This window comes from Hypomesus nipponensis, chromosome 16 (genome assembly GCF_054491055.1).
Source record: "Hypomesus nipponensis isolate SF chromosome 16, ASM5449105v1, whole genome shotgun sequence".
Taxonomy (NCBI): Eukaryota; Metazoa; Chordata; class Actinopteri; order Osmeriformes; family Osmeridae; genus Hypomesus; species Hypomesus nipponensis.
The window spans coordinates 3399137-3469128 of NC_140376.1; the positions used below are offsets into that span (position 1 = coordinate 3399137).

The 69992-nt window shown below is 43.7% G+C and overlaps 6 protein-coding genes across 11 annotated transcripts; 3 read left to right on the forward strand and 3 right to left on the reverse strand.

The window, feature by feature from the left end:
- The first annotated feature begins 13092 nt into the window (after nucleotides 1-13092).
- Nucleotides 13093-14780, forward strand: nr2c2ap (nuclear receptor 2C2-associated protein). The gene is made up of 5 exons (XM_084675955.1): nucleotides 13093-13163; nucleotides 13377-13467; nucleotides 13563-13668; nucleotides 13780-13847; nucleotides 14077-14780. Exons 1-5 carry the CDS (start codon nucleotides 13126-13128, stop codon nucleotides 14197-14199), a joined length of 426 nt encoding a protein of 141 aa, XP_084532081.1. The 5' UTR covers nucleotides 13093-13125; the 3' UTR covers nucleotides 14200-14780.
- Nucleotides 14318-17602, reverse strand: rfxank (regulatory factor X-associated ankyrin-containing protein). Of its 3 annotated transcripts, none has more exons than XM_084675952.1 (9): nucleotides 17327-17602; nucleotides 17068-17140; nucleotides 16692-16799; nucleotides 16514-16579; nucleotides 16168-16268; nucleotides 15755-15880; nucleotides 15525-15591; nucleotides 14977-15057; nucleotides 14318-14887 (listed from the first exon to the last, which is right to left on the reverse strand). In XM_084675952.1, the coding sequence occupies exons 2-9, from the start codon at nucleotides 17126-17128 to the stop codon at nucleotides 14874-14876; spliced, it is 624 nt and encodes a 207-aa protein (XP_084532078.1). In that variant the 5' UTR covers nucleotides 17129-17140; nucleotides 17327-17602; the 3' UTR covers nucleotides 14318-14873. The 3 variants fall into 3 exon arrangements, with proteins under 3 accessions (XP_084532078.1, XP_084532077.1, XP_084532079.1); XM_084675951.1 differs by having other exon boundaries at nucleotides 14318-14892; XM_084675953.1 differs by lacking the exon at nucleotides 17068-17140 and having other exon boundaries at nucleotides 14318-14892.
- A 152-nt stretch (nucleotides 17603-17754) lies between these two features.
- Nucleotides 17755-23198, forward strand: borcs8 (BLOC-1 related complex subunit 8). 4 transcript variants are annotated; one of them, XR_014731537.1, is made up of 7 exons: nucleotides 17760-18137; nucleotides 18340-18452; nucleotides 18659-18723; nucleotides 19405-19512; nucleotides 20750-20841; nucleotides 21724-21911; nucleotides 22738-23198. XR_014731537.1 is itself a non-coding variant. In XM_084676440.1 (6 exons), the coding sequence occupies exons 1-5, from the start codon at nucleotides 18101-18103 to the stop codon at nucleotides 20817-20819; spliced, it is 393 nt and encodes a 130-aa protein (XP_084532566.1). In that variant the 5' UTR covers nucleotides 17761-18100; the 3' UTR covers nucleotides 20820-20841; nucleotides 21277-21373. The 4 variants fall into 4 exon arrangements, 3 of the variants coding, with proteins under 3 accessions (XP_084532567.1, XP_084532566.1, XP_084532565.1); XM_084676440.1 differs by lacking the exons at nucleotides 21724-21911; nucleotides 22738-23198 and adding an exon at nucleotides 21277-21373 and having other exon boundaries at nucleotides 17761-18137; XM_084676439.1 differs by lacking the exon at nucleotides 21724-21911 and having other exon boundaries at nucleotides 17767-18137.
- Nucleotides 21617-24448, reverse strand: tmem221 (transmembrane protein 221). The gene is made up of 3 exons (XM_084676442.1): nucleotides 24063-24448; nucleotides 23266-23351; nucleotides 21617-22171 (listed from the first exon to the last, which is right to left on the reverse strand). Exons 1-3 carry the CDS (start codon nucleotides 24356-24358, stop codon nucleotides 21642-21644), a joined length of 912 nt encoding a protein of 303 aa, XP_084532568.1. The 5' UTR covers nucleotides 24359-24448; the 3' UTR covers nucleotides 21617-21641.
- Nucleotides 24449-27578: 3130 nt separating this feature from the next.
- mef2b (myocyte enhancer factor 2b) lies at nucleotides 27579-38424 on the forward strand. The gene is made up of 9 exons (XM_084676034.1): nucleotides 27579-27814; nucleotides 32322-32410; nucleotides 32505-32708; nucleotides 33155-33283; nucleotides 33724-33913; nucleotides 35268-35413; nucleotides 35679-35790; nucleotides 36237-36333; nucleotides 36784-38424. The coding sequence occupies exons 2-9, from the start codon at nucleotides 32357-32359 to the stop codon at nucleotides 37106-37108; spliced, it is 1257 nt and encodes a 418-aa protein (XP_084532160.1). The 5' UTR covers nucleotides 27579-27814; nucleotides 32322-32356; the 3' UTR covers nucleotides 37109-38424.
- A 2094-nt stretch (nucleotides 38425-40518) lies between these two features.
- On the reverse strand, nucleotides 40519-46503 carry tmem161a (transmembrane protein 161A). The gene is made up of 11 exons (XM_084676384.1): nucleotides 46364-46503; nucleotides 45748-45851; nucleotides 45478-45561; nucleotides 45101-45192; nucleotides 44476-44632; nucleotides 43949-44164; nucleotides 43647-43790; nucleotides 43379-43492; nucleotides 43103-43277; nucleotides 42832-42928; nucleotides 40519-42573 (listed from the first exon to the last, which is right to left on the reverse strand). The coding sequence occupies exons 1-11, from the start codon at nucleotides 46364-46366 to the stop codon at nucleotides 42275-42277; spliced, it is 1485 nt and encodes a 494-aa protein (XP_084532510.1). The 5' UTR covers nucleotides 46367-46503; the 3' UTR covers nucleotides 40519-42274.
- Nucleotides 46504-69992: the final 23489 nt, after the last annotated feature.

Consider the following 69992-nt stretch of genomic DNA (forward strand, 5'->3'; position numbering starts at 1 on the left):
AGCTCGGACTTGTCAGGCTTGAGCGAGCGTCACAGATCCTCGACTCAAACTCGGGGGATGACCGGGCCATTCAGCTCGTTCACATCGCACAGATAATCTCCCAGGTGACAAATCTCTTCAGGGAAACTGTATGACATGCTGGGAGAGAGGTGGTCTTCCCTCTCCTGTTCCTTCCCCACCACCCCCACCCAATCACCCCCACCCGATCACCCCCACCCAATCCTCCCTCCCATTATGTCATACATGCATCCTACAGGGTAGAAAGCTCAATTATGCGTATGTGTGTGTGTGTATGGATGAGGGTGTCTCACACTGTCTTGACTAATGTAGAGAGTGACATATTTGACGGTCAAAAGGGGAGGCATGGGGGGGCAGGATGTATCAATCTAGTAAGTTACACATGAGTCAAGCTCAATTGTTCTGGCAGTGTATATTAGCCCCTCTGTGCTCCATCCTGGAAGATCTGGAGTTGACAGAAAAGGCCAAGGGGGGAGGAGCCTGTGTGTAGGGGGAGGAGTCAGAGAGAAATATGAGGTCTAAGGGAGAAAGCAGCTGGGGGAAGGGGTGGTTGAGATTGGGGGGAGACAAGGGAGACAGAGGCATGTTGAAAACGAGACGAGGGAGAAAGCGGCGGAAGGCGTGCGAGGATGGAGGCTTGGACAGGGAGAGAAAGGCTTACGGGGGGGGGGGGGGGGGGGGAGCGGAGGATGGGACAGGGAGGAAAAGGTGTCTGTGGAGGGCTGCAGTGTGGAGATTGGGCTGAGAAGCCCTGGTGCAGCTTCCTTAACCGTTTTTTATGACATAAAAGAAAATCCTAATTGTATCTTAGCACTCTAAATAAAACGTTATATCTTGCTCCAGGGCCATTAATTTAATTGACTCCAACCGTCAAATGACCAATTAAAGTTTTTGTGAGTCTGTGTGGGCGTTCAGTAAAGTACTGTACAGGGTGTTCAAAAGTAGTGGCCTCAACCACATGTGGACCTCACCCTCACTGTTAATGGAACTGTTATCTGTTCCTTCACATTCTCTCATCCTACTTTCTTTTCTCTCTTTGTCCACCTACCCATCCCTCCCTCCCTCTCTCCCTCCCTCCACCTACCCCTCCCCCCTCCATCCACCCATATATACACCTATCCCTCCCTCCATCTATACTCCTACCCATCCCTCCCTCCATCCATCCATGCCTCCATCCCGTGAGGATAATTATACAAAGAACCATTCATGCTAACAGCAGACATGCTAACAGCAGACAGGCGTACAGCAGACACACTAACAGCAGACACGCGTACAGCAGACATGCTAACAGCAGACATGCTAACAGCCGAAACGCTAACAGCAGACATGCTAACAGCCGACACGCTAACAGCAGACATGCTAATAGCAGACATGCGTACAGCAGACAGGCGTACAGCAGACAGGCGTACAGCAGACAGGCGTACAGCAGACAAGCTAACAGCAGACACGTTAACAGCAGACACGCGTACAGCAGACATGCTTTACTCCCTGCAGGGGGTCTTTTGTCAGTCCCGCAGCATCACAAGACTTTAACTTGACAAAAAACCTCCCTACCAACAACTTCATTGAGTTTAAACTCTTAATTGGTTTCACCGCCGGGGGTAATTAAACCAATGATTCCTTTGAACAAAACGCTGTCTGGCGAGCCAAAGAGGACAACAATTTATTTTTCAAAAGGTGCCGAGTATCATTTGGAGTTTCCTTGTTTGCAATGCTTTCTGGGAAGAATAAGTGAGCATGGAAAATCCGGGGGCCTGAGTTGATTGTCTTCCCCCATAGTTTGTTTACCTCCTTGGCAGCTACTTGCTGACTTGACTGCACTAATTGCAACCGTCGACGGCCCTCTTAAGCAGACGAGCTTCTCCTTCTCCCCTGCTCATCAGATTGCCTCTCTGGTTTCTTTATTTCTTGACTTGTACACAGCTTATTGTCGAACGCGATTCGAAACTATGGATGAATTCTCTTTCAAGTCGCCGTCTCACATCTCACACGACGCCGCTGCGCCATTTGAAGCTGCGAAGGAAGATGATTAAGGATGTACACGACGTGACTCTCTCCCCCTCTTTCTCGACCTCTCTCTCTCCCTCTATACTCGTCTCTCTCCATCTCTTTGTCTCTCTCCCTTTCTCTCAACCTCTGTCTCTCTCTCTTCCTCTCACTCACCTCACGTGTCATCCCCTTTCCTCTTCCGATCTTTCTCGATCTCTCTCCCCCCCCCCCCCCCCCCACGGCCCTTCTCTCCCTCCCATCCTGGTCTACAAGCTTGGATTTGTGCTAATCAAAAAGACACCAGAGGAGGAGGGCGGTGCAGGGGGTGAAGGGGGGGGGGGTGTTAGGGGGTGAGGCGGGGGCAGAAGCAGGGGGGTGGTGCTGTCCTTAACAGCGTGCAGAGGCAGACTGAAGCTGTCTGGCTCAGCGCTTCGCAGGCTCCAAATCCTGTTCCTGAAGGCGAGGACCCCGCCAAAGTTCAGAGTCGAACCGACGGGCTAATAAGTGCCTCGCTCTCACCACACACATGCTCCGTCAGGATACCCCGTCTGTAACCCTTCCACACCTAGCCCATTTGTTCCTGTCAGGAGATATGCATTTATGTATGAAGGGCTACGCGGATGCAACATGACAGGCAAGCACACACCCACAATGATGTTTACACACATACCTCCACATAGCAACACACACACACACACACTGTACGGTGAAACAGACGTGCCCGCACCCTCAAGAGATCGCTTTCATCGTGTTCATGATGACATTATCAGTTTGTGAGTGTGTGGATATGCATGTTCATGCATGTGGATGTAATCCTCCTCAGAAAAACTACAGGGAACAGCATTGAAAGGCTGTCAACGCCAGCACTGTGTGCCTGCTCAACCCAGCCTAGCCTAGCCCCAGCCCAGCTGATTATCCTCCAAGCCCTGATTTAAACCCTCTTTATAATCTATATTCTTGAACCAGACTGGGCAGTGAGCAAGCATGAAAGCCAGCTTGATATAGTAGTTCCAATAAAAGCTCCATCTGCTGATTGGGTGGTGGTCTACATGGCAGTGGGAACAAGGTCTGCACCAATAGGATCCGCTCGAGCACGGGAGGGTCAGAGATGAGGAAAGGCGGGGGAGAAGAAGTGGAGAGGAAAGGCAGGAGAGAGGAGAGAGAGGAGAGGCAGGAGAGGCAGGGGAGAGGGAAGGCAGGGGAGAGGAGAGGCAGGAGAGGCAGGGGAGAAGAGAGGCAGGGGAGAGGAGAGGCAGGGGAGGCAGGGGAGAGGAGAGGAGAGGCAGGGGAGAGGAGAGGCAGGGGAGGCAGGGGAGAGGAGAGGCAGGGGAGAGGAGAGGCAGGAGAGGGAGGGGAGAGGCAGGGGAGAGGCAGGGTGCGGCAGGAGAGAGGAGAGGCAGGAGAGAGGAGAGCCAGGAGAGAGGAGAGGCAGGGGAGAGGCAGGGAGTGGCAGGAGAGAGGAGAGGCAGGAGAGAGGAGAGGCAGGAGAGGGAGGGGAGAGGCAGGGAGCGGCAGGAGAGAGGAGAGGCAGGAGAGAGGAGAGCCAGGAGAGAGGAGAGGCAGGAGGGAGGAGAGGCAGTGGAGGCAGGTAAGAGGAGAGGTAGGGGAGAGGCAGGAGAGAGGAAAGCAGGGGAGAAGAGAGGCAGGAGAGTGGAGAGTTAATGGGAGGTTCTGTTTCATTTACCCAGCCTAAACCCACTCAAGATGAGAGGCGTGAAAGGTTGGACCTTGAAAGCTCATTCTCGCAGCGGGGCTACCCAGAGGTGCAAACAAGCATTTGCAGTGATGGTGCTAATATGCTGCTCACTGATGAATGAGCCACTGTGCATGTCTTACAGAGACACTCTGTAATTCTGTTTTTCCCCCCCCTCTCCTTTTTTGGGGTTAATCTTCGACGAGGACAATGTGTGAACTCATTAAAGTTTAGAAGAATGTTCCTTCCTAAGGGAAGGGTAAGTATGGTGGTCTGAATCTCAGATAATCCAGATGAATCCTGTCGCAGCAGGGACTTGCGGGTGCAAATTAAATCCATTTTGGTAATCTTATTCACAACCATCACCTAGCCTAGATAGACTTGAAAGTTAATCCACCTCAATCTAATTACCCTGCTGTGTATGAAGGACCTGGTTGAGAATTTAACATAAAGTTCTCTCTTTTTGACAAATTGTGTGTCAAAACACATTTTGGGGGACATTTCTGTTAAGCCTCGAGTTTGCTAACTCACATGAAATGGAATAAAGGGATTCTAGACCACTTTATGTTATGCTCGGTAACATGTTTCTGCAGAGGAACCAAATCATATTTCCACTATACTTGAGTCCAGGCTGACAGTGATGTATTACTGTGCTGGGTTTCCCACCTATTACAAGTTCAGGTAATCCCACAGGGGCACTTTATCTGCAGGGGGGGGGGGAATAAAGGCACTAAACAAGCAAACAAAGCAGACGTACATTACAGCCCTCTGACTGAGGAGAAACAGCACAGGTACTGACAACGTTTGTGAAGATTGAGACACAGCAGTAATATAGCTGGGACTAGTAGGCTACTGAACCTACTGTACTATGCGCACACATTTTCAGAATAGTTTTGCAAACGTAATTTACCCCTCTTCAACACGCGGAGCTTATTAGAATTTGAATGTGAACAAGATGTGATACCAGAGAGACAAGCTCTAACAACATAGACATTCCATGCCAAAATGCATCGCTTGTGTCTACTGTCGCCAGATAACAAGTCAATTCATTATCCTTTCCAACACAGGGCCGTTCCAACACAGGAATCATCCAATCTCCTCACATCATGGACATCCCACTGAATATGGGTCCAGAGGAGCATAATCGCGGTCCCAATCAGGGGATACGTGTCGCTAAGCTACAGAGAGATGAGGAGTCTGGTATCAGAGAAACAAGCGGAGAAGCAAAAGAATAGGTCATGCTTTCATGGCTAGACACACACGCCTAGACACACACGCCTGGACACACACGCCTGGACATACATGCACAACCGCACACACACACACACACACACACACACACACACACACACACACACACACACACACACCAAGCACTCAGGCGCTGGACAAGTAGACAGACACACACACTCACAGAAATACACACACACACAGACACACATCCCACTGGCCTGCACACTCACCCGTGCTTTAACGCAGCACAGATTAAGGCCTGGGTTTCCGAAACATTTCCCTCATTCCACATCACAGTATTCCGCAACACAACCTTTTCCAACCCACTGATCCGACTACTGTTGAGGAATCCTTGTCCAACCCCAAAATGTGCATGCCAGACTAAGTGGCCTAGTTCAAAACACACACTCCCTAAACACACACTTGTGCAGCAAAACCATCCACACAGAGTTGTTTGTGTAAATCACAGGATGCTGTGTGTAAGAGAACGATAAAACACTAACCTCAGTTATTTACATTGAATCAAATATTTTACAGGCTATACAAATTCCAGACGCTATTTCAATGTTGACAAACAAAAAGTCGTTAGGGAGAAGTATGTCAATTGTGTAATGGTTTGGCTCAATCCATCTCGAGATATTAACCTTAACGTACTTCACCGTGTAATCAAATCAGGATCTGATCTACATTCCAGTACTATTCTACATCAGGTCTGCCCCTCTCTCTAGCCTGGAACGAGGTGAGCAGAGTGGGCCGCAGACTGCCCTGAGGGTGGAGGACCAGAGATGGATGGTCGCAGAGAACCACTTGGTCCTCGGACAGATCGTTCATTTGCCTGCTGACAGAGGAAGATAATTCGGGCTTGCCGAAAGGTAGGGCCCTGACGAAGCCTTGGTGCTCTGTAAACCCTTTTCCCCTGCCTGAATAATGTCCCCTGTTCATCCCTGCTGAGAGTGAGAATGTGAGCAAGATGATTTACACACTGAGGGTTAACATGTTATTATAGGTGTTTGAGCGATTCTCCTTTTTCTTTCCTTCTTTTTTTAAAAGCTGCAGCAGGGAGACGAGTGATGGTTCTCTTCCCCTGGGGCAGGAGCTGCAGGAACATGGCTTTTTTCCGGAGTCGACTCCACAAAGGAATGAAAAACATGCAGCTCCTTCATTTACACAAGAGAAGCGACACAACACAGATCTCAAACGCGCTGGCAGCTTTCCCCGCTGCTCCACCGAATGTCGTCTGTGAGAATAAACTGGAAATCCTTTCCAACTTGATTTGTAAACTCAACATAATACTCTGCAACTATTTGTTATATCGCCTAAAGCTTCACATACCTTGGCTCTGCAGCTGTGTTTTGGCATCATAGAGAGAGACATTATATCATTGCAGAGAGAGAGAGACATTATAGCATCATAGAGAGAGGCATTATAGCATGATGAAGAGGCATTATAGCATCATAGAGAGAGAGACATAATAGCATCATAGAGAGAGAGGCATTATAGCATCATAGAGAGAGAGGCATTATTGCATCATAGAGAGAGAGGCATTATAGCATCATAGAGAGAGATACATTATAGCATCATAGAGAGAGAGGCATTATAGCATCATAGAAAGAGATACATTATAGCATCATAGAGAGAGAGGCATTATAGCATCATAGAGAGAGAGGCATTATAGCATCATAGAGAGAGAGAGGCATTATAGCATCATAGAGAGAGAGAGGCATTATAGCATCATAGAGAGAGATACATTATAGCATCATAGAGAGAGAGGCATTATAGCATCATAGAGAGAGATACATTATAGCATCATAGAGAGAGAGGCATTATAGCATCATAGAGAGAGAGGCATTATAGCATCATAGAGAGAGGCAGCAGCCAACAGAAATGGTTCTCTGACAAGCCAACTCCATCTTAAATTTCCGAGGGACATTTTGACATTGAGAGCAGTAGAGGCACCTGGCTGGAGGGCTGATCTCCCAGAGCTAACAGGAAGCAGGCGGGGGGGGGGGGGGGGGGGGGCGCTGGGGGATTGAGGGGGGACCACATTATGAGTCTGAGGCTCTGGAATGGGATTTAAAGTAAAAGTGTTTGAACTTCATTTGAATGGAAATTGGGAGCACTTACGGCGGTGATTGGAACCCATTCAGACCCCAGCACAATTGGATTTGACCAGATTGAGTGCATGAATAGGTGGGGGACCCGGTGAATCGACCCAGACAATGACGTTGCCATTCTGGCTGACTGGGGAGCCCCCCAAGCTCCCCCTCTAACCCCCCTGCCCTGCCCCCCCACCCCCACCCCCACCAGACTGTGTCCTCACATTCCCTTCACCATGCACACGTACACACGCACCATCAGTGGGCCTTATATACCTTCACCTTCCCCCAACCCACACTCCCAATACACACACACAAAATCAGCACCCATTTTCTGCATTCACCTTCCCCCTTCACACACTCCTGCACACGCACACAGACAGTACACACACACCACAGGCACCCCCTTTGTCCATTCACTTTCTCCCTGAGACACAAACACACACTCTCTCTCTCTCTGTCTCTCTCTCTCTCTGTCTCTCTCTCTCTCTCTCTCTCACACACACTCTCTCTCTCTCTCTCTGTCTCTCTCTCTCTCTCTCTCTCACACACACTCTCTCTCTCTCTCTCTCTCTGTCTCTCTCTCTCTCTCTCTCTCTCTCTCTCTCTCTCTCTCTCTCTGTCTCTGTCTCTGTCTCTCTCTCTCTCTCTCTCTCTCTCTCTGTCTCTGTCTCTGTCTGTCTCTCTCTCTCTCTCTCTCTCTCTCTCTCTCTCTCTCGCTCTCTCTCTCTCTCTCTCTGTCTCTCTCTCTCTCTCATGCCCGTGTTATCGGGCGTTCTCTCCACACCAGCCCCCAATTACAGAGCTGCCTGGACAGATTAAAGAGCCGGGCTGCATGCCCCCCCAAACACTGCAGCTCCAGCATAATACACTCGACCCTGTCAACACCAGACCCTCAACACACCAATCATACACACAAAACACATACACCACACCCTACACACAAACATACACCACACACACCACATCCATACACAAACCACACACACACATCGATACACGCCACACACACATCCATATATTCACACACACACAATGCGCACAATGCAAAAGTAGGAGGGGCAGGGGCCTGATTAAGTGGCCATCACACACTTTTCTTTGCCACCCTGGAGGTCTAAAGGAGAGTTTGTGTTACTGTGGCCTGCCTGAGCCAATTAGGACCAATTAGGTGGAGTGGAGCACTTGAACACCTGGCAGCAATCAAGGTCAATTGGCAGCCCCCACAGATAGGGCTGCTTACACTGGAGCAACAAGCTGTGGAGGGGTCAGCTGGCCAGAAACACCATACAACTACAAAATAGGGAGGGATCAAAATTTTAACCGATTGAAATGATTGGCCTGACATTTAAAAATGGGTCATATGTAATGGTTGTCAAATAAGTTGTGGTTGGTCCATTTGCCAAATAGTCAGTTATTTTACTTGCATTGTGCGGTGAATTATAAATGATGTTCCGTTTTCTGGTTTGACGGTCACACACATACACACAAGGACACACACACGAACACACACACACCTATTTGCAGACACACATCGCACAGTGAGCCAGGCAGGTGCCTGCAGTCTGCAGAGTTAATGAGACCGAGGTCTCCTAATTGGAGGTGTTATTTGTATAACTACAATTTGCCGGGGTTAAGCTAAGTTGCCCTGTTCAGCCTGTTTCCAGACAAAGAGATGCGTGCTGTTTTGTCTCCAACGAGCATCTTTGACCTCCTTGGAGACAAGCGCTGCAGCGCTGAAACACTAAGAGGAGAAACCAGTGGTCTAAAGAATATGACGAGCAGCTGTCTCTCTCTCTCTCTCGTTTTGCAGTCGTTGACTAATGGTGGAAGTTCAGTATAATTGGACGGTGCCCTATTTGAGGTCAGTCCACTTGTGCGTGTGACAGAACGCAGCCAGGGTATGGTGAAGCAGGGTGCTTTGTCTGAATAGCTTCTGAAAATCGGTCTAGTCAGAGCTATTGGAGTTTGCAGCAGACCCGTCTCCTGCTCAGGGTTGAGCAGTTGCAATGTTGCTCAAGCATCACAGTAATGTTCTTCCATGCTGACAAAGAACCAACAACAGATCGTCACACTAACCTCTCTCCAGAGGCGATGCATTCCTTCAAACTCTGTACGAGTATTACAGTCAATGGTAAAAGGCTTTTGAGGGAATTGATCATGCATTAGCAGATAAAACATGCTGTATGGAGAGAGAGAGAGAGAGAGAGAGAGAGAGAGAGAGAGAGAGAGAGAGAGAGAGAGAGAGAGAGAGTGAGAGAGAGAGAGAGAGAGAGAGAGAGAGAGAGAGAGAGAGAGAGAGAGAGAGAGAGAGAGAGAGAGAGAGAGAGAGAGAGAGAGAGAGAGAGAGAGAGAGAGAGAGAGAGAGAGAGAGAGAGAGACTCTTAAGTCTCTCTCAGTGAAAGGCCCCCTGGTGTTGGTCTGTTTGGCTGAGAAGAGGGCATCAAGTACACATGGGAGGGGGGAATCTTTCTGATGAGATACAGTCTGTCTGGAGTACAGAGGACATGCGTACATGAATCTTATGTCATTCTCAAACGGCTGAATATTTGGTGAGAAGGGGGGGGGGGGGATTAACTGGGATGAAGGACCTTCTAGGACAAAACAGGATAGGAGGTTTAAACACAGACTGGCTAGGCTTGACGCAACTGGGCAACACACACACCTTCTGTGACTCTCAAATCCGACCCCCCTCCAGCTGGCTGAGCTAAAGGAACACAGCCAATAGATTTACGGTCAATTCAATAAGCCTTGTGGATCGTGTTCCCTTGTGAAGGCCCAAAGTGACCCAGCATTGATATGACACGCTGTAGGTGTACTGGACATGCTTGTCTCTCTCATGAGCCCAAACCCTCGGGAGAACCCAGCAGAGGTTTGTCTTTACCTCAGACCCTGCTACTCCCTCATACTCCAGCCCCTGGTCTGGCCCTGCTTGGGGAGGGCGAGGAGCAAGGGGAGGAAGAGGTGGAAGAGGAGTGGGAGAAGGAGATTGTGAGGGGAGAAGGAGATCGAGGGGGAAGAACGAGAGAAAGGAAGGTTAGAAGGAGGAGGATGAGGAAAGGGGGGAGGAAGTGGAAGAGCAGGAGGAAGGAGGTGCAGGGGGGGAGGAGAAAGCGGGGGGAGGAGCTTGTCTGATTGGTCTCACTCCCGTCGTAGGACCAACGGGGATTCCGTTCGCTGGAGCGCACGATTGGCTGGACTTCCTTAATTCCTCCAGCTGCAGCCCCTCAGCACATCCACACATGCAGTAGAGGGCTGCCCCCTGTACCAGACAATGCACAAGGGCAAACATGCAGATTCAGCTCCGTGCCTACATCATGTTTTCGCTTCTCCTTCAAACCTGGCATAGCCACAGCATACAAAACCAAATAATGTGTTGATATTTCTCCCTGATTGATTCCAGTGCGGTCAGCAGCATATAAAACATCTTTACAGCTCAGATCCTTATCTGACACAGGCTATACGTAGCAGGCAGGTGTTATTCAGAGGAAAGAAGAGGTAGAAATTACAGCCGACGCTGGATCTAAAAATCAATCTCTGCACCAGCTATACACCTATTTTCATTCAGTTCAGTGGCCATATTGTGTTGCTCGGGTCTCTGTTGTATCTGGTCCAGACTGCATCCACAGGGGACTGTATTCAACTCTGCTGCCTTGTAGTCTTCAATAGGCAATTAGAGAACACTGTGAATCCTTACCTGTCCATCAATCTCACCCTGTAATTTAGAGCTGCCAATGCAGGCATTTGCCTGCCTGGAGGAAGAATGGATGGCTGTTTCTATGAAAGGAGGGCACATCATCTTCAAATGTGTACATATACCAGCACAAACACACATCCCGTGGGGGGGAAATCCCAGTCAAAAACTGACATCCGTGACTCGTGGTTGTAATCGAATGAATGACAAGTGATTGCGCTTTGTAAAGAAAGGCAGCAGAGCATATTGTGAAAATGCTTTGCTTCTTAATGGCTTTATTAAGGAACCTCAGTCAAATTGCAGCGTAGGAAATTCAACCACCGAAATGAGAGAGAGCGCCTTGCCAGGAAACGGAACGGATTCTCCAAGCACACCGCTAATTGCTCCAGCAGCGGGCAGATGTGCCTTGCTCGCCTGCCCAGTTTCAACGTTATTAAAATGAAGGGAGCCTCATAGCGCATGAAATGTTGTCACTAAACCGAATTGATTTACGACCACATTTACAACATGATCTCACTCACGTTTCCGTCATTTCTCCCCGGTGTAATAAAGATGCATCTATGGCTCTGAGAAATTAGGCTGTCGTTGTAGCATTAACGACAGCTTTCCCCAACAACTAGCTTCAGCTAGAAGGAATCGCTTAAAGAAAGCTGAGCCTAATCAAATAAACAATGGCAGACTGTCTTACAACCCATTTCAACGGCCTCACGGTGTTACCAAAACCAGCCCAGCAGACCATAAGATGCTTCTGCCATCCTCTTCAGGATTCAAGTCTCCAGGCAGAGTTTTATGTAGCACGTCCGCAAACAAGGTTAGTTCATTCAAACTGTCAGTGTGGTGAGTTACTCTGGCGTTTATGGAGGCTGGGTGAAGATCTGTTTCCTGCTGTCCTGGCTCCCGTGTTCCTCATCCAGCATCCAGGATTAATGACCTCCCTCATCAGGGCAATCTACACAAGTGCCCACTGTTCATAACCCCTGGAATAGATCAGACTCGGCCCACAGGCCAGGCCTTGCTTGTTCACCTCTCGAATGACAGTCAGCTGACCAGAGCTTCCATCTCAGCCTCAATGTTTTTCTGTGCTGTCAGTATATATCTACTTCCCCTCATTTTCCTCTTTCCCTGCACATCTTTTGTCCATCTGTTTTTGAAAAGCGACATAAAAAAGAAGGTAGCCTATTACACACCTTTCCCTTCTCCGTCTCTCATTCTGTTGCCTGCATTCTGCTTTTCCCAACCACTAATGTCGCCTACTTCTGGGGGAAAAAAGAACAACAACGCATTGCAGAATCTATTTTCTTTTTCTGTCCATTCTTGCTCTCTACAGTATCTTCTGTTCTATATCAACTAATCTCTCACCACCCTCTCTCTCTCTCGCCCACACACACCTCTCTTTCACACACAAGTCAATTGCGCACCATCAATCACACGTTATCCTTTAACTGACCAAATGCTTTGACCACACACCTGGTGTTTCAGTCACCGCAGTGATGCTGTGAAACAGAAGCTGCTTGTGTAGGACCCTTTGAGAACAGCTGTTTGAACCCCAAACCACCCACTTACAAACTGCAATTTTCACAGAGGGCCGTTCCATCAGGTTCTGTAATTCAGACGTATTGATTATCCGCAGAGGCGAGTGCACCGTGTCCGCATCTCAGCATGAGGTTCATCTGAAATGAGCGAGATCTCCTACAAAAACAACCCTCTCCCCCCTCTCTTTCCCCGGCAGAAAGCCAGACAAAAGAAAACAACTGCTGTTGACTGACCCTATGTCTGTGGCCTGTGGCATATTAATGTTACTCGCGTTTTGTCCTTTATACTTACGACCATGGACATTCAGACAAACATTATGACTACAATGTGTGTTAACGGATCATTGCCTATCTAGTACATTGCTACCGCCTATTTTCCTTCTCGTTTAGACGTCCAAACAGTTGCATGAATTCAGCTCAAATTTGACATGACTTTACTTTATTTGGCCCGAGGATACCTCCTTTCAGACGCAGAAGGTCCCTCCTTCATATAGCATGTGAACACAATACCACCGTTATGTAGGCTAATATAACTAACAACAAATATAGGCATCAGCTAACATTGCCAAATAGGGTGAAATAGAATATGTTTGGGTATTCAGGTCAGAACATTTAGTTGGCTGTAGGCTTTAAAAAAGCACTTGTTGGATGTCTGGTCTTACCTCTTATCTTCATGAAACAATGTTTGTTTTGCCAAGAGCTGATAAAACTGCTAAAAAAATCTTTCAAGGATAAGGGAAAGTACATAATAAATGAACAACATTGCCATCTAGTGGACGCAGGCTAGAATAAACACTTGCCATTTCTGTCGTAAAATGTTTTACTTCTTCCGTAGTTAAATACGTCTACTTGCCCTCACTGCGAACATCAGACATGGCTTCCTCGTTGATCTGCGGGGAAACACAGAGCAGGTTTGGAAATGTAGTCGTCTAAATGTAAACACACGTGGTCGTAAGAATTCAACTTCGAGTTCGTTTGTGCATGACATATTTTTGTATCTATAAACAAAATACATGACAAGCTTTAAGCTACATTTGTGTTGGTAGCATCTCAAATGAAAAGCCCACATTTTTACAGTGTTTATAAACTGGACAATTGTCATTCACTGTCCCTGTTGTCTACAGAGTGAGTTCGGTTTTGAACAGAGACGTTAAGCAATTTGGGAAGAAATACATGTTCGATAATAACGAGGAAACATGTTGGAATTCTGATCAGGTAATATGCCCGCTAAAGTTGACGTTAGTGTGCTTGTAACGTTGGTGTGCTTGTCTAGTAACAGTGACAGCATTTGGATGGCATGCTTTTTGCAGGGGGACGCCCAGTGGGTTGCGTTAGAATTTCCACAGCCGGTCCAGGTGTCCGAACTGAGGTTGCAGTTTCAAGGGGGCTTTTCCGGAAAAACATGTAGAATGGAAGGTAATCCTACATTACTGGGTCTTAAGGGTTATACCGTTAACCCTGGGCTGTAATGACCCCATTCTCGCTGGGGTGCATCCATAACCACTACACAACATAATGTTTTCACAGGATCGCCGAAAGATGGAACCTTTTCAAAAATCTGTGATTTTTATCCAGAAGACGACAATTCAGCACAGATATCCTTTACAGTACTGCGGCACACAGGAGATTAAATAATCAGTTAAACGATTTTAACAATTCTGCCAATTCAGGTTGTCATCGTGTGTACTTACTCTGAGTTATAACAGATATGTCGGTATGAGGAGGGGCTGTGGTGCGCCCACCCACTACACTCTTCAAACAATATTTTCTTGAGCGCTTCTGTCATTACTGCCATGCTTATCCAGTTCTTAACTCCACACCCACAGTTTTCCCATTCCTGAGGCTCCCGTGGTGCACAAGCTAAAAATAGTGTTTGAGAACAGTGCCGACTTTTTTGGGAGAATTATTGTTTATTCCTTAGATGTCCTTGGGGAGAAAGCTTTGTGACGTTCCTGGATGAGAGAGGAGAGATGGAACCAGAGGACCCTGTAAAGTGGGAAATGATGGAGAGGAACAGGGGAACCATAAACTGAGACACAGGAGAGGGATGTGGAACCAATATGACTTGGTTAAAGATCATAACTTTTTTATTTCTTACACAAGAAGACTTCTACAAACTCAATGTCAATGGATCTTGTATTGGTGTTGAGTACATTTTTTTTTTTTTTTTTAAGATTATGAAGCAGAAATTGTGCCTTGCAAATGGCATGCCATTCCAGACATTGATATAAAAATGCATGGTTTGATTGATGCTTGATTACTATTCATTTGTGCTTTTGTTTACAAAATAAAACACTGCAGCTGCAGATTCACTTGAATTAACAAATGCTTGGCCCTCAAACCAGTCAAATGCTGTATAATGAATTGAGTAGGACACAAGAAGTAACAGTATAAACTTATCTGTAATCTTCTCTGAATGTTCAGCGCTGACTGTGCACACACCACATACTATACATTATTATGGAATGCAACGCAACCATGGAACCACTGTTCAGAACTGTAATAAATACGTGTTTGATCCTTGTCAACTCCTGGTCCACTTACAGTCAGACAGGGCTCCAAGTCCCCGAGAACATCTTGCTTGGTGTACCGATACTTTTTACAGAATCTTCAGAATATGATCACCCAACACCTTCTGGACTACCAAAACACATAAACAGGATTAAGAACAGTGTTTTTTTAATGCAACTATCCTAAACTGTTCTGATCTGTAGTGATACCAACCTTTTTTGTGTCCCAGCGCAACAGCTAGAGCCATGGGACTGTACCCAGATTCTGCTTCCATGGTCAGGTCTGCACCTTTATCTGACAAACAAGGATTATGTCTAATATTAGCCCATGTCATAAAAGCCATTTAGCCTATTAGTGTAGGCTAGTAGTAAGTAGTTACATTTACATTACATTTGGTCGCCGGATCGATTCCCCGCCATGCCAAAAAATGATGTTGTGTCCTTGGGCAAGGCACTTTACCCTACTTGCCTCGGGGGGAATGTCCCTGTACTTACTGTAAGTCGCTCTGGATAAGAGCGTCTGCTAAATGACTAAATGTAAATGTAAATGTAGTCATTAAGCATGACTCACTTATCGATAGCGACTTACAGTAAGTACAGGGACATTCTCCCCGAGGCAAAAAAGGGTGGAGTGCCTTGCCCAAGGACACAACATCAATTTGGCACGGCCGGGAATCAAACCAACAACCTTCTGATTAATAGTCCAACTCCCTAACCGTTCAGCCATCTGACCCCCTCTGAAGTAGTGAAAGTGTTACCTACCCAAGAGTGTCTCCACACACCGTGCGTGGTTACCTCTCACAGCATAGAGCAGAGGAGTACCACCGTTCTGGAAAAATGCAACGAGTATTACACAGCATATTTCCATAAAATACATTAATCCATTTTACTTTAGGAATGTTAACGCTATATCCTTCAATCATACACAAGTACATTGTCGGGCATGTGTTTAGTGACCATACATGTGCTATAAATGACCGTTATAACACTACCCAGTCATAAGCATTGACGTCTACACCGTATTCCAGAAGACATTTGACGATGTCAGCGTAACCTCCAGAGCTGGCCAGTGTCAGGGCACTCTCTCTCTCCAAAGCTATGGTTCTGGGATCTGCCCCCTGTGGCACAACAGCAAAAACACAAACACGACACTGAAGCCACTGGTCAAAGTCCTACGGACTGTAGAATTCATCGGTTTAATCTCTTGGGGTGCTGGTGAGCTCTCTACTGGTCAGGGAGCTCACCAGCACCCCAAGAGATTAAACCGATAAATTGTGCAGTTCAAGATGCTCTTCGAAAATAGCCACCGCAGTGATGCTGTGAAACAGAGGCTGTGGGCGGAGGGCCCTTTGAGAACAGCTGTTTGAACCCCAAACCACCCACTACCAAACTTCTGTTCTCTGACCTTCTCCAGGAGGAAGTCCACCATGGTTTTCTCTCCAAACGCTGCCGCCCACATGAGAGGAGTGTAGCCCCGTTCGTCCTGGCTATTCAGGAGAGAGAGATCTGCAACGTACCGCAAACAGTGTATTCAGGAACCTCCAAGCCTGTTCCTGAGGAGCTAGTTCTGCCGGTTTCTGCTTGATCCTTTACCTAACGTTCTGTGATCGATAAGAATAGTCATGTTGATGGATGACTTGATCAATTCTGGTTGGATGAACACTTTTAGGATGGTAGCTACAAGGATCAGGGACAGAGTAGGCTTGAGGCTACACCTGTCTACATGGACGGTAATGGTCTGACTGATTCACCTCTGTTTAGATGTGTGACCACCTGTGACACTTCTCCTTGGGCGGCCAGTTGGTGAACAGACAAAGCTGGCGACGAGAGAAGTCTCTTGTAAATATGAATAAACTGATAAATATTGCATTTACACAAATCAAATCCTAACAGTGTCAGAGAAAGGTGTTTGGGCTTGAGCCAGTTTACCATCCAAAGTAGCTGGTCGGACTGTGACCTCGTTCCCACGCTGCCTGTTGGTTAGAGTCGTGGCATATTTCAGCAAACTCTCCTCATCCATGTCAATGTTTTCTGCCCCTAGACAAGAATTGGGAGAAAATATATTTTTGCACAGCTTTCCTGTGTGAAGTTTTGGAGGGTATATATGCATTGCTATGCTATTTGCAAAATGTGATTCAGATCACAAGTTAATATTAAGAAAGATTACTGTCTGGCCATGTTTTGGAAATATTATTTAGTACTGCTAAATTACAGCAGTAATAAAAATGTAATCGTAAACGTAATCAAAAGTCATCATTTTAACTAACTGTTTGGTCGAGGCCGAAATGTAAATATGATGTCACACCATAAGGCACATATGGTTCAACAGGTACTGCAAGATTGTCGTCAGCATCTTTGTCCTCCATTGTCTCTGTGACCTAAATAAATTATACATTATCAGCCTACATTACCAGTTTGTAAAATATAAAAGCCTATAAACAGTAATTCCACGCATGCATTATGATCTAATGCATCAAAGATGTGGCACATTTGGCACAGTAGGCTACTTAAGATATATATTTACTGAAGCTAAGCAATTAAGAAACGAAATAATTGTTTGTTACCTTTAATTTCCTCACTTAATTCGCCATGAATTCAAGTGTATTCAGTTACAAATGTAAGCAAATAACGCAAGCATAATTTCCTCTAACTTCCTGAGATCAAACTGAAAGTACTTTTATATAAATTCCCATGATGCAATTCACTTTTTATATTATTATTTTTCAGTTCAATCACATTCTAAAATTCTCTCCATAGACTTAAAGTGAAGTTTGATACGTCTATCCAATTAAACTAGGCCCACAACATTAACATGACAAAATAATATGAGTACGTATCGTTCAAGTGCAATCGTGTAGGAACTATTAATCCCAAGCACCGTTTAACCCGGTTTGTGGTAGGTGTACTAGATTGATAACAGGGAAGTCATTCTTAATAGCATTTCCGCTTTTGCTAGTTTGGCCGTAAAATAAGAGTTTGTCCTAAAACGTACCATAACTTGTGAATTCAGTTTAAATTATTTCCTGATGTATTTATTAATATAGTAATCTCAAACAATTGTGTTATTCTGTTAAACCCACAGATATAAAGTTTACTTCTGAAGTTCAAATAATACAAATAATGTTATGACTTTTATGTTGAAGTTTGGAATAAGACAATCGGAAATTAGATTTTTTGTTGCAGACAGTTTTACCCGACCCTTCGAGATGTCTACAGTGGCAGGCTGTATCTAGAATCAAAACAAAATAAAAAGAAGGCTGTATTTAGCCATCGCGTACATTATCAACAACGCTTTGAGTAACAACATATTAATATATTATTAAGTGCCGTTTGTGTATATGGAGGATCAGGAGATGCAAGTGAAAGTCAAACGAGGTAAACGAATAAGAACGAATCTTAAACATTTAATCGGGTACTGCAGTACGTTGCTGTCAGACCGATTTGTAGCTAGCACCAGTTAACAAAGCTATCTGTGAGAACGTAGGTTCAGTCTTAGCTTACTTAAGTAATTATAAGACAATTGTCATCAGGATCAAGATACAACTAACCCACATCTGCTGTGTGTTTTTGTCTGCAGTGACTGACAAGTTTACTGAGAGTATGTACGTTTTAGCCAACGAACCATCAGTGGCTCTTTATCGCCTGCAAGAACACGTCAGAAGGTCGCTTCCTGAACTAGTGCAACACAAAGTAAGTATTGAATAGGTCTAAACAAACGGTCACATAACTGTCTGTTTGCAGCTCGGTCGCTGTTTGCTAATAACTTATCTTGTTCTGTAATGATTCAGAAGGTTGATATGGTACGTTGTTACAGCCAGAGGCCTCTTATCAGTGATATAGGTTGTGGTATACCAGTGTGTAAGTGTAATCAATGAAGAATGTCTGTTGATATGCAGACAGATATGCAAAGCTGGGAAGAGCAAAGTCAAGGAGCAATATACACTGTGGAATATGCATGCAGGTAAAGCAAACACAATTATTATGAGGGGCCGTTTTGGAAATAATTCAGTCTGTGAATGTGTTTCGTCTATGTGAGCATTTCACATACTTGGGTGTGAGTTTGCGGTAGTACTATGAATGTGTGTGAACATTTCATATGTACATTTTAAGGGTGTAACAATATATTGTGGAACAATATATTGCAATACAAAAATGTAACAGTATGTATCGTAGAGTTATGGAAATATTTTTACAATATGACGTCCATTTGATCCTATTGGTTGAGCTACCAGCACGCAACCTACTCTGCACCTGCGTCATGCGTGCATTCATTGCATTCACAGAAATTGCTTGAACTAAGTTAACTAAATTGTATGTACAACAAAGAAAATTATTGAAAATGTTAAACGTTTTGGAAATAAATCTGTTAATTGAATTTCGGTTTCATTTAAAATGTTGTTCAAAATATCGTGATACGTATAGTATCGTACACCCAGTATCGTGATATGTATTGTATCGTGAGCTGAGTGTATCGTTACACCCCTAGTGAATGAGTTGTGTTTCATATGTGTTTGTGTAAGGACAGTCTGAATTATTTCCTAAACGTCCCCTAATACATGTTCTTCACATATATTCTTAATAATTCCGTTTTTCTCTGTATTATTTGCAAAACAATAACACTTGTTTGTCCATCTATTTCTAGTGCTGTTAAAAGCATGACAAATAGCAGCTTGTACTTTAAAAGCATAGACGGTCTCCTTCGTCAAGCCATCAGCATGAAGGAGCAGATCAGCAACACCCAAGGACGCAGGTAGGAGAGACTACTGAGGTAGGAGGCAGTAGAAACCCTGTTTCAGGGTTCTGTGCACCTACTGCAAACAGCACATTTCAAACACATCCGCTCACCACATGTTCCACCGCCGCAGACTTGATACGTATAACAGTGTTTCCCACAGATTAGAAAGCAATTTGTGGGGGTCGGTCAGCCGTGTCTGACCGGGGAGAGGGAGGGGGGGGGGGTCCATGTCAGACTGGGGGGGCGGTCAAAATAATTCATTTGTAAATAATTTGTTACACAGAACTTTATTATATGAAATATTAATCAAAAATGATTCACACCTTCACATGAGTTCCCTTGTCCTGAGACCTGCTTTCTTACCTGCCTGTTTCTACATCTGTTTGTCCACCTCACCTGTTGCTTCAGCTGGCTCTCTCACAGCAGCATGCTGGATGCTGTCCTCCTGTCCTACTCTTTCTTCAATGCCTAACAAATCTCTCTCTTTCCCTCTCTAACCCTGTCTTTCTGCTTGAGAAGCACTTGTCGAAGCCTTAAAATATTGTAAACAATTTCTGCATATGCAGCAACGTTAGTGCTAATTAACTATTTAGCTGGCCAGCTCCATGACGCTGCGTAAGTAGGGCTCGTGAGACTGCTCACCAAAAGAACCAAGGGGAACCTCTTGTCTATCAGATTAAGACATGTTAGTAGGTACCTAGCGAAAAGTAGCCTCAACTTTCCTAGACTTTTAGCTACTCTACTAATACTAATGAAACAGAGAGAGATAGACTGAGGGAGAGCAGGGAAAAGAAATGCAGCTGAACGAATACGCTGCGTGTTTTAAATAGCACCAAAAGATTTTTATAACGAAACGCAATATGTGGCGGCCGGTGATGATTCTGTGGGGCACCGCCACTCATAGGTCTTATGTGTGGGAAACACTGTAACAATAGTATTTTTGCAAAGGATGGGCTTCAATTTCCACATTTGGTCATCTATATGTTTTTTGTGTTATTTTGTATGTTGTATACAACCTATTCCTTGCACTCACTTCCATCATGTTTATGAGATTCCATCAACCAATCCAGCTATTTAACACATCACCCCAGATTTTACCGAGCACCAACACTTACTGTACATGTCCATCTTATGCTTAAACATTCTTACATCAACCCTGAGAGGCTTCAGATTTTAATTTCTCATTTTTGATTTGTCTTTCTTTCCCCCTCCTTCCGTACCTTAATCCCCTTTCACCCACTTGTGCATGCAGCATGCATGATGCGACCCTCTCTCCAAGTCCTCACGCAGTCCCACCACATCCCCATGCCACTTCCTCATGACCTTTGACTGCCATTCTCCAAGGTTAGTAGTTCCGCAGCAAAGGCACCCAAAGCTATTTGTAGACAGGAGGAGTGATCCATATTTCCTGGAAATTCAAGAAAGATGAACGAAAATGACCTTGTCATAAGACCGCTGCTTTCGCTCAGGAATTAGGCAACTTTTTTAGTCCGTTGTTTCACACTCTCCTCACATTTATTATCTTTTAACAATATCTTAATTCAAAAGTTGTTCAGAACAAGTATGCAGACTACATGTTACAGTACATACATAAACTAAGCTTTAACACTGTGAAACAAACACTTTTGGCAATGTCTTTCTAGTGTGTTTCAACAACAACCACCCTTAGTCTTTTATAGCATTGATTAGTAATTTACAGTGGATAATCACCTTGTGTACCATCACTGCTGTTTAATATTCAATACAAACTAAGTCCATATTTGTGTGTTTTTTTTTAAGTGTGTGTGCCACACAGACTCTACACATAATGATCTACAAATACCTTCATCATTTTAAGTTGTATATTTTCTAAAAATGTTTGCCTGTAACAAGTGTAGTGATATATTTATAAACAATTGAAATCAATTAAAAATATTTAAAAAATAATATCAGAAACAAGACAGTGTTTAATCCACCACATACTACAGATATGACCCTATAGAAGTTGGCAATGGTTACCAGGTTGACCACTGTCAGAGAGTCTGAGGATGCATTGTCTTACTGAGGCAAACCCGTCAGTAAGCTGTCGTACTCGGCCCAGCTCAGCCTGCATATCCACAGCCAGTGAAGCCCTGGCACGCTCCACCCCTCCGCACAGCGTGGAGTCACACCAGCGTCGAGTCTTTACTGGAGGCGCCCGACTTGCGAGCCAGGACACTTCTCATCTCGTTGTTGATGCCGTTCCAGGGTTTCGTCTGGGCCTGCAGCAGGCCTGACTCTGTGGACAGGGTCCTGTGCATGCGGGGGACACTGCCGCCACTGCTGTAGCCGTCCTTGTCGCTGCCGTGGCTCTGGGGCTCACCAGGGGGGGAGTACTGCTGCTGCTGCTGCTGCTTGGGCTCAATGCAGGGCGGGTAGGAGAACTGCCGGTGGAGGTAGGACTCCCCGCGCGGCCTGCGAGGCTTGTCCCCCACGCTGAGCACCTCGCAAGGCCGGGGGTCAGAGGGGCTGCCGCCGTGGTCGTTCCGGTACAGGGTGTCGGGGTGGTCTCCGCGGTAGTGTTTGGTGGCGTGGCAAGCTTTGACCAGGGAGTGGGTCACGATCACCAGCAGAACCAGCACTCCTGAGGACAGGACGCAGGCGCTGGCTATGCCTGTCTCGACCTCAAACACTAGGAGCATGTATATGGACATAGCTGCAGGAGTAAGACACAGACAAGTATATAGTATCTTATTGTGAGACTTGTTGCTCTTGAAGGTTAGTTATAACAAAGTTAACTCTTGTACTCGCTGTGAAATATTTTACTGTTGATTGCTCTTCAACAGGTACAGTCTTGCACTTTTTGGGGTTCATGTTGTTTTAATTTGTAACTTGGATAACTGCATGCTCTTATGGGTCTTCCCTTTTGGCACTTGTTTAGTTTTTCACAATGTATGCTTCATGTTCTGGCTGCTTGAAGTCTTTGGGACTACCTCGTTGTTATGATCAGTGACCTGCACTCTTTTGTAAAGCTCTCTCTTGGAAGTCGCTTTGGATAAAAGCGTCTGCTAAATGCATAAATGTAAATAGTTACATCAACAGCTGACAATTGCTCTCCTTGCCTGAATTGTTTTGTGTATTTCTAAATGGCAGGTCAGAAAAGGCCATTGCGTCAGTTGAGCGCAATGTTTTAGTCCATGTGATGATTGGAAACCATGTTTGCAATCTGAAGAGGTTTTATTACTGTGACTTTTGTTGACTCATCATTGTTTTGGTGTTTAGGAGGCGGGTTGTGGACCAGGCCGCGCTGAAGGAAAGCGGAGAGAGGCACAGCTCTGGGACGTGATCTGCTGCCCTCTGGCTCTTTTCCCACCCGAGGGTCAGGAGAGGGTTCAGAGGTCAACACCTCCTCCATCACAATGGAGCACTGCCTCCACCTTCATACCCACTCACTGGAATGGAGACCCAGCCAGCCCGCCTGCCAGGTCTTGCATTAAGACTTCTCAGTCGTACTGCCACTTATCAAAGACTGTATTGTTCAGTCTCGTTCATCGCTTAGTTTTAACGGGACTTGCTCCAAATGGACTTTGGATACTGATCAATCTTCAGCTTGTATTTCGCTTTGGTCATTGAAAATTTAATTCTACAAAGGTTTTTTGTTTTTTTAGTCTGAATGGAGGTGACGATTAATAAATGAATCTGCTTTTGTCAAAATAAAAGTACTTACACATGTTCAAACAGTATGTGGGTTTAACATTTCCTTTGTACCATTTACGCCTGTTATCTTTCTCGTCATGAATGACCTCTTACCTGCCAAGTACACTGAAATCCCAAGGCAGAACAGACCAATGGCCACATGACGGACAGCTCTGCTATCCAATAGGAACCAGTCTGCTCTGTCAAAGAAAATGGGAGAAGGCGCAATTGGATCAGTCAGTAACAAATAGAACGTCTATAGGGTGATCCTATTGCATATAGTTTATTGCTCCTTAATGTTCCTCGATTATTTATGGCTTTTTATTGTGAAATATTGTCATAATTTAATATGCCTTTAGCTTTTTTAAACGTTAACTACCATACCCACAAACCTTACTGGAGCACATTTGCCAACAACAACAAAAAAGTTTAACATTCTTGGCTGCGTGCCGATATAAAATGTGTGTGCAAAACTAAACATGTCGAAAACTATGAATTGTTGGTCCCCGCGAGTTAAGGAATGTCCTGTCTAAAGCAGGGGCTTTGAGAGGTCCTGAAGCGGGCAGCTAGCTTTCTAAAACAACGTGGGAAAGGGCCAGCCAGGGGCCGTGGACTGGGTGCATAATGAGCGGTGGCCATTGTTTAGGAGTTTAGTGACGGGTGGGGGTCGTCCAGCTAACGATGCAGGTCCCCATCACTCTGAATCAAATATTATGAATGATGAACTTTTAGTTGGAATCATCAATAGATAATGATAACCTATTAGTTATGAATTCCAAATATTATTTTGAGCTGCCTCTGAAGTTCACTGTAGACTACATGCCGATGGCCTAAAGCTATGACAGGTGTATCAAGAAAAAGAAAAAAAAGTGTTTTAATGCCGGCCAATGATTAATAGATTATGAAGATACCTCTCCGTGTCTTCCTCTCCTCGACATATCTCCGTTGTAAAATAACTGTGTAGAAGGCACACCACGACTGAGCTCAGATTCAGAGTGAGGGACAGAGCGGAGAGGACCGTAGACACTGGTAACAGCATAACCCAAACATGAGTTGGCACAATAGATAAAGGGGGTGATTCCTTCACGGCAGTTTGTTGTGACTGTAGCTGAAAAATCAAAATGACCGATAGCACGGACATGATCGCAGATAGAATCCCCAGTAGCGATAGGACCATTAGAGAGCGCTGGCTGTATTTGTACGTCATGTTTTGGTCGTAAATCACCCGTTTCGGACGCTTGTGTTCCTCCAGGAAAAGTTGTCCCAGCGTGGAATCCGCTTTATCTTGCGAACTCTGGCAAACTTTAGTGAAGTCCTGCGTCAAAGCAAAAAAAGAAGTTTTTTAAATGTTGGAATTCAGGGATCTTATCCCGGATCAAGAACTATGCTAGTTATTTGCCTGTTGCGGGAGCGCACCCGCTACCCTGAATGAGCATGTGATGTTCCTTAAATCCCCAGATTAAAAACTTCGCAATAACAAAAGGCTTTCACTCAGATTCTCCTAAACAATGCATTGACGTTCTCCTCCAATGCCGCACAGGCGAATAGAAAACGTAGCCTTTATACCAATATCGCTCTCATTTCCATGATTGATGAATTAACCATGCTTGAGTTTTTTTTAATGTAACCATTCAGAATTGCCAATTGAACACAATAAAAAAGCAAGGGGAATACATAAAAAAAACGTTGAACTTTTAATTAGGTACAGCCTTAATAACATGAATTTGATAGCCTACATACAACTTCATGTGTTTTCATAGCCTATACGTAGGATAAGGCCTATTATTTTATAAACACATTCTAAAGTCTTAGGCTATAGAAAACATTTACATGTCCTAGACCTAGGATACTCGTTTATCTGTTGGATTACTTGTAGCCTAATCAGCTACTCAACACAACCAAAGCCGATTTGATATCCTTACATGATTGCTGTTTTGGCACTTTAGAAAAAGGAAGATATTTCTAGACATATGATTACAAATGTGTAAATAGTCCATTATAGCCTATGGATTTGTCGTGGCCATTTGATTCAAAAAATTCCAAAGTAGTAGCTTTTTACAATTGTTGTGGTTCTAACGATGGACACATTCAACATGATATCCCAAATGACCACTAAAACCAGTTGAGTTTAAGTAGAGTACTATTTTCGTAACCATATGTAGTCCACTTTACCTGCTGTGTTAGTGGATACAAGGCCTTTGGCCTAGAGGGGTAGGCTGTCGATGCAGCTAAAGGTGGATGGTTTTGGGGGAAAGGTCTGTCTCGGTTGCTGTCATGATAGAGATAAGCATTTGGCTATAAAAGTACATGCAAAAGAATTGCTCTCACACATACACACTGACCATGGAGGTTATTTCTGAATTCGACAGCTTTACCACATGTACTAAAATGGCAGTCGCTGATGTTGTCGAAAGCAGAAGTGAGCAGTTTCAGGAAAACAAAAAAATAAGTCTAAATATGAACACTTTCCAAGGTCTCCTTCGTCTCACTTAGGCCTACAATGCACTCAGTTTTAATATTTGGGGTTAACTTTAGTTGGCTTATTCAACCTATCACTAATTCCTGTGGAGCCATTGACAGCTATGCACAACTATATAGCATGCATAGACATAGGCTTGTCAGCAGTGTATTGTTCGGCAGTTTAACCAGGTGATTTACCTGGTTAATCTACAGGTAAGGGCTGTGTCTAAACCAATCATTCTCTTCTGGAGTAAACAAGCTACTCCCATTCTGGAAGGCAACCAATAGGAAGGGATATTACAATTCTCTGGGATGTTGCTAAGTCTTGCATCAGCGTAGCATTTTGCATGCAGATATAGCATGGACTCCTTACAGTGTGTATGTGTGTGTGAGTGGGTGAATCTCTGTGCAAGTGCATATTTGTGTGTGTGTGTGTGTGAATGTGTGCGTATGCGTGTGGGAGTGTGTGCGCGTGTGTGTATGTGTGGTTGCGTGCGTGCCCTGGACATCTCCCATGGTTGATTGTTCTATGTTAATAACACTTGTCCTTATAGTATTTTTAGGAGTGATGAAAGCAATGTGCCACGTCCCAAGAATAGGCAAGAATAATGTAGGTCATATAAGTGATTGAGTTATTACCTCTAAAAATATCTATTAAGCTAATAGTATGTGGAATATCCTTTGAACCATCTTGTTGATGGGCACATTTATTCTGAACTGTATTTGTACGTTGATTGGAGTTTTAGTTTGAAAAAATAAGGTTTTAGGAAAGTTTAAAAAGTGTATAGGGAATATGCATGAGAAAGTCCATAAATTTAAACACGAGTTACATTTACATTTTGTCATTTACATTTACTCATTTAGCAGATGCACAATTTAAGTTCTTATAGATTTGATGTACCCGTCTTGTTTTCATTTAGAGGGATTCACCTTCATAGCCTATGTTTGGCTTCCAATCCCAAAGCCAACATGAGGGAGGCAGCATTCAAGACTATTAGAGCTAATAACCAATCTCATGGTCATAAATAAAACTATTCAGAGCAAATAAGTTAACCAAATTGGTTGGACGCTGCAGTTACTAGGTGCATGTGTTCGCTTGGAAACAAAGCATAGAGACAACAATGGTCAGAAATAGACCAACATACATGCAACAGTCCAAGGCCTGGCCTACAGCGAGTGCGTTGTGTGTGTGTGTGTGTATGTGTGTGTGTTAGTGAAAGAGCGAGAGAGAGAACAAGAATGACAAAAGAGAAGATTCAATAAGGTGTATAATAGTTAAATAACCTGTAGCTATGATAATTTAATATAAATAGAGTCATGTATCTCCAAAGAGACCAAGATCTCATGAGCTAACAAGACACTGAAAACAAAATGTGACCAATTGCCATTTATGCAAATGTCTAGGTCAGTTTGGCCTAAAATGACTATAGGAACTCACTAGATGACGATTTATAATAACTCAGTTACTGCATGGTGTAAAGATTTGATTTGAACCGGACTGTTGTCAGCAAGATTTAATCATAATTCGGGCTTCATCATGCCATGAACCTCTATCAATTACAAAGACCAATTCTCCGTGAATGGTAGCCAGAATTAAATGTGGGAATGTGAGTTTATAACAGTCGATCTGGTTTATTTTTAAATCACACAAAGTTCATAATAGAAGCCAAAGACTTTACAACTATGTACAACTATGTTGGCAACTGTTTTAACATACTGCAATTGCCTTGCCATCTAGACTACAGTAAATGTTGATCTAACAATAACATAAACTAAGGAACGAACATATAAGTGTGGCATATCGCTATTTAAAGTACTGTTGTGACAGACTTCATTGAATGGTTGCCTACTTCTGGAGCGTTGTCTCGTGAAATTATCGCAGGCACGGAGGCGGATGAGTCTGTCGTCGCTGTAAACCAATAGCACCGGTGAGAGGGCGGTTTATGCTAATTTAGAGGTGGGCTGAAGCCAGCTGCTGCTGGTGATGTTGAGCGCGGTTGGAGGCAGCGGTCCTGAATCAGCTTCCAGCATCAGGTGGACGTCTTTCTAAACCAAGGCTGGCAAGATTTACTCTAGAGACAGCGACAATTTGATTTAAAACAACAAGATATCATATTAACTGTATCAGTTGCCATATTTGTAATACCCGTCTCAAACGCTGAAGTCAAGGGAGGAAAGAAACCGGAGAAACATTAGACAACAGGTGAGCATGAGATTCATTTGTTTTTTTTTCCTTTGATGAAATCCTGTGGTCTCATAATATTAATTCTTCGCCGTCTTTCTAACATTTGAAAACCGAAGGAGGGTAACATGTTATTAACGTGGTGCATCTGTGTTATTTCGCCTTTATGGAGGCAAACAGCATCCCCAAATTAGATGGGATGCTTGGTAACTTAGGGACAGACCAGTCTAATATTAACTCGAGTATTTTGAATGACGTCAGTAAATTAGTAATTATTTTGAAGTCTTTGGGCCACTTATTCTTAGCAAGGACAGTCACAGAGGCTTTATTTTTAGTGCTGAAGCTTGTCCTCGTGTATCTTTACAGATTTGGGAAGTTAGTCGTACTGGTACTCTACGGGCCTTTTTCTAACGGATCAAATCATAAGCTATAGGATTAAGTATTTTGTTCACAAGTTCCAGTTGTTTTCAACGTCTGAAAGAGATGTAGCCGAAAAAAGTAGCCTAATTGGTTAATGTTTGGCTTCAATGAGACTGATATACTGACCTATACATTCAATTAATTATTGAGCTGTTGAGGAGCCATTTGTAATTCACACCATTATGCTGTCAGTAGAGCTCAGCAGTTGTTTTAAACTAGTTAATATTCAAATTGTGATTCCCCACAACACAACCAGTTAAGGACAAATACTCAAAAGACACCCTGAAATTGAGGCCTTGTTAATACCATCAATCGTATTTGATTCTTAGCCTGTAGATGTATTTTTCGATTCATAACTTCACAATCTCTCTAGAGTTGAAGAAACTTTAAATCCAGCATCTCTTCTGAGGCCAACCATCATACCAAGGCGTTGACTATCTCTGGTCTTCAAAAATCCCATGACCTTTTTAAAACGATCAGATGTCCTGAATCCAGCCTCCACCCTCTCTATTCTCGCCCTATCAGAAATATCCAGGCAATTCGATTATCTCCTGTTAAAATAAGCAACATATTTATTCACCTCCGCTTTGCAAATGCCTGGCCAGTGCAGGGACCTGGTGTAAAGAAGCCCACATGCTTTCTTACGGATTGACTTTCTGAACTTAAAATACACAAGAGCCATAGAAATGAAGACATATTAAGTTTTCGCAACTCAGTTATAGTTTCCCTACAAACGCTACCGCCTACCACAGATAGTATGAAAGATTCAGTGACAAATTAGGTGTCAACTTTGTAGTGTTGCTAAACAACAACACTTCCCCTTCTATCATCCAAAGTTACAGATTACGGGTATACAAGTCATTCATTACACCCTTCAGAGTGTTCGTCTTGACTCTGGGTTTTTCTTCCGAGTCAAGGATATGCAAATAGGAATCCAACTTTCAATTTCAGGCAACGGTTTTAGGCCCATTTTCTCATCTTGCCATTGAGACGGAATGACTGACATGAGAAAACAGACCCCTGGGATGTTTTTTCACGTGTTATCAACTCTACTGCATGGTTTCGTATGAGCGTTATTTTACTCAAGTGCAAACTGCGCCTTGCCTTCTACTTCGGGCAACAATTCGCAAATGTGTGAGTTGGACGGCTAAACCGTATCGTTCATTTTACGTGTGTTTGTTTAACAGACGCGTTAAGGGACGTGCAAAATTGCAAATGACACAAAGCAAACATTTTACCTTATTATTTTACCATATTACCTCTGTGTCAGGGTCGACGCCATTAACATCAATATGTTGTTGACGCCATGTTGTTATAGCATCAACATGGTTCGTGAAGGACAAAGCTGTTTGTTGTTGGATTTCACGTTGTGTTGTCCCTGTGAGACATCCAGCAATTAGTCTGGTCCCCAAACCCCAGGGGGCAGTTTGTCTATGAGAGAGTGGGCCTGGGTTACAGTAAGATGCCTGCCATGTTTGTGTGTGTGTGTGTGTTCGGTCTTTTCCATTGTCTGACCTCTGGGAAGGCATCAGAGGAAGTTGGCCTCTCCCTGAGAGCCAGCCCTCGGGGGGCTGTGTGTGTGTGCAATGATTGCACTATTACAGAGTTCTCTCCCCGGGTGCTATCCTTATTTTAGTGCGTCGATCAAGCAGCGTTTACATTAATCAAGAATTCTGGGTTTATTTCTGGAAGGCCTGACTTTCTCCCCCTGACTTGAGACACATTTTCACATTTCACAAACCAGTCATCGGAATGTAAAACTTGACAATCCATTTTTCACTGGACTCCCCAAGACTGTATGTAAAACGCAGCTACAACCTTAAAAACCTCAACTGTCAGTGTAACTATCTTATAGGACCTCACTACATCCCATAATGTTATGATACGAGGAATGAGTGTTCTCTGTGTACCAGCTCTGTGGAGAAGGTTTGAAAGAGCTCCACCACCACAACGAGGCCCCCTTATCCTTTGCTGGTAGAGTGAAGGAGACACTGGCCCCTTGAGAGTGACTGGTTTTGTCTGTGGTGAGTTGGTTATCATCTGAGTGACAGGAACATTCTGATAAAGATCTTGGCTCCCCCAAACCTCACATCTCCCCACCTGCCTCTAGTCTCGGCATGCTGACTGAATATAATCTGTTTTAGTACAGTCTATGAGTCAATCAAACTTTTCAGTTGGTTTTAAGTCCTGTTAAACCTTAAACTTAATTTCACTTGTACACTTTCTTAACTTAAAGGACGATTGGGTCCAAAACAACGTACAAAATGATCCCAGTTTGAATCCAAATCAATTGCGATTAATGTGAAGAATCCTAACTAATTGAGTGGTGTGTAAGGGGCCAAATATGAGATGTCATTGACAAGTGTAGCTAAAAACCCTCTGACAGCGCGAGGCGTGCGTCTACCATATCCTGTGCCGCAAACGCCGTCACTGCAGTGAACACAGCGCTTTATAAGGTAATGATGGAGGTCGAGAGGTGGATTCCTCAGAAATGCCCCAAATGCCTGTGTGCCAAGCGTGGGCTTGGGGGGCAGCGGGCCCTGAGGGGGTCGTGGGAACACCTCATCATATCCGCTCGCCATTCAGAGGACCGGGCTCCAAATTTAGATGAGGTCACATGTCCAGTATGAGGGGAAAAACCAGGGGAAGCTCCTCTGGGCTTTGCACCAGCAGAGAAGGACACAGGAGAATGCGATGGTTCAGGGTGGTCACGTCCCTGAGTAAAGCAGGGAGAAGGCCTGTCGAGGCTGGCGATGCTGCGGAACAACCGCTGCAGTGATGTGGCTGCAGTGATGTGGCTGCAGTGATGTGGCTGCAGTGATGTGGCTGCAGTCACGTGGCTGCAGTCACGTGGCTGCAGTGAGGTGGCTGCAGTGAGGTGGCTGCAGTGACGTGGCTGCAGTGACGTGGCTGCAGTGAGGTGGCTGCAGTGAGGTGGCTGCAGTGAGTTGGCTGCAGTGACGTGGCAGCAGTGACGTGGCTGCAGTGAGGTGGCTGCAGTGAGGTGGCTGCAGTGATGTGGCTGCAGTGAGGTGGCTGCAGTGAGGTGGCTGCAGCATGTTGGAGATGGACGTGTAAGTTCTCTTCACTACAATGTGCAAGCTCACGGAGAGAGAGATAATTAGCTGGAATTGCAGCCCTGTATCGAGTTTTCTGGGGTTAGGGTTGAGAATCAAAAGCTCATTTAGTATAACTCCTGATGTGTTCTGAATCCCAGTTCAATCAAATCATCTTTCCTGTATGATGATCCTAGTCCATCCTAGTGCATTGCCCCCTCTCTTTTATCAGGGGAGTAGACATCTTGAATCCTGAGCCTATCCATACACCTCTTTTTCCAGCCTACCAGAACCTGGGAGAAGAGGGGGTGGTTTAAAGCTAACTTTCCCTTCTCTGAAACACACTATTTTTCTTCCGCTGGCTTTCACCATGAAAGGGAGATGTGCTATTTTTAACCCTCTCTCTCTCTCTCTCTCTCTCTCTCTCTCTCTCTCTCTCTCTCTCTCTCTCTCTCTCTCTCTCTCTCTCTCTCTCTGTCTCTCTGTCTGTCTGTCTTTCTGTCTTTCTGTCTCAGTTCTCTCTCTCACTCTTTTTCAATACCGCTCTCTCTTTTCTCTATTTGTCTCCCACTCTCCCTCCCTCCCTCAGTTTGTAGAGCTGTTCTTGGGGTAACCCAGACTGAGGGGGTGTCAGAGCGGACAGTAGGCACAGTCTATCTTTAGCCCCCATCGCCTAATGGTGATATAAATAGATAGCACGCCATCATGAGGGGGGAAGGGTGGGACCGAGGTCACTTAAAGAAAACAGAAAATGACTTTCCCATCAGTACCGTACAAAGGTTAAGAGCCGTGCACTGTACAATTTTCACCAACAGTCTTTCCTCTTTGTATTGCGATTAAGGCAGTCACTTCAACTCTTACATTTCCTGGATGATATTAATGCAACGAGGACAAAAAACATAGAAAATACAATCTTTTTTTTTTTTTACTCTGAACCAGTTCACATAATTCTAGAGGTAAATTGTACATTTTACATAACATGCATTTTTGTGATGATTTCAAACAGGACATCTCAGCTACGAGGATCTTGATTTATTTATATTTTTTTGCAGGTTCGACCACGTGTTTAGAGCCGTAGCAGAAGACCATGGGCCGAAAGAAGATCCAGATCTCTCGTATTCTGGACCAGAGAAATCGACAGGTATAAGTGCTTAACCTCACCTGACGCCAAGGCAACGCTCATGTCTTAATAGACTCCAATAGAATCTCTAAATGTCATTTAATTCCTCCTCTAGGTGACATTCACCAAGCGTAAGTTTGGTCTGATGAAGAAGGCCTATGAGCTGAGCGTGCTGTGCGACTGCGAGATCGCCCTCATCATCTTCAACAGCACCAACCGCCTGTTCCAGTACGCCAGCACTGACATGGACAAGGTGCTGCTCAAGTACACTGAGTACAGCGAGCCCCACGAGAGCAGGACCAACACGGACATCCTGGAGGTGTGTAGAGCTCTGAGAGAGACAGAGAGAGACAGAGAGACAGAGAGAGATAGAGAGAGAGAGACAGAGAGAGAGAGAGACAGAGAGAGAGAGAGAGAGAGAGAGAGACAGAGAGACAGAGATAGAGAGACAGAGATAGAGAGACAGAGATAGAGAGACAGAGATAGAGAGAGAGAGAGAGAGAGAGAGAGAGAGATAGAGAAAGAGCTGTGTTCTACAGCATGGCTTCTCTTTCTCTCGCTCAAAATTTAAAGCTTCCTCTGTCTCTCTTCCTCTCCTTTTCTACATCTCTCTGTTTCCCTCTCTCGCCTTCTCCCTTCCTCTCTCTGTCTCTCTGTCTCTCTGTCTCTCTCCCACTCTCTCCTTTCCTGTCTCTCTCCGTCCGGTTTTGTCTTCTGCCGTGCGTGTGTGTGACTCGTATGTTATTGTGTCCCTGCCGGGTGCAGACCCTGCGCAGGAAGGGCCTGGGTCTGGACGCGGCCGAGCTGGAGACGGAGGAGACCGTCCAGGAGGGGGCAGACAAGCTTCCCCTCAGCGAGGGCATGGATCTCTCCGTTGCCAGGCAGCGCTACTACGTGAGTAACACCTCTTCTCTTGTTCTTCAGATCGCACTCTCGAGGTCAGAGCTGGAAGTGGGCCCAAACTGGCCTTTGATTCATGGTGAAAAGTGGAACATTGGCGTGACTCATTTTCGGGGGGAAATTGTTTTGTTTTTTGTGCATGTGTGTTAGATAATATTTTAGACAAAGGGGGTATTTACTGTAATAGAGGAACAGACGCTTTGACGGTTAAGTTGACCTCATTTCCTAAAAAAATGTTTTATATCACCGAGCTGTGCAGTGTTTCTTGTTTAGACAAGATTTCAAGTCTTATTAAATGTGTATCTTTTGTCAACAGCATTATTAATCACCTGTCTGCAACTGAATTATATTTCAGACTGTACCTGATCCTTATCAGATAGAGAATAAAGCGACGTGTTAGCTCCAGCAGTCCAATGTTCTGTGTTCCTCCTCAGGCTCCCTCCCTCCTCTCCCCTGAGGCCCAGTACTTGGTGTCTGCAGGCTGTGAGAACGGCTTCTCCAATTCCTCCAACCTCGGGTTGGCCGCCCACAGACCCCAGGCCTTCAAGCCCCTGGGCCCCAGGCCGGGGTCAGCCGGCCCCCCCAGCCCACACGCTCACGCTGCCTTCATGTCACCACACTCAGGTGTGTGAGTAGGGCCCTCCATGACATCACCTCCATGACACCCCTACATGACATCACCTCCATGACACCCCTCCATGACATCACCTCCATGACATCACCTCCATGACATCACCTCCATGACAGCACCTCCATGACATCACCTCCATGACATCACCTCCATGACACCCCTCCATGACATCACCTCCATGACATCACCTCCATGACAGCACCTCCATGACATCACCTCCATGACATCACCTCCATGACATCACCTCCATGACAGCACCTCCATGACATCATCTCCATGACAGCACATCCATGACAGCATCTCCGTATCCCGTGCTAAATCATTCTGTAGCTAGCTATTCAGAATCAGAATCAGCATTGGTTTTTATTGCCATGTAAGTTAACACAAGCACAGAATTTACAGTGGCAGGGAGGTACATACAAGAGACATACGGATCTTAATAAAATAAAACATTTATAAATAAAATTAAACAAATATTAAATAACTAAACAATATACTAAAGAGCTAAACTATGTAGATATAAAATAGATATTAAAATATTCTATAGTATCTTTTCCCTTCTGTCTGTAAGTTAATTTTTGAATTACTGTCAAATTGTGGTTTATCTTGGTAACTGTAGTCGTATGGGGTATTTCTCTAGAAGGTTTCCCTCTGTACTGAACAACCATTTTGGGATTGGTTAGTCTGTTGTCCCGCACCCATGAACCTCAAGGTCCATGCACCCACCGTACTTTAGCTACCACAGTGGCAGAGCTTCCACTGAAGGCCCCGACTAGCCGGGGAGAGTTTGTGTCTGCCATGGACGTGTGTATGCCTGTAGTCCTGTCTCAGGGCTGCGTAGCCAGCTGTGGGAACACACAGGAAGAGAGTGAGGGTGTGTGTGTCTGTACTTATCTGTGAGTGTGTGTGTGCATGTGTGTGTGTGTGCGTGTGTGGGTGGGGGGGGGGGGGGGGGGTGAGACTGAAACTTGCCCCCTCAGTGAAACAGGGGCTGGAGACAGCTTTGTGGTTTATATGCAGAATATTTGACAGCTGCTGGTCAGCTTCGCCTTTTCCCTCACACCCTGTAGCTATTAGTACACATTCACATGAATTACCTTGCTGTGTACTTATAGCTCAGTGTGTGCAGTTCCCCGCATCTAGAGTGGTGTCTGCCTTATTCTGGTACTCAGATGAGCTCACAGGAAAAGGCTTGCTTAACAGAGAAAAACAGAGAGAGAGAGAGAGAGAGAGAGAGAGGGAGAGATAAAGACAGAGAGAGAGAGAGAGAGAGAGAGAGAGAGAGAGTGAATTAATTCTGGGTTGCGAGTAACAACTTGAATATCACTTCCTGCTTCTCCTGGCTAGGTATTGGCTACTCGATGTTTTCCCATGGCAACCTGAGTCGGGCCTTGGAGATGAAGAGTTCGCCCCCGCTAAATCTGGGTAGTGAGAACCGGAGGGGAGAGACCCACCCCGGGATGGTGACCTCCCGTACCAACCTCAGCAACGCTGTAAGGAACTACTGTGCTGCACACAGTAGAACTTGAATCTTATAGTTCAGCTCAAATACTTGCAGACTCTCACCTGATAAGCAACAAGGAAGAAGGGGGGGGGGGGGGGGTCACAGATGTAAACCAGATCAACATAACTTCATATGTCTACTCTCCTTTACTCAATCTGATTTATAACTCATCATAGGCATGCTATAACCAGTTATTATTTTTGAACGTAAACTAATGTGATTTGACTGGATGTGATCCTCTTTGCTCTGACCAGAGAGGCCTGCTTTACCAGAGCATGCACCCAGGGAGCCCCATGGTGACCATGGGCAAGGCAGGCCTGCTGGGACACAACCTGGGTTACAACCTGCCCTCCTCCGGACCCCCAGGTAAGTCCACTGGAGGGGCTGTGGACGATGTTCGTTCTGATAGTTTCCTCCAGCAAGTGTCGCTAAAGAGGCTGTATCACAAAGCACTACATTACATTACGTTTACATTTTAGTCATTTAGCAGACGCTCTTATCCAGAGCGACTTACAGTAAGTACAGGGACATACCCCCGAGGCAAGTAGGGTGCCTTGCCCAAGGACACAATGTAAATTTTCATGGCCAGGAATCGAACCGGCAACCGTCTCATTACTAGCCCGATTCCCTAACCGCTCAGCCACCTGACTCCTCACTAAATAAACAAAGATTTTACATCTGTTGCTACTCCCCTGAGAAATTTAAGTTTAGTTTTTGGGAATAGAACATTTAAATCGTGCCGCTAAACAGTCACAGGCGTGTTGTTTTATGGTGGAACGGGTCATAAAGGAGGGTTCTCTCTGTACTTCCAGAGTACAGTCCTGCAGGTTTCTTACAGCGGAACCCGGCCAACTCCTGGCAGCCGACCCAGCAGCTCCAGGATCAGCACGGAGCTCACCTCAGCACAACGTAAGATACAGCCTCAGGTCCCCGTGTGGGCTGTCCCTCTTCCTGTGGGTACCTCTCCTGCAGTCTTTCTCACTCTCACTCTCAAATACTCTCTCTCTATTGCGATATATTTTCTTTCTCTCTCTCTTTCTCTCTCTCTCTCTCTCTCTCTCTCTCTCTCTCTCTCTCTCTCTCTCTTCTCTCTCTCTCTCTCTCTCTCTCTTTCTCTTTCTCTCTCTCTCTCTCTCTCTCTCTCTCTCTCTTTCTCTTTCTCTTTCTCTCTCTCTCTCTTTCTCTCACTTTCTCTGTCTATTGCGATATTTCTCTCTTTCTATTTCTTTTACTCAGTCTTTCTCCTTCTTTCTTTTTCATTTTTCACTCTTTCTATTTCTCTCAGTTTTTCTCTCTCTCTCTCTACCCGCCATCTGAAATATATAACATGCTCCGTCTCTGTTCATTTGCTGATTACAGAATGTCCAGCAGAGGGTGCTCCTTTCCCTCCCAGACTTCCACCCCCACCCCTCCACCTCACCCCTCCCTCAACCTCACCATCAAATCCGAACGGGCCTCGCCCGAGCACATCTGCTCCCCAGCGTCCCCCCCCCGGCACCACCTGATGCAGCGTTCTCCAATGAGAAACCCCGATTCCACCCACCACTCCCCCCTGGAGCCTTATCCTACCAATGAGCTGGAGGACTTCTCCAAGGAGGGCTACCCGCCTGCCCAGCACACCGTGGAGGTGAAAGGGGGGCTGCCACTGAGGCAATTAGAGATCAGCGATGGGTGGCAGAGATAGCCGGCGGAGCCGAACCAACAACACGTGCCTGGCGCCACCCACACCCGCTGCCAACCAACCAACCAACAAGCCTCTGACACCCACAATCCACCAGCCCAGCCAATCACGTGGCTGGCCCACACAGCCAGGGGAGAAGAGGAGGGCTCCCTCATCCCAACACTCCTACAGAAAGACCCCTTCCCTAAGAGCTGGTCTCCCCTTTGTGATGAAGGTGTGCCTCTGCATGTCTCCTATGATGACATTTTGTCACGTGTAAATACCAACCCTACTTTTCCCCAGGGGGAATGTACCTGTCTTTGCAGATGGGCCGAGTCTGCCTTGGTTTAATCCACAAGCCCCTTGCTTGTGGGAAGAATAGTCTGATTCATATAGCCATGCGCTGTGGCTTTAGCTCCAGAGTAGTCTTTCACACTCTGAGGCCCAGTTACTGTACATATATAACTTTAATGCTTTAGCCTTTAGCCCAAAAATCAATGAAGTGGGCGTCTCACAGGAGAGTGATTAGGGATCGTTCATCATTCGGCCGCAGCTTCCCCAGGAGGCCTCAGTACTGAAACCTGCTTTACACAAAGGCTTTCTCAGGGATTTGGACCCTTCGATTCTTTCGACGGGTTCTGTTTGAAACTGAGATAGTAGAGAGCAAAGGTGGGTTTTTTTTTGTTTGCGTTTAGCATTTGGTACTTTCTGTACTGAACGTTTTCGTTATGTCTCTGCGGAACACAATCACTTCAATCAGAGACCAAAGGCTAAGGACGGAATGTAATGTGTGCTTTATCTACTTAAACGCCGTCACAGTTGTGTTAGTAGTACCTTGTTGGTATTGTCTTTCTTAATTGATACACAATGTCACAAACATGCCAAAGCATAGAATACTCTACAGCAGGAGTTATCAAACCTTTTAGGGCCAGGGACCACTTACAGCGGAGAAGATTTTCCAAGGACCCCCCCCCCCCCATAATCGTAACACCCATTCATCATACCCTTTGCCCTCTTAAATGGACACAATATTCTTGTTTTATTGGTGCAAATAGTCCCCATCTGTAGATTATTATATATTTTTTAACTTTTTAACGATACAGCACAATTTTATAATTTTGGGAAAATTAATTTGTGGGACCCCACTTTGAGAACTACTGCTGTAGTGCACTGGTTTGTATACCTGAAAGAAAGCCCTATCGGTTTATTATGCTTGGTGAGGGATGAAGAGGCTGTGCGTTTGATCAGTGTGGCGCTTACCTGCTGTTATTCATTCATGATTTTGAATAGATCTCTGAGTTGTTTCACATGAAATTTAAATAAAGTGTCATGAATAACAATGATATGTTGTTATTTAAACAGGATACATAAAGTACCTGAATTTGTTTCAAATATGTTGTTGCTTCAAAAAAAACAAACATATGTTGTAGGTGCTGCGGTAATCTTTCCTTTGTGTTTCGTGCACTGGATTTTAGCCATGATTTTGTGTCATGCATTCTTTTGCGTTTATAATTTGGCTGAGAAATATGCATTAAAATGAGCTTTAAATGGCAATGTTAGTTGATTCTGCTTATTTATGTTCCTGTTCTGTTTCGTTACTCTTTGGACCACAAGAGGTCAGTATGTCTTACACTATCAATTCTGCAAGAGCAAATAGTTTAGGAATAATTCAGCCATTGATTGCTGTGGGTCATTCATTCTCTAACTTTCTGTGACAAGTGTCAAGTTCAGCAGTGAGACTGTGATGGAATCCAGCTGATTGCGTAATTAGACCTGTAATGTCCGTGAGAGGGTTTGAGTCCATTATGGCTCTATACCTGCCATGTGGTTTTATGAAGCTTGAAAAATAAGCAGTTTATATGTATCATGCTGATATACAGAGGTAAATTTGGAACCAAAAGTGAATGGTAACTGGTATTGCACACATACTTTAATGAAGTAGGCAATTTGTCCATCATTGAAGTAATCAATGTAGCCTGTCTCTAATGACAGTACTGCTTTTGAAAGGATGATTTGATTTGGGCATGAATTTGTCGTCCTGGTTCCCACTGAGGTCTGAGCATCTAATTCAGTGTCATTATATAAAGAAAAAAAATCTATGGGAAACAGAATCCTCAATTTTTCCTTTTATCCGTGGACAGCTAAAATGCTGTCTGCCAATGCATCTATCTAACGGTATCTTTTATGCGTCTGTTTATTTAGCCTCATTCATGTTCCCTCCTTTGAACACATCCATTCACTCATTATCATGTCGCCTTCCCTTTCCAACCACTTACCAGCACCTTCCCACTGCGCATGGGGGAGAAGAATGGAACACTTAAAAGCCATAGAACCTTTTCTGTAAAATCTTCAAAAACACATATGCAGCTGCAAATGGCTCCCTGTCACAGCTGGAGAGCACGTTCTACAGCAGGCGGCTCAAAGGTCTTTCTGAAACCACGTGAGCCGTTCTCTCTCTCTCTCTCTCCGCTATTTCTTTCGAAACACGGATTGAAATCGGCCGGAATTTTTCCCTCCCACACTGGCGAGAACACCTCTCTTTTTCCTGCCTAAATGAAAAGAGAGTAACTGGGGTCATGTCTGGTCTCCTCCCCAGAGACAAGGCCCAGGCTGCGGGCCTTGTCTAGATCCTCCACCGGCCAGCCCGCCTGCCCCGCCGTCCCTATAGCAACAGCTACGAATGCTGCTGGCGCAGGAGCCTCCAGACACATGCACATAATTAACGTGATTATATAGATATGTCAACCCTGTCACCTTCCAGTTCATTAAGCCAGACTCCCTCCCAGCTCAGATCTGACCAAGGCGGGAGAATAAAACACAGTCTAGACTGGAGGATGGGTGTGAAGCCGTATTTGTGCTTTACACGAGGAAAGAAAATGGCGTGTGTGGGAGAGGAGAGAGATAATGCGTTCTGCAGAAGACAAGTCTGAATGACTGTTCTTAAAGCTTCGCCATCCATTAAAGTTCAGTTTCTTTCAGTAACAGTAAAACAAAGAACCCTAAAATGTACCCACACGTCATAATGTTTAAGTCCAAGTCATAAAACGAGACATTATTTCAATACCACGGAAAATGTATCGCAGTGTTTGTCTCGCTACAGAACGTTGAGGTTGGTGCGAAGGCGTCCGTTGGGGCTGGCTTCCACATCTTCAGGAACCGGACCAGATCCTCCACTGAGGCACACTACACAGGGCCGCCCCACCCTAAATCGAATGGTCTTTTGAGGGTTTTGACTGGATGTGGATGTCGAATAATATCACCAATTAATCATGTCAGCTCTCAGATATGCGCTCCACAGGCCCAGCGGAGACCGAGACCAGAGGGAAGAGACTGATGTATGTTTCAAAGCACCTTATATCACAGTCAACCCGTAGATGGATTCTTTACTGGCTTTTACATTGTAGCCTACATAAAACATTTTTGATCCAAAAATCTTTGATATAATCTTTATTTTGTTGTTGGTATTTTTCAAAAAAAGGTCAAAGGGATTTATATAGCAACACATTAAATGGGTACCTGGTGACTAAACATATGAATAAAATCCCCTTTTCCTGTTCTCTGTGTCTGAGTCTGGTTGTTCAGCAGCTTCAGGGTAATTATGACTAATCATGAGACAGCCCACATGAGCTTTGGAGACAGAGGTGAAGGAGCGATGGCAGTGGCTAGACACACCACTGTCATACATGACCTCTTTGGTCTAATAGAGAACCGACAATGAAAGGGGAGGCGTTATGTTTTATCATCCTTGATCTCCAACGGTAAGACTGTGAGAAAAGTAGAGGCTGGGATAAAAAAAAAAATGAAGCACATCAAACGTAAGAATCAAATGCACTTTACTTACTGATGCATTAAAAGGTCAAACAAAAGTTTTTAATTTAAAGGATTCAATTTCAGTTTGATCTAAACACACAAGAATCAAACGTTTTACAAAAAATATCACACCATGCATTCAAACTCTTTCTCGACCTGGATCTTCACACAAACCTCACAACATGAAATTACTGAAATGACGACAAATCCCCCTCTTGTTCCACAAAGGAACCACCCAACTTACAATACAGATATAATCCTCAAATTTCAAATAAAGAAATAATTAGTGGCAATGGGAAATAAATAAATAAATACAAAACACACCGTTGACACAAAAGTCAAAGCAAGACTTGTTTAGAATGACACCTAATTTTAACATGATTGTTTGGCAGCAAATAAAAATGGCTTTCTAAATAAATGTTAACAAACCCATACAGTAACTAGGGCTCATTTGAGAACGAAAGACGGTTTGAAAATCCTGTCTGGCCAAAACCACATGAAGCGGCCTAAGCTACAACAGCAGTTTCTACTCAAATCTAAAACCCAAAACACTGCAAGAAAATTGATATTTTAGCATCGACTCATAATCCCTGAGTTCCCAGGCACTTAAAAATTCTTTAACTGAATGCTTTCAACACGTAAATCCCATAACCCCTCATCAGTGCTTCGGAGTCAGATGAGTATAAATGATGCAGGACTATGAGGTCAGGGCTCGGTTAAATCAATGTGAGAACATGGCTCGGCTGGAGCACTGCTCCGCTCGCTTCACTGCAATCAGGGCGGAGGAGGCGGCGCACAGAAGATACAATAACACACCAAACACAAGGCATAAAAGACACCTTTGTCTGACGAGAGAGAAAAACAAAACGTGTACTTCTTCGAAATGAAAGGCTGAATTGAGTACTGGATGAGAATAGAGGTGCCCTTCGTTAGAGCGACGTCTTATCTGCAGCATTCAGTGTTGTGTGTTTAAACTGAAAAGGTTAACACTGGTGTTTAAGTTTCCAGAGGCACTGTCTAACAGGAGACCAGTCCCCAGTGCACGTTACAGCGCTCCTATAATGACCAGATACAGGTAGACACCCTGCTTCCCTGGTCAAGATCAAACCGACCATCAAGGCCTACAGGGGAAAAACGAGTGCAAACCAGGTTGCAAAGAGCAAAGTAATTAAGGTGACCTCTCTGCTCACAGAACCGAGAGACGGCGTCATCCGATTCACCCACGCCGCCTCGCGTCTCTTCCGGTTTGACCTTTGACCTGCACGCCGTTTGAAATCTGTTCAAGGCCTGTGCTGGTTGTTGAGTTGTTGTTTTTTTTTCCTTCTTCCAAGAGTCTTCAGCAGCTGCTCCACCCCCCTTCCAGTCCTCCTCCTCCATCCCTCAGTTCTGCATGAGGTACTGGTGGAAGTAAATGCCAAAGAGGCTGCTGATGACCTGGCAGGCAGCCACCCACCAGGTGAGGAAGGCGAAGATGCCCCTGAAGAAGATGGGCGTGAGGAGCGCGCGCAGCGCCCCGAAGGCCTCGGTCAGGTGGGCCACGGTGGCCTGGACCTCCTCCTCCATGTCCTCCACGCCCTCCTCATCGTCCTCCAGGCCCGGGAGCACGGGCGTGGGGGCGGGGATCACGATGGCGGGGGTCACCCCGGGGACGTCCTCGCCCAGGCCCCAGGAGAAGTCGCCTGAGGAGAAGAGACCACACACACACACACACAGAATGACGGAAACACTCGTGTCATGACCAGGGTAGAAGGCTGTGGTTCATTTCCATGCGTGACTGAGCATCGGTTCGGCGATTTTCCAAGGCTAAACGGACAGATAGTATTTCTGGATTATTAACTTGGGGTTTATGAGACATGGTTTAGCTGGCATCTTGGAGAAAGTGGTTTAGTGAATTACAGGCTGTAGGGATGTCTTGTGAGTGTGTGTGTGTGTCTGACCTAGAGCCTTGAGGGCCAGTGTAGAGAAGAGGACCAGCAGAATGGGCACCAGGTACTGCAGAGTGACCACGGTCAGGTAACAGAACACCCGAGTCACCTGCAGGGAAAACAACAGATGCTCCCTCAGTCAGAAAACATAAAAATAAGTCTCTGAACTTTCTGTTGAGCTGCTCTGCTTGGATTTGTACCTTCGGAGACGCAGCCATCAACAACTCACAAAGTTTGCACTCGGTGACAGAAATCAGCTAAAAGCTTAAGTCATGTTCCGGACCTTTCTCTGGATGTCGATGGCGGCGATGCGGCCCGCCTCCTTCTTCATCTGCTCCACCCACTTCTGGGAGATGTTGAGGTAGGCCTGCAGGTGGTAGCGGGTGAGGGCCAGCCTCAACACGCACAGCACCACCACCGTCCACAAACGCACAGAGTCGAACGCAGCGCTGGGGATGCTGAGATACACAGACACACACAGGAGGAAGAGGATGTTAAGACGTGGTTTACAACGGGAGGCAGCAGGGTCAAGGGGGATCAGAGACAGGGCCCCACTCACAGGGTGACAGAGGTCTTCCCCATGGGGGCGTTTGCCAGGAAGTCACGACAGATGGGTTTGATCCACAGGACCACTATGACGACCGGAGCCAGGAAGCCAGTGTGAAGCAGAATCCTTCGTTATGCAGGAAACACCATGTCAGCAATCAACAGTAAACACTAAAGACACAAGCTAGGGCGTCACAATGGTATCTCAGTAACATTGTAACCTGCCACATACCATTATTTCCAATTATTATTATTATTATTATTATTATAAGTGATCTTACTGTATGAGTGGGCGATCAGAGTTCATCTGGATGGCATCCAGGTGGGTCTGAGCCAATCGCAGTCCAGGGAATGCCAGCAGTGCACCGATAAAAGCACAGATGGCAGCCAAACCAAACTTCAGCGTCAGCTTAGTCACTGGGATTCTGAGTGGGAGTCAAAACCAATCTGTATTAGAAAACATGCCAACCACATCTTTCATCTATAAAAAGGCATTAAATCAATTAAAGGCTATGTATAAGGTCCAAAAGTTTAGGTATTCTGAAGAGTAAATAAATAAATAAAATTCTAAAAGGCAACTTACGACCACTCGGCGTAGCCCTGCTGTTTGGCGAAGACCTCCAGGTTGTCGAAGAGGCTGGTGAAGCCAGGCTCTAGCCCGAACTCCAGGTAGTCCTCCCGCACCACCAGCACCAGCATGGCCACCAGCAGCGACAGGAAGCCAAATGCCAGGCACACGGAGCGTTCGCCGCCCTCGTCCGAACGGAAGTAGTGACTCATCAGAGTGTGGAGGGTCTTCCTGGGAGGCGGCGGGGGGGGTGGTGTTAAGGAGAAGGGACTGCCGTTCTGGGAGAATCAGGTGAGGTTGAGTCACAGGCTGCCCTCCTAAAGAACGACCGCGTTGACAGCATATCGCAATATCTGTGTCCCTTGCTGGTTTCCGAAATGACAACGAAGAACCTCCAAAATGACTGCCAGTCACAGTTCAGAGAGCACAGCATGATGAAGAAACGGTAGAAAACACAGGAAAAACTATATCTTTGATAACAAATGTATATAAAGTCCCAGTGGGTTTCAAGGTGCAGGTAGCCGTTAAGGTGTGTAGGATACAGACAAAAGAAGATGGTCAGCACACACCAGAGGACCCCGATGTTGACCTCCTTGCTGGCGTCCACCATGCAGTAGTAGCCCTCGGTGAACAGGTAGACTCCTGTGGCGTACACTGCAAAGTCTATCAGCCACTGATACTCCAGGAAGAACCTTAGCACTGAGAGCACAGACAGGGAGACATACAGGGACACAGACAGGGAGACAGACAGGGAGACAGACAGGGAGACAGACAGGGACACAGTCAGGGACACAGACAGGGAGATAGACAGGGAGACAGACAGGGAGACAGACAGGGAGACAAACAGGGAGACAGACAGGGAGACAGACAGGGACACAGACAGGGAGACAGACAGGGAGACAGACAGGGAGACAGTCAGGGACACAGTCAGGGACACAGACAGGGAGACAGACAGGGAGACAGACAGGGACACATACAGGGAGACAGACAGGGACACAGTCAGGGACACAGACAGGGAGACAGACAGGGAGACAGACAGGGAGACAGACAGGGACACAGACAGGGACACAGACAGGGACACAGACAGGGACACAGGCAGTGTCAGTTAAGGGGGGTCATTGTAGGGCACAGTGTCAGTTCAGATTTGCCTCTCCTTTGTTTGTTTACCAAGCGCGTCAAGGACGTTGATAGGAGCCGTTTCCAGGTGAAGGTCGATGTCCTTGGGCACAGTAAGAGGCTTGTTTTCCCCATTCTGTCTCCTGGTAAGAACAGGGATATTGTTATTACAAAAATCCTTACACATGTTTGATATTTTATTACGGTTGTCAAAACGAGAGAGTGCCGTGGCCTGGACAAGCAGACATATGACAAGGAAGTGTCTTCGCACCAACACAAATATCGTGACGATGACAAACGTAACAAAACGGTGTATTGAAATGCTACATGTAGGCTGCTTCACTGGCAGCTGACGGTGAACATATGAAGTGTGATATGAGGACTGAACCCAGCAGCTTCCCCCCGCCCCCTCCCCCCAGCTCTCACACCTGTCTCTCCTGTTGGGCTTTGGCATCTGTTTCCCTGCCAACGCACACAGCGCTCCTTCGGAAGGGTGTTTGAACCGGAACAGACTGGAAAGGGACGATGCACACTGAATTACTTTGAATGAAACCTGCCTCAAAAGTGGGATATACTGCGTTGGGCGCTTCAATAGTGAAGTGATATGATGACATGGGTGGAAAACGTATATGTAACATGACTCCTTAGTATTAGCAACCAGGATCCAAGGTTTGAAAGGGCTATGTGTGTCTCAATACCTGCCGTTGCACAGAAGCCAGCGTGCAAAAGAGCAATGGGGTGCCATCCTCTGCATTATGCTAGCAGCCAGCAAACTGACTACCAGCTGAATTCCCATCAGAGCCTTTTAAAAAGAAACAGAGACATATTTGGGCCAAATTAGATTTCTCTTTCTGCAGCTGCTGTTGTGTATACGCTTGTGGATGGGGGCGCACAACTGCGTCAGTCATTCAACTTTTCAAGGAACCAAGAACGATCCCAAGATAGCTTTGGCTAGTAGTGGCAAGTGCTTGAGGTTGACGCTTACCGTGTATGGCAGATAAGGTAGTCACGTACCAGTTTGAATGCTATCAGTTTGTTGTTAAGCATGCAAGCGACAAGTCTAAGTTACTTTGTCTAACTAGCTCGATGCATGCATACAGCAAAGACCCTTTATTTCCAAAGTGGAGCTGTCAACTTATGCACCAGCTAGCTACTTAAACTCTAGCGCTCAAAGAAAACTTGTTCATTGTGGCTTGCTAGCTAGCTAGCTCTAAAGTTAGCATGCTAGCAAACTGCTAGCATGCTAAGAAGCAATCATTTGATTCAAGACCTGCTAAGGATTTCACTTGTAACAAGCGCAGAGAACATACTCACCATTTTTCTTCAATGAACTGATTTTTGATACTATGTGGTAGCCAGTAAAAGGCTCTCGTGTACCGTACAGTAGGTTGAGATTCTTGACAGCTGTCAGCTGGCTTGTGAAACCGTAGCCTAGCATGGATTTAGGGTCGAACAACCGCACACCAGCCAACGTTTCCATTGGCTATAAGTGAAACCTGCAATTTCATTGGTTCCTTGTTTTCATGCTTGAAGCTGCGAGGTTGAAGGAACCAGAAACCTCGCTTCTGGTCAACCTAATCTGATACGACACAAGAACATATTCAGCAAAACGTATTCATTAGCCTATGTTTATCACTGTATCAATTATTTTCTTCTATTTAAACATTTTAAGACTCATGTAGAGCTAATACTTTTTTTCTCTTTCGGTCTCTTCCACGTGTCCCATCTAAATGTTTTTTTTTTCTCTCTCTCCACAAGTCTTGGTTTCATGCCACGCTTTCTCAAGACCATTGAAGACCTTTCTTAGGATCTCCCTAATGATAATCTCCCCTTCGAATGCTTTGAACACAGCGGGTCTACCATCTGAAAGCCCACAGCGCAGATTTATGCTAATTGTCATGATTAAAGTCTCAGATATGCATTCCTCGGTCTTAGTTGTTGGTGGGCTGATTTAAGCTACTACTCAATGTGCCGTAAAGTATATATAGAGCTTAATTCTTTAACCTACGAGTGATATTATTTTTCAAACACTTTGATGGTCACTTATTAGACTGTAGACTACAACAGCAACATTGTTATATTGTCGTTTATATGGAATCTGGTTTATTAACTTGTTTTCTTGATTTTCCGTTAGACAGATTACATGTTGAGCCCTCACTAAGCCAGTGCAGAGGGAATATTTAGGAAACGTAAGACCTTAGTGTTTCTTTCGTGCCTCCCCAGTGTACTGTGAACCAACATGCAGAAAGACACACACAAAAACGTTTTTTTTTTCTTTCAAACTCACACACACAAACATGATCCCAATATGTCACACACACACCCCCTGCACGCACGCACACAGACACACACCCTATTACCCCTGGACATGCATTGAAATTACAGATCATCTAATTTCTTTAAAGCAGTAGTTGGTATTCCTCCACTGATGCATGGAGGATCCAGGATGATCTGGGACCTAACCATTCATGGCAGTCAAATCTGGTTTTAGCATGTGTGTTCACTTGTTTAGGGAGTGGTCCTCTTCTTATCCAAAATCTTGATTGAACTTCAACTTTCTGCTAATTGCCATCTCCCTTTTCTATGTTTCTGACACATGTATCAGCCTGAAAATACACATGTGTGCAGGACAGCATGTAATTTTAATATGAATTACAGATGAAAAAGTACATTGCAAAGCCACAATCTCAACATTGTATGGGTGCTATTACTGACAAATACTATATGCACATGCGCTATACTTGTCTTTTTTAGTCAATGTGTTGACTTACAATTTGCAATGCAACCAGAATATTCCATAGCACCCACTGTAGACTAGTCTTTTTAGACCACTTATGTCAATAACAGTGGAAATGTGTTCAGATTTGATTTCCCATCCATATATTACGCATTCACCCATTCATCATTGCTCATTTCTGGCACGTTTTCTGGTAGCCTCTAAAATGACATTTTGAGCACTAAAATTAGTCAGTAAGAAAAAGATGAAAAAAAACGTTCATCATTATCATCGTTGATACAGATGGTAATCCCACCGTCATATTAGCCATCTGTGTTCAGAAATGACTGGGAAGTGGACACAAATAAAATGGTAATTCACATGGGGCCACAAGTGGCTCTCCGCGGGCACCGTTGTGGAGGCCTGTCTGTTCCCACACTACATCCCAGTCTTCCTCCCAGGGTGCTGCTGGGAATGCTGTGGACTTCTGGATCCACAGGAAACGTGCCCTCCCATTGGCTTCCCTTTGTTTGCTGCATGCACAGTTTTCATGCTTTATTTGAATATATGCAAATGAAGGCAGTGTGGACTGTCAATGGACACTCCCACCTCTCTCCTTCCCTCTCTCTCTCTAGCTCCTTTTTCACTCCACACACAGGAACCCTGATCTGCTCTGCATGTCTAGCTGTGGCAACCAGCGACAGAGAGCTGGGTTGGTTTGTCAAGGTGATGTAAAAGAGGACTGAGATTCATGACTATGACATTCTAGACACTGCCATATCTCATGGAGGGGTGTGTGTGTGTGTGTGTGTGGGAGGCAGGGTGGGAAAGAGGGAGGGACAGAGAAAGAGGGACAGACAGAGGACACACACACAAACCCTTTCATCGTCTGTATTGTATGGGAGTCAGGTGGCTGAGCGGTGAGGGAATCGGGGTAGTAATCATAAGTTTGCCAGTTCGATTCCCGGCTCTGCCAAATGACGTTGTGTCCTTGGGCAAGGCACTTCACCCTACTTGCCTCGGGGGGGAATGTCCCTGTACTTACTGTAAGTCGCTCTGGATAAGAGCGTCTGCTAAATGACTAAATGTCTTATTGTACAGAGGAGGATCCCTCAGAAGGTGCTGGATGATGTAAGGTTGTTTAAAAAAACCAGAGCTTTGTAGTGAGCTAGAAGCAAGTGCAAGTGACAAACACTAGAAGGCCCCTGTGACCATGTTATCTGTCGTCACACCGACATCAATCATACTGTATGTGGTTTCTTATTCCCTGCAATTGTTGTCAGACTCATGCCTTTCGTTAAGGACATTTAGAAGCGAAATATCAAGTGATACATCTGAGGTAACGTGAAGGGTTAAAATCAGGCTGTTCTTCACGGCAACGCTGTGTGATGCCTTCTTGCTGTTTGAGAAGGCCATTATCCAGCCTTACGTGTAATGATCTTGTAATTGTAATTGAATTACTTTCTACACTCGCAGCACCATCATTCATATTCAGACGGTTAAACTTTTGTCTCCGGATTAGAGACGGTCCAGTTTGACGTATGGACGGCTTCCAGTAAAAAAGGTGTTCATCAGGGTGATGAACTGGGATGATCTCTATTCTCTAGTGCGATATGATGAGAGATTTGTTAATAATGTTTATTACATTTAGAAATAACATTGACAATATCCCTGAACAATAATGACAATGTATTCACTAACAGTATTTGTCTCATACATTTACCAGATGTGTTTTTAGAATCCATATGTTAAAATCCATAATGCTTGTGTTTATGTCCATATATGACCATTTACTATATTCAGTCATTGTGATGCAGATCATCCATGATAAGTGGTTTACACATGTGTTTCCACCTAATTCTACTAAACCGGGCTAAATTGGATTGGCATGGTGGTGCAAAATGCTGAGCTTTTGTTCTGGCTGTCATACAAACAGGAACAGGATTTGGACCGCATGAATGAGTGCTGCATGCATAATTACTCACATGTACACTGGTAATTCTATTACACTGAGTGGCTCTTGGTGTTCATAGCGTCCCATAGGTGATCTCCTGGCCAACCGGCCACGGATTTGTGCATGTGTTCGTGTGTGTGTGTGTGTGTGTGTGTGTGTGTGTGTGTGTGTGTGTGTGTGTGTGTGTGTGTGTGTGTGTGTGTGAGAGAGAGAGAGAGAGAGAGAGACTGTTCAAGGCACTTTTAACATTTGTTCAATAAGATGAATTGCGATTGAAATATTTGACCAACAAAATTATTATGGACTTCTTTGACATCTTACAAAGCATAAACTGTTTAATAATAGTATATTCATAAAATGGGTCAAATTACTACATTGCGGTATTTTAGTGATAACTCAATTTGATCTCTGAATATCATAGCTTACATTTGAACTGGTATCGCAGGTACACTATGGTATTGTTACTCACTACAGCAAATCATTGGCTTTCTTTCTGTTGTATTTGTTTTCTCTTTATATTACTGTAAAAAATCTCTGCATTTTAAATCTTCAATGTTGCATATCAGGCCTTTCAAAATGTATATTGGCACAAGTCGATTTTACATTGCCAACATACCTTCAAAATGTAACCTTCACTGAAAATGTGAAATAATAAAAGCTACATTCATAGTTACTTTGCGATATGATTTTAAAACTCCTTAAATCGAGATTATTATTGTATGCCTTAATTGCCACATAGTTGGATTGTAGGCCATGAGAGGTCCAGGAAAAATACAAATAAAATGTATATAAACGTTTCAAGCACACCATACCCAACGAATTTTTCACATGTCCCTATATGCATATACGTGTTTTGAATGACAATTGTCTGCACAGGCCTCGCGCTTGAACTTGACCGTCGGAATTGCCTGGGAAAGCAGTCGCGGTTTTGCCCTCTTGCTCCCGTCTTTTATTCTGCGCAGGTTGTTCAGACTGATGTCAGTGCTCATTAGCATAAAATTCAGCCCTCTTCTAATTAAAGCACGAGAGCAGTTAGAAACCAGTCTTTTTCACATGGCAGGGAAAGATTCAACACCTCGGCAGTATCTGACTCCAGGACTAAGGAAACCCAACATGTAAGTTTCATTTTCCTATTCTACTTGAATAGTGGGCCTACTATTTCGCAGTGATGTAAATGTGCCTCCTACTCATGAATTATGTTAACAACTTAAATGTGTTGTCATGACAATTTTTTGTGATACAAACGCAAAATAACTCAAATGTTGGGAACACAATTCTTGAATTAAACAAAATAGCCATCACCAATGGAAAGCTGTGTTCCCTTCTGTGAAGGGAGAGAGACAGCTACATGGATGTTATATTTTTACAAAGTGGTGTTGAAAGATAATATTGTGCTGTTTGATTCATTCTATTTTCTATGCAAGATATTCAGCAAACAGCATATTTTATGATTTGAAGCTGTTTTCAGTGGTGATTTGAAGGAGTGTCAATCTTTCACAGAATAAATTGAGGGCATTGTTGCCCTCATAAGCCCTGCTTCATTTGATATGTGTGCTCTATCAGTTATAAGTGTCAGATTTCCCACCAAAAAAGTCCTGACTCATCGATTGTCTAGGTGGATCCTATTGCTTTAAAAGCCTTTACATTAATTGAAATGGAAATGTATGCTGACTCTCTTTGTTGATGTTGCCGACACTGTAGGTGTTTTCCAATTGTCCATACTTTGCTCAGGGCCATTGAAGTGCTATACTGTACAGGAAGTGCTGTACTGTACAGGAAGTGCTGTACTGTACAGAAAGTACTGTACTGTACAGGAAGTGCCAGACTTTGGTGGTGCTGGCACCTGGTTAGCATTGTCAAAATAGATGCTAGCCCGTTTGGCTCCAATTCTCTATTCATATCTGTTATGGGTGTGTTGAGTGTATTTCTATCCAAGCCTGCGAGGTGTAGGTCTTGCTGGTGGAAGTTCCGGTAGTGTTGAATGTGTTAGCACGGATCCACACGGGAGGAACTTCAAGCAGCACAAACTGTATGCTAGATATTTCGTTGTGACGATGCTACAGTAAGGAAAATGCTCATATGGAAGCAGTATTTTATTGACACCATATACTCTGCCTTGTAGGAGGTGACACTTCTGTCCTTGTACAAAGGTAAGGAGGTGAATGGACATTGAACAGACATTGATATTGACAGTCTCCCTCACTCAATTGCAAAATGTGGTTCTGGTCTGATTGGTGACATTTAGGGTCCAAAATGAGGAGAAGACCGTTTTTTAACCACCTCGACTACGTTCAGCTTTGTTTGACCTCAAGGTGCCCAACTTGACCATGACCTCAAAGGTCTACGATTAGGCCAAACTAAGGACTTCTGGCTTGTTTGAAACCGTAATGCCAGGCAGTCTCTGCTTCTTCACACTATTGTTGTTCTCAAGTGCGATTAAGTCATCTAATCATCCACCTATGTTTTTCATTCAAATTATTTATAAAATATATTCTACATTAGAATAAGAATATCTTGGTAGTGGTATGGTCCTCGATTTAAGATTGTGTTAATCTGAAGTTGACAATCAATCACACTAGGTAGAGAGACTCCATCCTAAATATTTGACTTAACAAATGACCTTTGAACCTTGTTGTCCTAATGTGAGGTCATTCCCTTTGAAGCACAGCTATTACAATTCCCCAAGGTACGACACTTGAAACGATCAGTTGTAGCCAAGCGCACCACACACAGTGATGTGGGTTATTGTAAATGGCTGAAGAGATATAGATCATGTTTTCCTTTGTGGAGTGAGCATTGTTAGCTTGTAGGTGTGGATGGTTGTTGATATCATTTGTATTCTTTAAATGTTCATCTTGTTTTCAGCCCTATAAGTATTGAATGAAAAGGACATTTTACAGTGACTAGGCCATGTTTTACATTAAACAACACATTTACGCAGTTTAAATTGTATTATAAAATTCAAATTGTATAACAAAACCTTTAAAAACTATATTTTTTGAAGTCAGAATTTCAATGATATACTGTATCATGAAACTGTAAAAATAAAACATGTTTTGAAAATGTTGTGGAGGGAAAAGTCTTCAATTTCAAATGGGTTCCTTTGTGAGATAGCTAACTGACTGACTAGTTTGCTATTTTCTTTTATAATTAATGGATTAAATAATTGATTGATTATATTTTTCATCTTATAGAACATCTTATAGAAAGCTGATGTTTCATAGATCAAACATCAGCTTTAATTAAACCTCTTCAAAAGACAGTGGGAGTATTAGACCTTTATAGCTTCTTCATTATAAATATACTTTCATTTTATTCATATAACTCATCAAAATATATTCATGTGTGTGTATTTCTATTGCAATAGTTAGTGCAACCATTTACTCTAAAGAATCCGGAACCTTCTAAATATCATAATTATTTACTGTGTGGATATTTTGGATCATTTTAAGGGCCTAACATCGTTTTTATGTTCTTTTTTCAAAAATGTATTTTATAAGGCCAAATTATTTGATTGTACATACCGTATGGCCGATACCCGGATGCCAGACAATCCTATGAATGAATCCAATGCATAACACTCGAGAACTAATTCCACAAATGCTCCAGTTTCATGTATTGAAGCCTTTTGGGTCACACGTTCCTTAATTGTAAATTCAAGCCGATCCTTATAGGGATCCAAAAAGCTTCTATCAGGAACCTGGTTCTTCCTGTCTGACGCCATATTTAGTATGACTTGAATAACCGAAGCCAGACCTACCATCGCAACAGTAAAATATATATATATATATTTTAATGATGTAAAGTATTTAATGGTGGATCATTTACATTAAATTCGTTAACTTACATTTCAGATTTAACTTTTAGATCAGTTCTACGTAACACCTAGGCTATAGGCCTATATAGCCTTTTGTTGACTGTTTTGTTGTCACGTAGGCCTAGCTTTAAAATAAAAGGCCACACCTATTACATTTTAAAAGGATATATGGTATTGATATCATTATAGGCATATTATTTTGGCAACTTTGTTATTCTTTGCCAAAAACGTGGCCAGTAAAATAGTGAATAACACGCTCATGAAGTGTGGCTATTTACAGTATAGCCAATATTCATGGAGGCTAACAAACCATTTATCAAATATGTGTATAATGTCATGTTAGAAAAGTAGGCTACGAGCTAGCAAAAGTCACTGCTTTCGTAATCAAGGTCTATCATTTCTTCACACACCTTTGTTCTGGTTTAGCAAATTATGCCGTGTCTGAATTCAGTTAAGTTTGAAGTTGGTTTTTTCGAAGACCTATTCGATAACTACATAGTTTCAACACCTATTATTGAAATAAAATGCTACAGAATTTATTTACGCCAGCCGTAAAATAATGGATTAGCCCTACTGTAATAAAGTTGATTTTCGGCAATAAACATGGTAACCAATGCCTCTACGGCTCCAGTTGGTGGCAAAAGTTATTTTTTATGATATAAACTGTTCAGTTCAGTTACTTTCCCATCCAATAACCTATAGGCCGACTTTAATAGGTACAATTAAAACTATATTGCAGATGGAATTAGACATTAAATGGTAGCCTACAATATGATCTTCCCCTTCAATGTTGGAAGCCTTTAAATTGAGTTGAACTATACTGTGTGTCAATAGTATATTAGGGTACCTGTTGCAGGTCATGGCACCATTCTCATGGAGACTGATACTTGATGGCATTTTTTTTACTGACAGTCTGTCTTTCTCTCTTTCGTTAAGATTCACACAAAAGCCTACACATATCAAACTTAATGAATGAATGAATTAGAACAAAGAATAGTTTACTTTTTGAATGAGAAACCAATACATGTTGGCCTCATTATGGTTAAAAAAGAAGACACATTTTTTAATATTACATATGAACTACATACGCTTTTGTATTGAACCACGATGTAACAATGTATTTATTTCAGATTAAACGTTTTGCTAACACTTCCTGCTTCCAAAATCTAACCTAAAACGGTAACATCTCTGGAAAGACTCTCAGGTTCTGACGTCAGCACGCATTCACTCACGTAGTCAAATTTAAACAACTCGGAAAACCAACTAGGCGTCTCAAATATAGAATCCACCTGCAGCCTTGCTGTCTATTTTCGTAAATGAAGCGTACTGTGTTCAATATCAAGAGGGAACTGCTGATTTCAGACGATTATAGGTTCTTACATGCACGGCGTTATAAGCTCGGTCAGAAGATGGAGACATAGCCACCGCGCGCACCACATAAAGGCAACGTGACCCAGAACCTGTGTTTGCAGACTTCGATTCGGTAGCTGCACCAAGCTCATGTGTTCGTCTTGGTTCGTCTCCTCTCCTACCAGCGTCAGTTCTTAAATCTGCTGCTTTTCCATCGCCCGCATCATCCGTATGCAGCTCTCTACTCTTCTTCTACCGCTGGTTCGTAGTCTGCTATCGTTTCTGTGTCCTGTGTTGACTCGGTACGTCGCAAGTATAGGTTCAAGTAACCTCAATCAAGACTCAGGCACTGGGACTAGTTTTGGAACGTGACTGTACATCTCCGGTCATGCTACTATGTGGAAATTATTAATAGCCTATACTATAACTTCACCATGACAACATTAAGGATGTTGTGAATATGAGGAAAATATATGACTCGGGACTGTAAGATGATATATCAATAGCATGTATCACAGTTAAATGTGTTAGAAAATGTGTCTAAAATGCGTATACATATGATACTGCAGCCTGTAACCTTACGGTTGTTGAGTGATGCACGTCGTATGCTTGCAGTTTGCTGATTGCGCCTTGATTGTGAAAGGCAATCGACTTTCAAACAATTAGCCTCTCCCCATGGGTCTGAGCTGTGGGTCTGCGGTCCGGGGCTCATGGGTGCCCGCTGCCCCTCTCTCCGTCCCTCCACAGCCGCCCATCAGCCAAGATTCTGGGCGTAACTAAAAGGGAGAAGGGCCATTCACACAGAGTTGGAACAATGGACATCACTTCACAATGGACAATGAATAGGGGAGAAAAACTGTTTGGGTTTCTGTTCACGTCCACGTCAGCAGCACCCGTAAAGGGGACCAACGACCAGATCTCCTTCCGAAGCTGTGAGAACAGAGATGCTGAACTGGATACTCGCAGAAACCAGCGAGTATGTGTTGCCGTCTCTCTGCTCACTCAGGCTAAAGTAATGCCAGTGTTAGTCATAAACCGCTTTGGGTCGCGGGACTGCTCATGCATATAGACTATGCAGTGGGAAGTGTTGTGGTTCAGTATAGCTCCCGGTTTGTCCGTCTTCAGACGGGGTTAAATTCAGAGCATCTTTTCAGAAGATTTTCAGAAGTAATTAAATTCAAGATGGACTTCGGTGTTTGATTTGACTGGATTACCAAACATTCTAAACATGTAAGTATGCATGGCGTTATTTCAGGGGGCACATATACTATAGACCTATGGCATTGCCATAACAAAATGTCTGTGAATTTTGTAAATAATAAAATTCTTAATAGGCTAATGGCAGTAATAATAATAGCTTACACAATACAGAAACAATAATATCCCAATTATAGCCTACATAGGCTAAGTCATAGGTGCAAATGATTGTGCACAGTGATTTTTCCTTAAACATAGGCCTAGCCTACTATATTTTTAAATCTCTTAAACGAGAAACGCACAACAAAATTCGAGTTTGGTAGTATCGTATGTCTTAACGGAATCGTCCTTTTGTGCAGTCCCACAAAGTTGCCTAATGATGAGGCGAACTTAAGGGGCCTCAAACCCGGCGCAAAGCAAACAGTTGTGCGATTGTTAGGAGAGCCTGGGAAACTGTCTCGAGGTCTGGGAGGCGGAGTGTCCCGACGCCAGCGGCTGTTGTTAAGAATACTTGTGTGCTGCCAGACACCATTGTCATGATAATGAGCATCAGCACGTTGTTGAACTTGATGTTGACTTAATTCTGTGTAGCTTCATTTTTCGCGGTCACTTGTTTGTGGGAATATCTGCTGCGGGACTACACTGTGAAATTAATTAACCGGGATTTTGCTATAGCAGAGACAGTAACAGGCAGGATTAAAAAAAAATGTTATTCTAATGGATGAACTTTATTTTAACGAATGTCAAAGCAAGGAAAATACTGAGCCTATTCTGAAAAGCCTATACGTAGGTAATCAACATCTGATTTCATAATAATCATTCTGTAAATATGCTGTAGGCCTACTTCGTTTAACGGTTGTAACGGAGAATCCTAACTCAAGTCAAAGTTCATTTCAAAAGCAGAAACAGGCAGCTACAGGGGTGCATGGTGTGTGTGTGTGTGTGTGTCTGTGTGAGAGAAAAGGGGTCTTCATATTTTTCTTTTAATATGAACTTGTGAACTTCCAATGTGATTATCAGAACTACTGTCTACTGGTATTATTTGTAAATGTCAGATAGGTCCCAATGTTATTCTACTGGACTACTGTCATTCCACTGCAATTAACGATCCCTGCCCGGTTAATTTATTTATATTTTATTGCTCATTGGAATTTGCACCATGCATCATTTTATTTAGTGAGACACAGTGTTACATAGGCAACAGGTAGGGGATATGTGAGATCAACTTTCAAGCAAGGAAGTAAACACATTTTCCTCCACCCCTTTTGCTTCGATTCGTGACTTCTAAATCGAATGTATTACGGTGTGATATGCATTGTGTTGCATATTGTATTTCTTAGAGATGCAAGATTAGTAGCCGGTGGTGCAAACTCTGTTGATTAAATTAATTTTTATTTTCGATGGAATTTTAAGTGCCTCTAAATAACGTTGAGGTTGCTAACTAAAACTGTGTTATTTGAGCTTTGTAAGCTTTTTGAACCGTATTAAAAGATAAAACTCGACGAATCTACCTTAACTCACCTTCTAGGTCAGTCATGGAGGCCTGGTTCATTCATTTCTATACAAAACAATTTCAGAATCGTTTTTCGAGCCCATATCTATATCATCGTTCAAGGATGTACGAGTTTTTATTGTGTGATATAGTTTACTTTTCTCTGTATTGTTTATGTAACTGGGAACACGAAAATCACAACATGTTGCCTTTCAGAACCAAGGACAGGGCCTAAGGCATGCATTTCGTTATTTTAATGTTCACACGGCTGCAAACTATACACTGAAATAATAGGTTTGAGGAATCAATTCATGTTATTGTTGCTTTCTTACTTTTTTTTTTTTTTTTTCAAAAAAGCTTTTCAAATAGGCCTATCGTGTTTGGAGAAAACGATAACCAGGGCATATTTACTTTAATTCTCAATGGGAAGAAATTCCTCGCATTAGAAATATAAATCATAACAATAGAAGGTTATCATTATTATAGAAAGGTATCATTATAATTGCAGACTAAATAACACGAGTGCTCATCATCTATAAGTGGCAAGTCATTGTTTTATGTATTTTCACAGATAATCTACAAAATCATCTTAATACAATACTAAACGATCCCATTAAAACCACGTGTTCAAAATCATTTGCTTGAAACATCCCATGTACTTTAATAAACCATTGATACGAGTTAAATATGGATTCTTCAGTACATCTCAATTAAATGTAATATATAATTAATATGAGCAAAAGTCAATGAGTAAATTTCAAATTTTTGGTGGGACTAATGAGATATGAGAATATGAGAAAATTACATTTAGATGTATAAACTACATTCGAGCTAGGATGGGTGATACCATGTGGACAGTAAACCCATTATCATATTTCTGAACAGGACATGACGCAGGACGGGGGAGTGTCTTGTCTTTGGATTCCAATATCTGTGGAAGAACTGCAGGGAATACATCTGCCATCACCAGCAGGCACACACACACACACATTTTAATATTGAATGTAATATTAATATTCACATATATTTCTGAGAAATTAAATACACTATTGTCTATGTACACATGTACACATATACACTTACACATGTACATGTGCGTTGAGCCCCATAGCACTTTGGGGGTTTATAGGCATCTAAGTCCAGACTTATCCAGATCAAACACATTTGTTTACATACTCTTATAGTTGTTTTGTTTAAATTTGGCTGAACCATGCTGGATTCTCAACTATAACCGATTAACTCTCGAACTACAACTTCCATAGTGTAGTTAAAAGTATCATGGGGCTGATTTTAATTGACTCTATGGGCCAAATTGCATATAGTGCTCATCACACGCCCCTATGGTGCAAGTCTTGCAGGTATTTATATGATTTATTCTGCTTTTAATAAGTGATGGATCATATACAAGTAGCCTATTTATTTGTGTTAAATTGAAACAAACATTATTCATGCACACACACAAACACATACTATCACAGAACGGTTCATGACTAATTGAAGAAATACAGTATATTACTAAGACCCCTATACCTACAATTGCAATTACCCACCTTGATTTGATTAAAATACGAAAGCGTTTCATATTTTAACAATCTAAATGTAATTTATCCAGCCAGATTGAAACATTTAGTTATTTGTGCATTCCTGTTGTTTTTTCAAAGGTTTAAGAAAATGTCAAGTTCACAATGAAAGGATGCATGTAGGCCAAGATTGTCTCTTCAGTTGAATCAGCATCGTAGTCATATTGAAAATGTGAGGCCTAAACAAGGCTTTTTTTTGTTTCCTTTGGTCTACACAGTTACTGGAACTCTCTTTATTATTTTTGGTGTTTAATTAGACCATGTGGCAGTTCTGTTAGATGTTCACTGTTCATGTGTAACCTTCATACAGGCCTTAAGATCAACACAAAAGTGAATGCATGAGGATATTTTTAGTGAGCAATTTTTCTCACCCCACTGTAACAAATTGCTTTCGAGGTTCAGATTAATGTATACTAATTGGGGAAATTCGGAAGGCCTGCACAGTATTCTTAGTGACATGAATTTAATATAAACATAAAAAAATAAAAAAAACTTTATACATTACCTTTTACTCTGTAACATTGCATAGCCATGTGTTGATATGAAATGGTTTGTTCCATATTCTAGACTAAGCAGTCTTTCACGTTTTGGCGTGGGAGATTCCATTTTCTCACCAAGAGAGGGATACCTCAATAATATACAGGATGAAATTAGAGGTAAACAGAACTTGTTTAGACATTCACTGTATAGCCCATGCTACAATTTTATAAATAGGCAATACGAATATTAAAATCCCATTTGATAATATAAAGATCCATGTGGTGGATATGCTAGATCTTTCTTAGAAATAGTTTCACCTCATACCTCATTTGTCTTTTCTCCTGTTTGACAGGAGTCCTTTTTGTCTCCTGTGTAAAAAAAATCTACTTTACTCAAAATGTGGGATAATCTGATTAATTTATAAGCCTATGACATGTCCTCATATGGAAAACGCCACATTGTCCAGTTTTATCAAACAAGGCTCATTTGTTAAGTTTGGTCAGAGGTTAGGCCCAGAGCCATTTCAATTTTCTTTTCTTTTTTTACGACATGGTTACGTCTTTATGTCTAATGAATATTTTCATAGTATGTGTGTCTGTATTTTAAGTCATTATGTTATTTAAGATCACTTTTCACTGGACTGTTTCATATCTGGAGAAAGCTACAGAGCTGTATTTCATCGATGTCACTACATTGTAAGGCTGGCAAATTCTTGGTTTTATACAATTTATCTTAGTGCCATTGCAGAGCGCTTAGTCGTGTCTCTTGTGCAGTGCTTGTCCCTATGTTGGCTAGCCTATGTGTGTCAATAAGCATGTCTAATGCTAGTGACATCACATTTCTATTGGCGCCGTGACCCCGGTGGCCCGTGCTAGTCTCTTCCAGCCTCAGCTAGGCACCCGGCGCTCTGACAGTCGCAACGCTTTCTCGTCTTCTCCTTTTGCACTTCAATTCGGGAAGCATGCAGTAGCTTTTGGCAACGTATTGTGTCCTATACACACCCGTAATGTTACTAAACACGGCGTGAAGAAAATGCTATGTTTTGGATAATGTGTCGGTAACGTTGTGGAATAGATTTCAGGCGCTTTTATGGGTCCGTGGCTCTCGGTGAAAACAGACCACGGTGCTTGCTGTCTATCAGGAGCTGATTCGGGTGAACTTGCTTTTTTCCGTATAGCTAAAAGGCAGATTGTGGATTTCTAAATAGGCCTTTCTAAAAAAAAACTTGTTGGAACACGGACATTGGAGACGAATTTACAGTTTGAATGTGAGTAACCCGTTTTTTATTTCCATCACGATTTAAGGAAAGATTAAGTTATTGTCGTGCTGTCATAATAACTCATTGACTTCCTTGGTCAATATTAGCAACAATACTTACATGAATTAAGAACATACAGTCTAGGACTCAATTAAAAGGTGTATCTTTGTGAGGAAAAGTATGGTTTGATATGCGTTACGCGTATTTACCAAGCCTAAAACAGTTACCCATGGGCATGTGAACAACCTCTGTTCACCATATAGGCCTACAGATATCTTGATCAAGACTTTTATTGAATTTTCAACTCGACAGTATTTGCGCTTAGAGCTATGCTTCAGGCTGACATCAGTGTAGACTTTGAGGTTTTGTATTTATAATTAATGTATTGTTGTAGGTTTATATGGTAGGCCTATGTCTGTTAAGACGTCATAGGGGTTGTCTACATTACCCACAAAGAAACCTTGAGCTCATGATCTAGTGTGTTGTTGACATTTGTACCGAGTCTTTAGCAGCAAGCAGCTCATATTTTGATTATTTGTCAAGCTTTATTAATGTTCTCAATACCGAATCCACTGTGAGACCTGATAGTTCGAGTGGGTCGATTGGAACTGGCATTTAAAACAGCACGATACTTGTGAGTTCGTCTAGAAGACAGATAGTGAGGAACTAGTCTTATTCAACTTTGCTGTCAAAGCTGAGACGAAAACTCATGTAGTCCTCAATGCTGATTGAGGCCTGGTCTGTTTAGACCCTAGGTTACCAGTGACCTTTCACCTATTACTCAAGCACAGTTTGAACTTGGGAAGGTACTGTAGGCCCTCTACTTACAGTGGCAGGTGCATAAAAATGAGGGACATATAGATCTGGACACTATACCGCACCTTTACGCATTTATTACTGATACACTCATACATATATACGGTTTGTAAAATACGGGGATATTAGCATTACATTCCGGGTGCACAATGCTGACATTGCATGATCTTATATGATCAATACTGGTATACATTTGTTAAAAATAAATAAGCCATTCTGGTGAAGGCTACACATTTCTCAAGCGGCCCTTAATCTTACGCACGTTGTGGGTGAGTGTGTGCGTGTCTATGTGTGTATGAGTGTATGAGTGTAAGTGAGTTTGATACCGAGAGCTCGGGTTTGCACAGGCGAATGCAATGGTTCCATGTGACCACAACAGAAGCAGCATCTGGCACGCGGCGGTCCCTTTAAGAGACGTGGGTTAGTTTCTCTCTTTGGTTATCTAGCTGTATGAGTTTATGTGATATCATAAAGCTAGAGAACCGAATGTATAAACTAATTCTGCAGACTTCAGGAATCGCCAATGGAACGAAGCAAATCTGGACCCGGAGCTACCGGACGATGAGTCGGCCGAGACGGGGACCGAGAGCAGGCACTGTCCGTTTTAGCTCCATGAAACGCCGCCGTGGACGTTCCGGTGGACTAGGGGGGTGTAGATGGAATAAATGTTCTCTCTATCGGATTTATTCACCGGAATGTCTTTAACGGAGAGTGTTAATTGAAAGACAGAATCGCGTCATTCTACCGGAGATAGCCTCCATTCATTCTGTGATGAGGGGGGGAACGCGGCAGTGGTACCGGGAGTCTGTAGATGCAGAGTCTGTGGCATGATGGATTTGCGTTGGGAGAACTGACAGGTGTACAAACGTGTTCGTATGACGTGATTTTGGTTATTAATGTCATTAGGAATTGGGGGGGGGGGATGACCCGGAGGTGAGAAAAAAATGGTTGAGATAGGTGTTTCAGTTGATTGGTCCGTTATTGTGAGTCACGTGTTCACCCAAGCAGTATAGCCCCCTTGTGCGTGTGATGTAGCCTATCATGCGAATATGTGGAGTATAACAATCAAAGCTAATGATAAAGCGGACTTCATGCGTGCTGGCAAGCAACTGTGTCTCTTTCTACGAGATGTCAATGTTTCTGCATTGCCGTTTTATTCTCTCTCTAAAAAGTTGATGATGGGGCCACTGTGGGGTGTCTGAGCACATATAAAACTTGCTATTAATTTTTACCTAGAGGAATGAGGTCAGAGGAGCAGTGTTAGTGCTGTATTGTTGGTGGTGACTCTGGCCTACATCTTGCCTAGCAGTGTTATCAGTTGTGGCATCATTAGCAGGCCTGCTATCGCAACACAACCGGAGCAACAAGGAGACATAATATGGAAGATGTTTTGCGAGGGGTTGATCTTCCAAGTGAGGATTGATGTTCTCATTAAAACAGACTTTGGAAGGACAAACTCCAGAGGTTTGCGCACCGAGCCTTTGTCGCCTTGTATGTGGAGATAGCATCTATGGGGCTGCTTGGCTCACAGACAGGGAAACGTACACCCTGTACACAACCCTCATGATGTGCATTAGCTGCTATATCCACGCTGGCGACCGCCACAACACGAGGGGTGGAGAGAGAGAGAGAGAGAGAGAGAGAGAGGGAGAGAGGGAGAGAGGGAGGGAGGGACAGAGAGAGAGAGAGCGAGAGAGAGAGAGAGAGAGAGAGAGAGAGAGAGAGAGGGAGGGAGGGAGGGATGGAGGGAGGGAGGGAGGGAGGGAGGGAGGGAGGGAGGGAGGGAGGGAGGGAGGGAGGGAGGGAGAGAGAGAGAGAGAGAGAGAGAGAGAGAGAGAGAGAGAGAGAGAAGAGAGAGAGAGAGGGAGGGAGGGACAGAAAGAGAGAGAGAAAGAGAAAGAGAGACAAAAGCACACAAACACGTCTACGTCTACATAAACAATAAAAGGCCTCTTGATTGGCCAAGTCCTTACACTATCCCTATATGGACTGCTTGACTTTCTTTTCACAGGCACCAAGAGGCTGTAGATCTGATTAAAGATCTCGAGAACCGTAAGTGGGCTGCATGGCCATGGGTGCGGAACTGCCCGCTGTCTTCACTGGCAGCTGTGATGCTGTGGTGTAGTGAGAAGGGGCAGATTGGCTGAGAGGGAGATTCTCGGTATGAGATAAGGGGAGGCAAGGCCGGCCGGCAGGGTGGCGAGAGATGACCCGATTGCCCGGGCCTATTTATGTCAACCTGTTTGGATGGACAAGTGTCACTCTGCCATCTATCTATCTCTCCTCTCCAACCACTGAGTTCCCTCCATGCCCTCTGTGGTAGCGGAGATGGGATTCACAGTGTGGCCTGTTGAATTTTAAGCAAGCTAAAGCTAGCTAGCTAGCTAGCTAGCTTGACCAGGACGTATCCTTGTGTCTCTGGTTGGGGAGGTGAGAGGAGGGGCAGAGAGACAACATCACAAAAGGGAGAGACAGGCCTTTCCTGGAAAGAACAGGGTCTTCTTGCCTGACTAGAGATTGACCCTGCACTAGCCCACTCACTTTCTAACCTTCCACATGGTTTCAGTCATATGTCTGGGGCCTGTGTGTGTGTGTGTGTGCAGGGGTACATAGGCCTCTGACCTTAAAGTGGTACTATAGTTTTACAGAGCCCTGATAAATTCTATCTTTTTTATTTATCAATGACAAAGCTTACTGATTTTAAGTTAAATTATTTGTCGTTAGTAGCATGATGCTATACTGCATAACATGTTACAAACTATTAAACAATTCCCGGCTTAAATAATTCAAAATAGTTAACTTGCGCGCAGGTCATTTTAAGCATTTTAAGTACATTTTGTGGGCAGTTTCCCTTCTCCTTTCTAAGTGATGATTATGTTCATTGGGAATTCAGTGTGCGCGATTAAAAAAAACCCAGATAATAATAAGATAAACAATGAAGCAATGTGTCTAACACAGGCACAGGTTTGACATGTCCCCTCGCCCTAGCACCCCCATGCATGCATTGAATCCCATTGGACTCATTTACATTTAAATCCATAAGATCATATAATTACCCCCATGCTCCCAACACCTCACCCTATTTACCACAACCACTGTGTGATCTGGGATACAGTGTCTGAGGATAGTCTAATTACATGATCGGACCTGCCTCACCACCCTGCAGTCACATGCAGTGCTGTAGGGGTAGTAAAAGGAGGATCTAGGGAGGGGTCCTTTGAGATTGAAATGCAGTGTGTCTGAGAGGCAGGCTAGACGTTTCCCACATTAATATGTGTCTGGTCTGGCACGAGGAGGCCCCAGCCTCAGCAGATGGAGCTTGTGGTCTAGTCTGGTCTGGAAGCATCTGGAACGAAGCCTCTCCCATTGTCTTCCGCTATCACCCCCTCTGTTTTAATCGAAATGAGAAGAAAAAGAAAAAAATATATGTATATATTTTTTTGCCTTACCCCAAATCCATTCTGCATTTTATTACACAGGAGGTACAAAACAGATATGAGGCAAGACAAGAATTATCTGTGGGCAAAGAGAGAAGAGATCGGGAAAGATGAAGAGAGGAAGGGTTGTTTATATATGCAGCATGTTTCTAACCTAGCCAACCTGTCAGTCTCCGTTCTCCTGGAAGGGCAAAGATGTCAATAGGTTTCTCACTCTGTTCTGTTTGGACAAAGACACACAAATCAACCCTTTATATTAGAGAAAACAATATAACTATAAATATATGCTTCATGGATTTTAATTGTTTTGGTGACGGTTGACAGTCTGAACGTAGGAGCCACACGTAAAAGGAGAGACTGTTGTCTGAGCTGTCCAGAGGAGAGAACAGCACCTGGATGAGAACCTACAAAACTATAAAAGCTAGCAGTGATGTTGCACTCTGGTCTTACTGACTACTGGACTCCTCGTTTGTTAGCTAGTGCAGGAGGGTGTGGGTTAGGTTTGTGCATGGGTGTTGTGTGTATGTGGGTGTGGTAGGAGGGGGGTGGATGGGAGGGCAATGAGGGCTTTGTTATGTTAATACCCAGAGTCACTTGTCATTTGTACAGTAAGTGTGATGTGTTCTATAATGACACATACAGCAATACATTGTTATGACAACTTGATCTATTTAACATAGTAAATTGTGTTTATGTTAGGTTGAGGGTGAAATCACTCACTAGCTAATTCCATTTCCCTAAATTGGTCTGTTTCTCTCGTAGAGAAAATTCGCTCTCTGAGGCTATGTGTAATTTCTGGGAAAAAGGGACTTGCCTTGTTTTGCATTTCACCAGCTTTTGTTTCTGAATGTTTTCTGAAATATGTCTACGATATGTGATTTTGGTCAGGCTCTGGTTTGTGCCTTTCCTCCTGGCCTTCTCTACAATTTGTATGTGAAGCATGGATGACCTGACAATAATCAGTATGTTGTTATTATTATTATACTGTAACTGCCATTATGATCTATTGCTACTATTGCCAGTATTATTTGTGAAATTATCTTTATTATTATACCTTATGCTGTTGACTCATGTAGATGCAACAGAATTGTATAGGTATCTCATCATTCAGGTATGCTGATAATAACTTTTACACATTCTTTATTTTCATCACACATTTTGCCAGTTGCCTATCTCCCTGAACTTATGAATCCTGAGTTTGGTAGCTTAGCAACCGCCTCTGACCCTTGAAAAGTAATGAAAAAAAAAAAATGATTCAGATAAACTTCCATTTCCAAAGATGCTGTCCAACATTTTGAGTGGATGTACAATCTTTACAGCTGGGCCTGGCTGTTATAGTGTTCAACATTTTGTAATTCTGAAAGTACAGTGTGCGTGTGTGTGCATGTGTGGTACTAATGGACCCGTTAGAGTAGACTTGACCGTGAAAGCTTTAACGTACTGTATGAACGACATTTAAATTCATTCATTCATGTTCATCCTATCTCCCGTATGTCCCAGGTCTTCTGCATTGTCCTTGCATTTTTGCTACCACTGTGTAAAAAGCTACATTGAAAACGTTACTTGAACTAAGCTTTTCTCTAGATAAAAACATTTATTGGTATACGGGTCCATCTACTGTAGGCTTTCAACTGTATTTTAGGAAAACATAGGCAACACAAAAAAGGAGCATAATTACATCTTCTCTTTATGTCTCGTTCGTCTTTGTGTGGGTGCCACTTATAAAGTTAAACGCCCGTTGTACAGCGGATAGGAGAGAGTAAAGTTTTATACAACATGTACAGGATTTGGATTACAAAGCGCGTACACGAGTTTATTGAAGTGAAGGAAAAAATAAGTCTTTTGCGACTAGGTCTTGTTCCGTTTATTAAAATGAGCATAAAACAGATTCACATGTATTTCTTTTCTTTGTTAGGCCTTCAAATATGATTCAAATTTTACCATGATTAATTCGAACATTAGGACAATCATTTAACGTGCATAATGCTTTTTTTTAAAACCAGTTCTAAAAGTCAACGCTGCATTTGGTACATAGTCGTTGGACATATTTTTTGTCTTTACTTGTCCGTTCGTTTGCTCATAGTGTACCTGATATATGCAATAACAGCAGACAGTGTCGATATGTATAGTTAATCCAGAAATTTCAATTTAGGTTTATATTTAAATAATTCCTATCGTTGTAGATGAATTGATTCTTTTTATAACAAATATTTGTGTACAGTGTTTTCTTGTATATTATTTAATTCAAACATGTATTAAATGACTCAATGATATTTGTATGTGTTTAAATGTGTGTGAGTATGTATGTGTGTTTAGGGTTAAAAAATTATATGCATGGTAGTGTTTTATGAGCATAATGTGCTGGCCTTATGCAATGACGTGCAGTGCTGGTAGGCTAACAGTGATGTTGAATTGCACAGCATGTTATTTTAATTGTGCTCAGGCTCATATCCGAGCAGACCAGCTCACAGATTTAAGCTCGAATATTTCCAAAAGAAAATGACTTGTGGTTCAGTGCTGTGAATGATTATAACACTTGGCTGAGCATTACTGGTAGTCTCTTGTGTGTCGTCTCCATAACACCTGTTCTCAACTGAGTCTGTTTTGTTTACAGGAAGCTATGGATCGTTGGCAGTCCTTACAAGAAGGCGATATCGAGACGTTTTCCTGCCCAGAGAGAGAGAGAGAAAGAGAGAGAGAGAGAGAGAAATGGATAGAGACAGATACACATCTCTAGCTGGATGAGAGCATTGCTCAACATAGCCATGGACTTGAAACACAGGTGAGGCTGTCCTTCCTATCACTATGCTAACTGTAGTTACACTGCTGGCTGTATCTTACACACACACGCACACACACACACACACACACACACACACACACACACACACACACACACACACACACACACACACACACACACACAGGGTCTATTCGTCATGATTGTGAGGTATTTATTTATCCGGATTTAGAGTAGCTATTATTCTGTTCAATTACAAACAGATTTTCACAAATTGTATAAAATCTATGCTTTGAACAATAGATTGCGGTTTACTAAAAAGCAGTTATCGACATAAACCTCCCAGAACTATCAACACGTATATTTGGCCTTCTGCCCCTCGCCATCCCCGACAACATGCGTGTGTGTGACAACATGCGTGTGTGTGTTTTTACACTTCATTTTACAGTCCGGCTTCGCTCTGTTTCTCCTCTCTCTTTCTGTTTCACTCACTCCCTTTTCGGCCTGTCTTTATATTGTCTGATCCAATTTGTTAGATTCTTCGGTTTTAGAAGATAAGTCGCAGGGTGGCCGTTTTGTGTAATCTATATTTTAATTCCTTTGTCCGTGCTCTTTATCCCTTTAACAGACTTGGGGGGACCTTGGCAGGGTGTGTGTGTGCAAGGTCTGCTCATGTGGAAAGACTATAAGGGTGGCTAAGTCCCTCACCCTCTAATTCCCCTCCTCGTCCCCTCCTCTCCACCCCTCATCCCAAGACAGGTCCGCTCCCCCTTAAACCCAAGGCACCCCCCCCACCCCCCGACCCCCCCACCCCCCCACCCCCCGACCCCTCAACCTCAAACACACAAACATCTCTCTCTCACCGGTTCTCTCTTTCCTTCTCTAACAGCACAATCTCAAGTCAAAGTTCAATGGCACTTCTTCTCTCTCTCTCTCTCTCTCTCTCTCTCTCTCTCTCTCTCTCTCTCTCTCTCTCTCTCTCTCTCTCTCTCTCTCTCTCTCTCTCTCTTCTCTCTCTTTTCTTTCCCCTCTTTTTTCTTTCACTCTAGTGAGTTTTCGCAAGGCGGGCGGGCGGGGGGAGACGGGAGGGCGGAGGGAGGGAGGAGGGGGGGGGGTGAGTCGGTCACCGTCCCTCCCCATGTGAACTTTAGCTGCAATTCTCCAGGCACACATGCATTGTGAAACACAGATTGAAAAAGAAATGAGTACTTTTTTTTCTTCCCCTCAGCACATAAAATCCTGCGTCTCCCTCTCCCACGCTGTGGTCTCTCTGCCGCAGGCCGCTGTGGCTCCAGGATGGGATCAAATGTTTTTTTTTTTTTTTTTTTTTTCACCCCGTCCTCGTGACGGTTGTCGTAGCTACGTGGCGTTTCATCAGTAAATACAAAAGCAACGCACTCTTCCGACGGCGGAAGCCGGGGTCTCCTACGTGTCACCCGTTCCACAACCAATCAGTGAACATTTCATCCTTTTCATGTAACGTGCAGAAACGTCTGCCCCAGCTCACATCTTGATGATGTGAGTTAAGGCCGAAAAATTCAGCCAGGTGTACGCCGAGATAGTAAAGATGAACCAGGTAGCTTCCATCGGGTGGTCTACCATTGCGTAAGATATGTTTTTATATAACACTCGGTGAGGGTGATTGATAGGTGGAAATCAGACCTGCTAGGTGACTCACACCAGACATACCTCTCTCTGTTCACCTCTCAAAGCTGAGTGGCATGGTGAATATTACCCAGTGTATGTTAGCCGCTAAGAGGCTAGCGAGAGGTGAGCGTCTCCCTGAAGGCAAGCCTCCATCCTGGGGAGCACAAAGGAGATGGAGGAGAGGAAAGAGACACTAGGCCACCCCGGACGGAAGTCTCTTCATCGGGGGGGGGGGGTGAAAAACAGAAAAATCGTATTTCCCTTCAGGCCTTCCAGAACATTCTGTGACATTGGCCTAGTTCTATATCAGCATCGCCCCACAGGATGACTGTTTGAGAGGTAGACATAGGAAGATCAGAGGAGGTTTTTTTTTTTTTCAGCCCCTGGGCCATCCTCCTCCGCGCTAACCCTCCACCTTTCAACCTCGCTCGGCTTTCTTCACTTCAACGGGGGCTTCTG

Coding starts and splice junctions, on each gene's coding strand:
- nr2c2ap (XM_084675955.1), top strand. CDS start 13,126: ATGGCTTCCTCGTTGATCTGCGGGGAAACACAGAGCAG. Junction 13,669..13,779: donor AAAAACATGTAGAATGGAAG/GTAATCCTACAT, acceptor ATGTTTTCACAG/GATCGCCGAAAGATGGAACC. Junction 13,848..14,076: donor AAGACGACAATTCAGCACAG/ATATCCTTTACA, acceptor CTCCACACCCAC/AGTTTTCCCATTCCTGAGGC.
- rfxank (XM_084675951.1), bottom strand. CDS start 17,128: ATGGAGGACAAAGATGCTGACGACAATCTTGCAGTACCTGTTGAACCA. Junction 15,592..15,754: donor ACGTCAATGCTTATGACTGG/GTAGTGTTATAA, acceptor GCATTTTTCCAG/AACGGTGGTACTCCTCTGCT. Junction 14,893..14,976: donor TGCGCTGGGACACAAAAAAG/GTTGGTATCACT, acceptor GTGTTTTGGTAG/TCCAGAAGGTGTTGGGTGAT.
- borcs8 (XM_084676440.1), top strand. CDS start 18,101: ATGGAGGATCAGGAGATGCAAGTGAAAGTCAAACGAG. Junction 18,453..18,658: donor CTGAACTAGTGCAACACAAA/GTAAGTATTGAA, acceptor GTTGATATGCAG/ACAGATATGCAAAGCTGGGA. Junction 19,513..20,749: donor AGCAACACCCAAGGACGCAG/GTAGGAGAGACT, acceptor TTGTGCATGCAG/CATGCATGATGCGACCCTCT.
- tmem221 (XM_084676442.1), bottom strand. CDS start 24,358: ATGACGTACAAATACAGCCAGCGCTCTCTAATGGTCCTATCGCTACTG. Junction 23,352..24,062: donor GGAGAGGAAGACACGGAGAG/GTATCTTCATAA, acceptor TTTCTTTGACAG/AGCAGACTGGTTCCTATTGG. Junction 22,172..23,265: donor GATTTCAGTGTACTTGGCAG/GTAAGAGGTCAT, acceptor TTACTCCTGCAG/CTATGTCCATATACATGCTC.
- mef2b (XM_084676034.1), top strand. CDS start 32,357: ATGGGCCGAAAGAAGATCCAGATCTCTCGTATTCTGGACCAGAGAAAT. Junction 32,411..32,504: donor TGGACCAGAGAAATCGACAG/GTATAAGTGCTT, acceptor TTCCTCCTCTAG/GTGACATTCACCAAGCGTAA. Junction 33,914..35,267: donor CTTCATGTCACCACACTCAG/GTGTGTGAGTAG, acceptor TCTCCTGGCTAG/GTATTGGCTACTCGATGTTT.
- tmem161a (XM_084676384.1), bottom strand. Junction 42,929..43,102: donor CCATCGACATCCAGAGAAAG/GTCCGGAACATG, acceptor TTTTCCCTGCAG/GTGACTCGGGTGTTCTGTTA. Junction 42,574..42,831: donor ACTGGCCCTCAAGGCTCTAG/GTCAGACACACA, acceptor TCTTCTCCTCAG/GCGACTTCTCCTGGGGCCTG.